The 70,761-nt window shown below is 43.6% G+C and overlaps 5 protein-coding genes across 6 annotated transcripts in view; 3 read left to right on the top strand and 2 right to left on the bottom strand.

Moving 5' to 3' along the window:
• The first annotated feature begins 14,794 nt into the window (after positions 1-14,794).
• On the top strand, positions 14,795-26,502 carry stmn4 (stathmin-like 4). 2 transcript variants are annotated; one of them, XM_063495006.1, is made up of 6 exons: positions 14,795-14,910; positions 21,428-21,501; positions 21,723-21,818; positions 23,378-23,583; positions 24,442-24,633; positions 26,038-26,502. In XM_063495006.1, exons 2-6 carry the CDS (start codon positions 21,489-21,491, stop codon positions 26,095-26,097), a joined length of 567 nt encoding a protein of 188 aa, XP_063351076.1. In that variant the 5' UTR covers positions 14,795-14,910; positions 21,428-21,488; the 3' UTR covers positions 26,098-26,502. The 2 variants fall into 2 exon arrangements, with proteins under 2 accessions (XP_063351076.1, XP_063351077.1); XM_063495007.1 differs by having other exon boundaries at positions 14,819-14,910; positions 21,352-21,501.
• Positions 26,503-28,853: 2,351 nt separating this feature from the next.
• On the bottom strand, positions 28,854-31,699 carry LOC134643817 (interleukin-17F-like). The gene is made up of 4 exons (XM_063496387.1): positions 31,627-31,699; positions 31,110-31,315; positions 30,877-31,020; positions 28,854-28,977 (listed from the first exon to the last, which is right to left on the bottom strand). The coding sequence occupies exons 1-4, from the start codon at positions 31,633-31,635 to the stop codon at positions 28,854-28,856; spliced, it is 483 nt and encodes a 160-aa protein (XP_063352457.1). The 5' UTR covers positions 31,636-31,699.
• A 3,837-nt stretch (positions 31,700-35,536) lies between these two features.
• Positions 35,537-43,130, bottom strand: mcm3 (minichromosome maintenance complex component 3). The gene is made up of 17 exons (XM_063495620.1): positions 42,981-43,130; positions 42,625-42,737; positions 41,411-41,619; positions 41,177-41,307; positions 40,849-41,087; positions 40,646-40,754; positions 40,408-40,561; positions 38,848-38,979; positions 38,057-38,265; positions 37,793-37,967; positions 37,586-37,712; positions 37,353-37,503; positions 36,972-37,112; positions 36,787-36,887; positions 36,620-36,693; positions 36,130-36,223; positions 35,537-36,040 (listed from the first exon to the last, which is right to left on the bottom strand). Exons 1-17 carry the CDS (start codon positions 43,053-43,055, stop codon positions 35,842-35,844), a joined length of 2,433 nt encoding a protein of 810 aa, XP_063351690.1. The 5' UTR covers positions 43,056-43,130; the 3' UTR covers positions 35,537-35,841.
• A 3,695-nt stretch (positions 43,131-46,825) lies between these two features.
• On the top strand, positions 46,826-48,492 carry paqr8 (progestin and adipoQ receptor family member VIII). Its single transcript, XM_063495622.1, has 2 exons — positions 46,826-46,884; positions 47,344-48,492. The coding sequence occupies exon 2, from the start codon at positions 47,376-47,378 to the stop codon at positions 48,438-48,440; it is 1,065 nt and encodes a 354-aa protein (XP_063351692.1). The 5' UTR covers positions 46,826-46,884; positions 47,344-47,375; the 3' UTR covers positions 48,441-48,492.
• Positions 48,493-62,052: 13,560 nt separating this feature from the next.
• LOC134643221 (zinc finger protein 395-like) overlaps positions 62,053-70,761 on the top strand; it is a 14,353-nt gene continuing 5,644 nt past the window's right edge. Inside the window, exons 1-7 of the mRNA XM_063495497.1 lie at positions 62,053-62,291; positions 64,359-64,537; positions 65,048-65,160; positions 65,733-65,845; positions 66,689-66,885; positions 67,000-67,100; positions 68,299-68,587. Of these exons, the coding sequence (XP_063351567.1) occupies positions 64,406-64,537; positions 65,048-65,160; positions 65,733-65,845; positions 66,689-66,885; positions 67,000-67,100; positions 68,299-68,587 (945 nt within the window). The 5' untranslated portion in view covers positions 62,053-62,291; positions 64,359-64,405. The remainder of the gene's footprint in view (positions 62,292-64,358; positions 64,538-65,047; positions 65,161-65,732; positions 65,846-66,688; positions 66,886-66,999; positions 67,101-68,298; positions 68,588-70,761) is intronic.

Raw genomic sequence — 70,761 nt, 5'->3', positions numbered from 1 at the left:
GACTGAAACTCTTCAAATAAGCCATTCCTCTGCAGATGATCTGTTAGCTGTTTGACAACTACTCTTTCAAGGATGTTTGATATGAAAGGAAGGTTGGAGATTGGCCTATAATTAGCTAAGACTGCTGGGTCTAGAGATGCTTTTTAAGTAAAAACATGATAGGGTGGGGCCAGGTTTAACAATGAGCTCACCCGAAACCCTGGCTGATTAGGTCCCACACCCGCTTTCACACCTTGGCTCATGTGATTAGAGGATCACCAGGGGGTCCTTTGTCCCTCTTTGGGGGGATACTCCCACAGGGTTTAAATCTGGGACTCTCGGCCATTTGACCTTAGAACTGAAGAAGCTTCTCGGATGAGAGGTGAAACGTCTTCAAGCAACTTTAAGAAGTCCAGACGCTTTTCTTTCCAAGCTCCTTAGACTACGATGACCTGGATGACTGAGAACCTTCACAGACATTTTTAAGTAAAGGTTTAACTACAGCCAGCTTGAAGGCCTGTGGTACATAGCTGATTATTAGAGATAGGTTGATCATATTTAAGATTGAAGAATTAATTAATGGCAGGACTTCTTTGAGCAGTGTTGTAGGAATGGGGTCTAAAAGACACGTTGATGGTTTGGAGGAAGTAATTATTGAAGTTAACTCAGAAAGATCAATTGGAGAAAAAGAGTCTAAATGAATATCAATGGTACTAAAAGTAGCTGTAGATAATATTACATCTGTGGGATGATTATTGGTAATTTTTTCTCTAATGATTAAAATTTTATTTGTGAAGAAGTTCATGAAGTCATTACTAGTTAACGTTAAAGGGATGGTTGGCTCAACAGAGCTCTGACTGTTTGTCAGCCTGGCTACAGTGCTGAAGAGAAACCTGGGGTTGTTCTTATTTTCTTCAATCAGTGATGAATAGTAAGATGTTCTGGCTTTGTGGAGGGCTTTCTTATAAAGCAGCAAACTATTTCTCCAGGCTAAATGATGATCCTCTAAATTTGTGACACGCCATTTCCTCTCCAGCTTACGAGTTATCTGCTTTAGGCTACGTGTTTGAGAATTATACCACGGAGTCAGGTACTTCTGATTTGAGGCCTTAGTTTTCACAGGAGCTACAGTATCCAGAGTCGTACGTAGTGAGGAGGTAAAATTATTAACAAGATGATCGACCTCTGTTGGAGTAGTGTTCAGATAGCTGCTCTGCTCTGTGTTGGTACAGGGCATTGAAGATGATAACAGTGGGTGGATTATATTCTTAAACTTAGTTACAGCGCTTTCAGAAAGACATCTACTATGATAAAGTCGACTCTCCACTGCTGTGTAATCAATTACTGTAAATGTTATCAGGAAATGATCAGGAAATGATCTGTTGTAACCAGGTTTCTGTAAGGCAGAGTAAATCGATTTGTTGATCAATTATTAAGTCATGTACTAACAGAGACTTGGAGGAGAGAGACCTAATATTTAATAATCCACATTTCACTGTTTTACTCTTTGGTTCAGATGTGGATACTGTATTGTTCTTTCTTTGTGATTTTTTATGTTTAAGTTGTTTGTTGCTGGTTTTTAGTTTGTTTTTTGTCTGTTTGGGAGCTGACACAGTCTCAATGGAGATGGGTTTTTGGGGGGGTAGCAGGAGGAGAGAAGCTGCAGAGAGGCGTGTAAGACTGCAACTCTGCTTCCTGGTCCCAACTCTGGATAGTCATATTTTGGGGGGGTTAATAAATTTGTCCATAATTCTAGAAATGAGAGCTGCTCCATCCAAAGTGGGATGGATGCCGTCTCTCCTAACAAGACCAGGTTTCCTCCAGAAGGTTTGCCAATTATCTATGAAGCCCACATCGTTTCTGGGACACCACTCAGACAGCCAGCAATTTAAGGAGAACATGCGGCTAAACATGTCACTCCTGGTCTGATTGGGGAGGGGACCAGAGAAAACTACAGAGTCCGACATTGTTTTGGCAAAGTTACACACCGATTCAATATTGATTTTAGTGACCTCCGACTGGTGTAACCGGGTGTCATTACTGCCGACGTGAATTATGATCTTACTGTATTTACGTTTACCCTTAGCCAGCAGTTTTAAATTTCCTTCAATGTCGCCTGCTCTGGCCCCTGGAAGACAATTGACTATGGTTGCCGGTGTCTCTATCTTCACATGTCTGAGAACAGAATCACCAATTACCAGAGTTTGACCCCCGGCGGGTGTGTCGCCGAGTGGGGAAAAACGGTTAGACACATGAACAGGTTGGTGGTTTACCTGGGGCTTCTGTTTAGGACTATGCTTCCTCCTCACCGTCACCCAGCCGCCCTCTTTCCCCAGCTGCTTGGGGTCTGCCGGGGAACAGCTAGCGGGGCCTACGCTATCGTCGGCTGCACCGGCTACAGGGGCCTGGCTAGCTACGGGTGAATGAAGGGTGCGAAGCCGAGTCTCCAATTCAGTAATCCTGGCCTCCAGAGCTGCAAATATGCTACATTTGTTACAGGTATCATTACTGGTAAAGGAGGCTGAGGAGTAACTAAACATCTGACACAATGAGCAGGAAAGTGCAGAAGGGACAAGTGAAGTAGCCATGGTGCTAACGAGTCGGCTACGAGCTAAGCTAAGCTAGCGAAACAGTAGAGACACAGTGAGTGAATACTTTGGCTATAAGTTAGGTAGTGAGTACACAGAGAGTGCTTCGGATGAAGCACGTGAAGATTGTACTATGAAAAAAGAATGTATCTAACAGTTTTTAATTAAATTGTTAAGCAGATAAGCTACTCGAAAACACCGCTGTGTTTGAGCAGGAACAGGAAGTGATACTCTACCGCAGAGTGAGCGAACACCAAGTGACAGCGTCACCAAGTCATGTGATACATGTCACTACGAATAACTTACATTCAGCTGTTATTTAGAGGTGTTATTTCAATGCTGTACCTTTTTGTGTATGAGGAGCGCTGGAAGAGTTACCAACTGCTGCTAAGAAAACACTGCTCAAACACACGAGGAATGCAGTCAATCATAAGATCACTGAGCGCTCCATCAAAGCAGTGATATATGGGAAGCAGCTCTGCGAGGTGTAGAGCGATCAAAGGCGTGGCAGAGGTCTGGCCTTAGTTTATGGGAGTGTGGTGGTCAGCCGACAGGCGTCGAGATCAGAGAGATGGAGTTCACTTCTCCCTGTTTGCCCCTGAGAGCAGGCTGAACTAATCCAACCCAGTTTCTGCAAATTGCGGAGACTTGTGATCCTCAGAAGGTTTCCTGTTATCACTGACGCCTGTAAATTGCTTTTTCCTGTCCTCCTGTAATATCATTACAGTCTTTTCAAAAGATGCCAGCGCGTCATGTCTAGCTTTGTGCCTCAGGGAGAAAAGATTTTCTATTCCTGGAAGATCAGCTACGTGTGACAATAAGAACCCTGTTTGTCTACTTATTTGTCCTCTTTAATGCACTCTATGCACATATATATATATAAATGTATATTTCCCTCACAGGTGCCAAACACATAGTGGAAGAGATTTGAACCAACACTGGGAAACAACATCTCACATGTTCGTGTACAGCTACGTTACAGGTCAGCGTGTCACATGTTGCCACGAGCTATAGAAGCTTGATTGATTCAAACCACATGTTACAGTGAGATGAAATAATTAGAGTCCATGCAAGAAAAAGAAGTGCAAGTTGATTTTGGCAGGAGAAATAGTGCATAGAATTTTTACACAATTAGAGGGGCACGACTCAATTGGTGGAAATATGATTACATCTAAAAATAAAATACAGACTCCTGACTGAGACGGTGGAGCTGTTTCTCAAACTGAACTCTAGTTGTTGGGCAGAAAAATCCAAAAGTAGCCGTTTACACCTTATTGCAGATTAGCAGCATTTCCTGGTAGCCCGCATTTGAATACAGATATTTATACGTGCAATCACACAGCCCCACAGCCGAGAGGCTAACAGCAGCCGTACACCCAGGCTACTTTTTGTTAACTGGGCCTCAGCACTAGTTGGCCCCCCACCCCACACCCACCCAACAGAAGAAGTTTCAAGAAGAAAGACCCTGCACCTCTCTGGAGAGCATGTTAAACCTATGTGCCTGCAGGGGTCAAAGGTCAGAGCAGCGTGACCCTGACTCTTCGTTTGCTCAGTGGGTCACCACCTGGACCTGTTTCTAACTGTGGATGTGGGCTTAAAATATGTCTTTGCTACAGTAGGAGGAGGAAGAAGCCATTTATCAAACAGGTGGGGGGAGACGAGGTGACAGGTCAGAGCTGTGTGTGTGTGTGTGTGTGTGTGTGTGTGTGTGTGTGTGTGTGTGTGTGAAATAACTCCTCGCTCTCTTTCTGTTAGTGTTTCTCTCTCTCTCTCTCTCTCCTGCTGTTTGGAGGTCTCTCACCCCACTTAATTGTCACTTGGTAGAGGAACAGAGAACAAAGCGAGGTACGGTTTCCATGGAGTGCTGTCAGTCTCTCCGTTCTCTTCTTAACTGATTAGCTTCGTTGATCAGCCTGAGATGCACATTTACTTATCCTAAAGCAAACGCCAGCACGCCCCAGCACTGACTGCTCTAAAAATAACAGGTCACTTAGCAAGAGTCAAAAGAGAAGGCTTTTAGAGGATTACGGGCCTTGTTAACACTGCTGAGGGCAGGATTATTATCTGAACAATGGATGAAACTGCTGATAACGTGACGAGAGAAGCGAGTGCTGATGTGTTATGAGCCCGGTCCTGCAGCCTCTCAGGTTTATGGAGAATTTTAGTTTCTTTCAGCTTCACTCGTTTCTGTTTTATGGTCATGGCTGCATTGTTTTGGCTCAGCATCGTTTCCGGTTCCAGCAGCAAAGTCAGAAAAGCACGAAAACTGGATTTGTTTCGCTTTTAGCGTTCATGTATCTTTAGCAAAACACTGCAATACTTGTTTGTTTGCATTTAAAAGCACCACTGCAGCACGATCATGTGTCTGCTGCTCAGTGCTCTGGGTACGGCTTAATTAGCAAGTCACAAACACACAACAGCTGTAACACAGTCGTTTTACAGTCTGAATGCTGTTTACGTTCACGGCCGCCATCTTGGATTGTTAACTCGGCGCTGCTCTGACTTCCTGAGTTGGAAATCCAAGTCGAGTTATTCCAGCTATAAATACTGACTTAATCTGGACTGTTAATATTCCTGATGGCTCCGTTGCATTCCCTTACTGCGCCGCTGCATGTCTGAAATGAAATAAAAACTGTATGTTTCCATATGATGCTACTCTAATTAGTCAGTCAGTGATTTACTCTTAGAGCTTTTCACGAATGATAACCAGCTGTTAAAAGTGTTGTTAATGAACCACAGCAGAAACGTTCATGTGTGTATCAGCAGCTGGCTGTGGTGTTTGACTCTAACAGGAAGCTGCTGCTACAAAGTCTCTGTGGCCACTCGCTTCCTCTGTTACAGCTGCTGTGGGCGGGATTATTATTGTCATTGGAAGGTTTGTGGCTCATGGCTGTGAATAAAAGGCGTTTATCAATAAGAAAATATAACTGTCTGTTTTTACAACCAATCCTATTAAAACGATGACAGAACACACAGTGCTGCAGGGAGAGGGGGGAGCTCTTTAGTGAAGTTCATCCACTGTCTCAAACAGGCTGTCTTAGCTCGCTAACCTTGGACGTCCATATCAGGGAAATCACCTCTTTATGACGGCATACAGAGCCGACATTAGAAAAACTGTCTGACCTGAGAGCTGTCTGAAGCTGAGCTTTGAGCTCATACTGATTACTTGTACATTTGTAGACATTGCTATTCTTATATTTCGACCACAGTAACGAGCACAAACCAGTCTTTAATTATATGACAGAGAATAAGGAATGCTAGAATATGTCTCGTTTGTTAAACACTAACTAATCTTAAACACCAAATGTAGTAGCAGTGTGGAGATGTTGAAGGCAGCACAGGAAAAAGCATTTAGCCACCATGATTGCTAGCTGCGGTCCGTCTGGTCTGAATTGATGAACACCATCGTGTCCATGTTACTGCTCAGAAACTCTCATTGTTGGCTACCCCGGAGCGTGAGAGGAGCGTGCTGATCAACATTCAGGGCTTGAGTTTCAGCTTCAGTCATAGATTTGACCTGCTCTGCTTCTGCAGAGGAGAACTGAACGTTATAGCTGATTTATTTGAGGATTTCTAAGAGACTCCATCTCCATATGGTGTCCGTATGGATGTAAGGGTGAACTGATGGTGCAGTGCGAGGTAAGTGGGTCATCTTTGCCGTGGCCTTCTCTACACTGTGATTTGAAATTGAAACCCCCCCAAAGCCCTGGAGGAGCATCTGCAGGCCCACCAGGGTAGTGATGGAACAAGTCATGGTCTCGTTTGAGAAGCATAACATTTCCCTTTAGATGAACCCAAAGCAATTAGAGAAACTGTTTAATAATCTGTTGACTCAATATTCAAAAACACGAGTTCAGCATAATCATACACACTCAGGAAACCACCACTCGTTCTATTCTGACATTTCTTTAGATAATACAATCATAGGCTTCCAGAGCAGCTTGTTATAGGCCACCGGTGACTCTGCTAATGCTCAAAGGTGCATTAAAGAGATTTATGCCGAGTCATTGAAAGTGTCCAGCGGCTCTGTGATGATACCATCATTGTGTGTGATCACTATTATGTCAGGAAACATTTTCCTGCACTGATGCTCAACTGCAGCAGGGAAGCTCACATCAGTGCATCTGTAATAAAGTGAGCTGTGGGCACTCATCTGTTTTACTGGGACCAGTATACACCAGTACAACAGCATCAGCTCATGTGGCTGTACTTCATCTTTTTAAGGACACACTGCACTCTGTGTTGAAGTATGCCAAGTTTTCAGCTAAGAGCTCTTTGAGAACCACCTAACCGTTGTTCTTTCACGCCGGTCAGACGGTGTCATTGTTGCCATTTTTTCAAAGATGTAACCAAAGAAATGGAAACAGATGATCTGTTTTTGTGACAGGCTGCTAGCAACAAAGTGCTTCAAAATACAGTTTGTGTGTGATTATGTCACTGGTGTAAATGGTCAGGTTGAAGGATTAGACCTTCACAAAGCCTGGGGAAATATCAGCACAAAGTCTGGCTGCTTGGAAGCAAAGTATAGTAAATAATGCCAACATTTCATCGGTCATAAAACGCTTCCTGATCTTTGTGTAAGTCACAGCAACCCAACCTGACTGAACTCATTTCATACATCATTTATGCAAAAATGCTGCATGAATGAAAAAGGTAAACACATTATATTCACTGTATCTGGAAAGGATTCACAGACTTCACATGTTGTCCCATTGCAGCCGTGTTCCAACCGGATCCCATTTTGCACTTGAATTCAGTCAAACTGAGTTTTTAGTGCCAACCAATGAGCCAGTGCCGACACAATGACACGTTCTGTCTCAAAGCAAACGCTGACTTTAGAAGCACAAAGGTTTTATCTTCCACTAATAATGTCATAATGAAAGTCTGATAAAGTAAATACGTGTGTGTGTGTGTGTGTGTGTGTGTGTGTGTGTGTGTGTGTGTGTGTGTGTGTGTGTGTGTGTGTGTGTGTGTGTGTGTGTGTGTGTGCCTTCTGCTCTGACACAGGTGTTATGACCAGGCTCGAGGCCGCAACATAAAAAAAAAGAGACGAATAGCAGAGTGTAGGTAGGAAGAGGTTTCATCTTATAATGGATAGGAGGTTGGCTGAAATGGCTGGTGACACCAAGGCAAAAACAAGTGAGCTCCCTGGTAAACTTGCCTCAGGTATGCTTTTATCCACACCTGACTAGGTGTGGCCAATTAGCACCAGCTGAACACACTGAGCAGTTTAGAGGCTGCAGAGGGACGTAACACCTCCTCCCTCAAAAGGGTTCCTCTAGGACCCCTAAATTCATTAAAAGCCCCTCTGAAGCCTTCAGGTCCTTGACCCACAAACCTGAAATAAAAGTAAAAGCTAACAGAAGCAGTGTTCACATTATAGTTGGCATCTGTAAGCATGGATGGGCATGAGGATTTGAAGTTGCCACACTGAACACACAAAAAGTAACATGTGACCAACACAAAGGAGCACAACAGTCAAACCCAAAATGATTACCTGACCTGCTACAACACAAAACCAAAAGTAGCAACAAATAATTTGATTTAAGGTCCTGGATGAGTTAACCCTCAGGTGTAAACGGCTGATGGGGTCCTGTCATCACCCCGCTGGGCAGGCGTGAAGAACGAGGTGTTAAGTGTTCAGAGCAGAGACGCTCTAAAGCATATAAACAAACATGTAGTCCTGCTTTGTAATACTCGTGCTGTCCACACGTATCCGTCAGCTTGGTGTATTTTGTCAGGTTGATGAACTGTTGGTGCAATAAACTAATGCTTGTGTTTTACAGCGAGGTAAACCATTGATATGATAGTGACATTATCTGTTTGAATGCCAAAGTTATTTGTCCCCTGGAAACACAAACAAAGGGACGAGTGAAAAAGAAACCTCCATGTTCATTAGTCATCTCACAGCAGAGGGAGAGACAGCTGTAGCTTCATTGTGAACACTGTAAAACCAGCATCAGTCTCTGCTTCCTCTCCTCGCCACCATCATCTGCAAACACAGCAAATGTTCATCACGTTTAGTGGAAATGCAAACTGTCTCACAGTCACTGTTCACAGAAGGCAGATTACAGAGAGCGATGAGCCTGTGTCACTTTTATAGAAAATCGTTGTATCAGCATTGTCTTTGAGGACTGCTCCAACCTCACTCTGGAGAGTCATAGCTGTCACCTCTGACCTCTGCTGCACAGGGACTGCACACACACACACACGCACCGCCTGTCTGAGCATCATAAAGAGAGTACACCAGTAAAACCAGAATATCTATCAACATTAGAAAAGATACCTGGCACTCCTCACTCTGGGCCTGAAGGGAAGCACTCGGAGGGATTCTGGTAAATGAGAGGAGACAAAGGAAAACAACAAGAGGTGAACGTGTGACACAGACAGCTGTTCACCGTCTCATGTATCATCTCTGGGAGCCAAAGAGCGAGGCTTTAGTTTAAGAGGTTCAGGGACAAGTTCAAACTCGGGTTAAAACATCCTGTGCCTCGTCAGGAAACATGACCACGGTTGTCCAGAAGATGGCGCCCACACAGGGAAAATGAAAGTGGCTTTACACCAGGCTGCTGCTGAGCACTTCCACTGACACACTGCCGCTTCCATGTGGTTTGCTTCACACAGTCTCCGTGCTTTAACGAGCAACTTTAATGATGTCCATGTTATTGTACTGAAGTCGTTTGCAAATGTTTTATGCCCATTAAGGGACTCAAGCATCCTGGATCAGTCCGCATGCTCAGGATCCAGGAAGACAGGAAAGCACACAGGAAACAAATGATCTGCCTCACAGGCACATTTGGTTTCCCTGATAGAAAAAAAAACAGTCAAACTTGGATATGAGATGGACTGTTTTGTGTTTTTTTTTATGAAGACCTGATGAAGCTGATGATGGGTCGAATCTGCATGTTTAGTCTGTTGACTTTAAGCATCCAAAAAAACAATTATTTTGAACCTTTTCCTCATTTTTTCCATTTTTCTGGATTTTTCTGATCGTTAGCAAATTCATTTTATTTAGGCTCTGATCATAAACCAACAATATAACTGAAACAGTGTCATCAACTAAAAGACAAAACACTTGGAATCTTTTTATTTGTAGGACTTTTATAGAAAAACACTTGTATGGCACAAGATTAGGTCAACTCAGATCCTAATCTGACCTTCTGACCTTCTGATGACCTCAGCAGGTCATCAGAAGCTGTCCAGATTTAGAGTTGGGTTTCATTTATGCCACAGTCCAAAAAACGTCCCATATGGTGATTTTGGAATGAACCTTTTACCATTTGGATTTCCTAAGTAGGAAAAAGTCTCTAAAAATGGGCCGGCGTTACCCACGTGCTGAGCTCGGATGCTTCGGTAGATAAAATACAGCAGGAAACCTTCTCTTGCTACTGCACTGGCATCTTAAAATGGCTAACACAGTTTGTCAGATTAGCATTTGTGACAAACTAAAACCTTCAGTTGAAATTTTTAGCAAATGATGATGATTTTAGTTGTGTAATGATCTCTGCCTCCATAGGCGTACATGAGCGCGCTGATGCACAGTTCCAATGAAATGCCAAGGCAGCATCTACATGTGCATATTTAAGGCATCACACAGCTCCACGAGGCTCCTGCAGCCGCTGCTGGTCACTAAAACCAACACGTTTCCAAGGTGTTTTCAACCTGTGCACAAAAATAGTTAGCGCATGAGCAAATACTCACTCTCTCTGGTAGTCATTCACCTCTTTCTCGCTGTATTTTTCAGTTCTCTGTTTCCATGGTAACAGCCGGTTGCAGACAGGCTGTCTTTGACAAGTGTAACATGCACAAGCATGAAGCCTGCACAACACGTCAGGACAACTTTGCTGTTATTAGCAGCGCTGTGACAGAGTGGAAAGGATGTGGTCATGTTACCGATTCGGTTTTACAGCTTCTGTTAACGTAACGTTAATGCAGGCTGAATTTAGTTTGAGCCGAGGTGAACAGCGCTTTAACTTTTCTGTAGTTCAGAGAAAAAGGGATTACTCTTCACTTGGTGTGGGAGTGGCTTTCCCTCGATCGGCGTCCAAATCAATGCTTTTAAAAGCCCTTCAGCTTCAATCTCATCACAGCACAGTCTGTTACAGCTAATCTGATTGTCCTACAACTGACACCTGCACCATCCACTAAAGTTCCTCAGTCTCTCGTAGACACACACGCACACACACACACACACACATGGACACACACACACACAGACACACACACACGGACACACACACACACACACACACACACGCACACACACACACACATGGACACACACACACATTCACGTTTAGCTGAATGAGTAAGGCCAGTAGTTTTATGGGATGATCTCATCGGGAGGATGATGTCAGACTGTCGTGCTGCCTCTGAGCTGCTGTAATTGTTTATGTTTTACAGGCCACGAGGGTCTGCAGACCTGCAGAGTGCAGCGATAGTGGGGACAAGTGTGTGTGCATTCACTGCAGGCCCTTAAGTGGTTACAAGGATATGAGTTTGGTTTAAGATGAGCACCGCCTTCTCTGCATACTTATTTTGTTTTTGAGCATCAAAATCGTCTAAAAACATATGTGCACTCTGAGCCTTTATAGGAGAACTGACTGTGAAGAAGACTATAACCAGGTCACCACCACCTGAAGGTAGAGATGGGTTTTTGGTTTTTTTATGGAGGAAAGATTCAGTTTGTTTCTCCTGCTCGTCTCAGCGTACAGAAGCTTTCATGTTCTGTAAAACCTCTGATCCCTCCTGCTGCTTCCCCAGGAGCATTTTTCTTACTCCTCTCCCAACTTCTCCCGTGGGTGTTCCCTGTCTGCACCCCTCTTTTTTTGGCACTTCTTGTTTTTCCCCTGCTCGGGCCCTCGCTCTTATCTTTGTTCCCCCAGAATCACTGAAATAATCTGTTTGATGTTGGGGGGTGTCTCCTCCACCACTCCCTACTCCTCTCTGTGTCTCTTTTCTCTCCCCTCCCCTGATGAGCTCATTTCCAGGATGTGTGTGATGTCCAGTGTCACACGTTGGTTTACAGTCAGCACGGCGGCCGGTGAGGGGAGAAGAGGAGACAGCGACAGCGGGACACGCCCTAATGTGACCTCATGCATATCGCTCTCTCTCCTGCTGCGCCGTGAGCTCTTTCATGTGCTGGTGGACGGCGTGGTGACATCATGTTGCTTGTGTGAGCTGCATCAGCAGAGGGTTTTCTCAGTATTCACTGTCCTGTCCTTAAGCCCTGTTTTTTTACATTTTATTTTACTGCTGTCGAGCTTCCTTATTACTCTGACGTCTTGACAGCATAGCTATTTAAAACAGCTGTCTTGTTATTGACATCTTCCGAATCAGCTATAATTTCAATTCAATTCAATTGTATTTATATAGCGCCAAACCACAACAACAGTCGCCTCAAGGCTCTATCCATCTCCCACCCCATGCATGAGACTGTGACAGCACTGAGCAGCTCCTTCAGTGGGAGACTGCAGCACCCACGGTGTGGGACGGAGAGATTTCGCAGGTCTTTCCTCCCCACTGCTGTCAGACTGCACAACAAAGACTTTAACTGATCAAACACACACATCCACAAATGTGCAATAACACAAATGTGCAATAATCTTTCTGGCACCGTTGTATTTTTCACTCTGTTGTATATAGCATTTGTATTCTATTTTTATCCTATTGTATATTTTATTCTATTTTATTCTACTGTATATAGTATTCTATTTTTATTCTATTCTGTACAGTTGTGTACTGTATTTATTCTTATTTTATTTTATTCTAATTGTCCTTCATAACTTTTGCACTGTCCACTTCCTGCTGTGACAAAACAAATTTCCCACGTGTGGGACTAATAAAGGTTATCTTATCTTATCTTATCTTATAACAAAAGCATTGCTAACAGGCATTCAGATCCACTACAGGAAGAAGTTTGAAAACAGCTTTAGTAGGAGTGGTGTTCCCACGGGGCAAAACGCAGATGAGCTCCAAGCTTTTCCAAACACACGATTCAGCTTTGCAGCAGAGCTACTGTGAGACCAAGTGCAATAACACTCTGCAAACAGTGTTTAACATCACGTTAGGATTCGCAGGCCCTTCCAGAGCCACTCTGGTGTCACATTAGGCCAGTAATAACACAACGGTCACTGTCATTTTCAGTGGCAGTCTGTGGCTGCCGGGATCCAACAACAGAGCTTTGTCAAGATTTGTCTCAACAAAATGTATTAAAATATTCTAACGAAGCATCATTAATATCCAGCACATCTTTCACTTTCAATTTTTAATAGAGCAGCACACAACATCAATCATATTTTAATCATAATGATTAAAATGACACCAACAGACTAAAGCTCGACTGAAAGATCGGTCAGCTGATATCACAGATGTACTATGTGAACATGCTGCAGTATTGTTTGCTCTGTGATTTTAGGCCGTGGTAGCTGCTAGGCAACATGATGGCATCATAATATATGTGTTAACAAAAGTGTGATATAAAGCTTATCATTATGATTAAATGATGCATATTGCATCTTTGACATGATATTAATGAAAGGATGGTGTAGGTACATGAATGCAACAAATGGGTCATTTTAGCTGGTTTGTAGGTGGTTGCTAGGCAACATGATGTTGTCACAAGAGTTCACGTATAAATTGTGAATATAAATTACTGATTCTGTTTGTTATGAAAATCATACTATGCTTTTATAAGGTGTGAAATTGCAGAAATGCTACAAAAAGTGATGACTGGAAGCTAGCTGCCATTTGTAGGTGTGGCCACAGAGAGTAGTGTACACACCGCTTAAGGGTCATATCAGGAAAAGGTGTTAAAAGTTGCATAATCACGTGGCACTGTCTGCTACAGTAACCCAGTGTATATAAAGTGCAGTCAAAAGTACGATTTTAGGTGGTTGGTTGGCAACGTAACAACGTCATGTGATCTGATATGGATAAAAAACATTAGGAGTCTAAGATCACAATCACACATTACAGTACGTATGACTGTCGGTGTTTTCTCATATGCAACATTTGTAAAAACTTTATCTTTTAACCAAACATAATGCAGAAAAAAACATTACAGTTAAGTGGAAATGATGTCATCACATACAGTAGTGTGGCTATCAGATCACTAGTACTCACCACCACAGTACACGGAGTGACGCTAAGCTAACGAAGCCATCCTGTCATTTTTACTTTTCAGTATATCAGTAAAAAGACGTGCCTGCAAACGTCACACCCAAAACCTTTAACCTTCCTTAAACATGAAAGAAAAATGTGTAATTTAAAGTTACTTTGCATTAAGTGGTTCAGCCTGAGACTGCAGATAAAGATCACTATACTGAGGTTCAAAGATAGAAGCAGCGATCACAGAGCGGCTGCATTACAGTAAAACATGCGTAAAGTACAGTAGCTGTAAACATCCACTGTAAACACTGTAAAACTGTAAATATACAGTCATGTACTTTTATTTGTGAATACAGTGGAGCTGAGTGTCGATGCTTGTAAGGATTTACAGTCGGCTACAATACAACCTTAAACTGCAACACAGGGTTTTTGTCTTTGCCCAGAATGTGCTGTTAATTTCCACAGGAATAAACTGCTGTGGATATTACACTAGGAGCACTGCAAGAAGGCCTTAATGCCAAATAGGAAGAGCACAGGTGTATGATTAAAAGCTTATATACAGTAGGTACATATTGTTTGTAGATTACAGCAGTGAAACATTGGAAAATAACAGCATTTACGAGGCTTTCCCCCAGTTTCCTCTTTAGAAGAACTAGTATTTGTAGTTATAATAATACTTGTCATAACAAATATGTGTGATACACGGCATGTGCTCGAGATTTTCTTCTCGCTCCTGTATTTACAGTTAGGATCTAAATAATTTAGAGTTCTGGGTGCTTCCTATCTGGGCCTCATGCTGAGACAAAGCTCCCCCAGTTTCTCACACTACTTCCCTGAACTCTCTCTCATGCACAGTACACACACACACACACACACACACACACACACACACACACACACACACACACACACGCATACACACACACACACACACACACACACACACACACTCCTGCACCATACATTAAAACACTGATTCCACCACCCACCCTGCAGTACAACACAAAGAGCTGACGTCCCTCCCCACCATCCTTCCTGTCTGCTCCCATTGGCTGAAAGGTTCAGATGCTGGCAGCGTCTCGGACCAATGAGGCGTCTCCATGGTGATGTCATGGAGGCAGCATCGATGCTGTTGCTGATGCTGTTGCCTGGCGCCTGCATCCTTGCAGCCAGACGGGGTAACCGTAGTCACCGGTTCACCATCAGCAGCGGAGAAGACGCCGTACAGAGGGGGGTAAGTCTGCAGCGCCAGACACACAGCTGCACACATCTGTGTTGCACTGTGTGCCACTTTGGGTTCTTCAGGTTAACTTTCATGGCATGAATGAGCAGTACCTGCATGTGCGTGTATTCAAGCGTGTCCGTGGGGTGGAACGGGGTGAGGGTGAGGAAGGCAGAGTGATGATGCGGCGGCAAAGGTTCCTGCTGATAGGCGACAGAAAGGGAGAGAACCGAGTGTATCGTCAAAGTGTAGAGTGTGAGACATCATTTATTATTGATTCTCCATATGTCCAAATGCAGCTTTGTGTCTGATTTAAGGAAGGAGAGGCAGACAGAGAGACCGGGGAGAAAATGGAGGGTGTTTTTATGTGTTTGTGCATAAGGCAGAGTCATACAGGCGAGGGTCTGAATTTAAAATGTGCTCAGAACCATCAGAAGTTCAGATTTGTCTTGGATGGTTGATCAGGTTTAAGTCTGCAGTTTCTTTGCTGTAGCAGTAATCTCCCAGTGAATTGATTAATATACATGCATAGCAGCTTTGTAGGAGCAGAAAAACATAACAGTACAACAATCTGTAGAGTCTAAGGAGCTCGGAAAGAAAAGCGTCTGGACTTCTTTAAGTTGCTTGAAGACGTTTCACCTCTCGTCTGAAAAGCTTCTTCAGTTCTAAGGTCAAATGGTGGAGAGTCCCAGATTTAAGCCCTATTGTCCCCCTTGGGGGACACTCCCACAGGGCTACGATGACCTGGATGACTGAGAACCTTCACAGACAACAATCTGTAAAGACAAAACCAATGTCAGAGGAATGTTTTGTCTCCGAGAGTCTGATCAATCCTGGTATTTGCTATGAAGAATGCTAAGTGATGACACAAGTACAGAGTTATTATTATTAATATTATAATATTAGAAACAAGAAATACAATTACAAGTAGCACATGAAATTCTGCTCCCATGGAAACAAAAAAACGTTCTTCTTGAGCTCAGTGCTGTGAAAAATGGAAATGAGACGACTACTGTTAGAAAAGCAAAGATCAGCTCAAGTACAAATCACAGCTGAAAGAATATGCGTGTTTGTGGTTGAGCGAGACGTGTGCTGACCATGCCGATCAATTTCAGAGAACGTTTTGAAATAGGACGATAATAAGATAAGAAGGTTTTATACAGATTTAATCGACTCTCAGAAATGATCTCCTAAACAACAAATTCAGTGAGATGAGAAGGATTTGGAGGGGAAAGTGGTTATATATGACCTATGCAGCTAAACTACAAAATAAATATAGTTTAGTGATGCTGAGAAAGAATATGAAATAAAAATGTACGTGGCACATTTATATAGAGGTTAGTAAACACACTTTAGCTACGAGCCACATTCAGCCATGCATTCATACTGTGCTGTGCTTCATTCTATAGACATAAAGCACTGTATATTAAATTTAGAATAACCAATTCATTTATTTAAATTTTATCAAATCAGTGTTCGTTACTCTAAGTCTGATCAGAAAAGTGCCCTAATATTACTTTTACCAGGTGGCTTAAAGTCTCTCAGTAATAAAACCTCTTCAGACCTGAGGAAACATATAGCACAGTCGGATACAATCTTTCTTTTTTATTGGAAAGCCAATCAATAAGTAACTGAATGTAATTTTAATGTTAAAGTGCTGACAAATATTAAATATTCTGAAATATGACAAATCATGCGTGCTGACAATGCTAGCTTAGCTTAACACAATGTCCAGAAACAAAAGGAAACATCTAGCGTGGCTCCGCTCGGTGCTAATATTGTTATTGAAGCAGCCAATAAAACCAAGAATTTATGAATGAGTTTCATACTTGTCAGTTTTTTGAGTCAGTCAACTTTTGGGGACTTTACCTCTTCATTCGGTCTCCTTGCTAAGCTAACTGGCTGTTAGCTCCATCTTTAGCGTAAAACATGAATATCATCAGTTCTTTTACCTGACTCTCTGCAAGCGGTCAAGGGAAGGATTTGTACATGTGACAACGGTCTCAATGGAGGATCAAATGAGACTGATCCAGAATCATTTGGATCGGTCATGAGGGCAAAATAAGTATTCAGTGACTAGTGACAAAAGGTTGCTGGAGGTTGATGGCTGCCGCTGGGAAAATTATAGCCAAAGCTCCGGTTACATGGGCCTAGAGACCGCTCAGTGAGCCCCGTTTTTCCCTTGCGACCCAAACATCCCTGGGAAAATATGTGTATTCCTTGACCGGTTGGCAAAAACATACATGTGATTGCTTTGGTCACTAGCATGCTGCTGTGGTTGCCTCTCGTTTACACAGGTGGTGGTTTTGTATAATCTCTGAGTTATAGTGAAACCGTGAACAGTGTGACACAAACTGCAAACGTGGACCATTTTCCTTGAAAGTAAGTAAGTGCAGCTCACTCTTTCAAGTTTTACTACCACTCAGCTAATAGTTAGCAAGTGTTTATGGCCAAACTACATTCACACTGCTAACAAACAAAGCAACCACCAGGACAAGAAGAAGGTGCAGAACCTTCAACAGATTTCAACCAGCCAGAGCAGCGACTTACAGGAAACACTGCCGACTAGTAAATGGTAAATGGTAATGGTAAATGGACTGGTTCTTATATAGCGCTTTTCTACTCATCTGAGCACTCAAAGCGCTTTTACACAACTTGTGCATTCACCCATTCACACCCATTCGCACAAGCACATCTTTTTAAGTGCTTCATAGCTAACATTCACACTCCGATGGATGCATCGGAGAGCAATTTGGGGTTAGTATCTTGCCCAAGGATATTTGGCATGTAGACTAGGGGAAGCCAGGAATCGAACCACCAACCTTCTGATCAGTGGATGACCTGCTCTACCACCTGAGCTACAGCCACCCCATGAGCTACAGCCACCCCGACTAGTTGGGGGATATACATTTTCTGATAGCAATCAGTGCTCGCTGTTGTTGTTTGGGGGTGTTGAGACAACGCCGGTCTCTGCGATTCTTTTGGTCCTGGTAGAGATCACACTGAGATGTTTCCATGTTTTACACAATCCTTTTATTACCCATTATTCTTACAGATGCATCTGGAGATCAGCACACTGCATTCCTATGCAGTCCTATACTAAAGGCTGATCTAAAGAACTCCACACAACAGTTACAGTTATAACCTCTGGTCTCCTCCCCCCGACAGTAAACACCCCCACAATGGAAATACACTAGTACAGTTGCCAAGGGTGCTGACACCTTGACCCCCATCTCCTTTTAAGGTAGTGTCCGTTTGCCCTTTGTCTGCTCCTCACCCTCAGTAACTCTTGCTTCATGCCCTGGGGGTGGAGGTTGATTGTCTTTCTGCCTTGCACCCCAGTTCTTTGTTCCCATTCCAGGCCTATTTTCTATTTTGTATAGCCATTAACCGCCATATTGTAATATTACAAGCAATCACAAACTATATTATCTTTAACTCTGATCTATATTAAGGAATCTATTCTCAACAGGGGCTTGTTTGCTTTTTTTCTTTGTTTGTTTAAGACTCTACCAATTAAGGAGCAGAGATTCAAATTCAGTGAATATCATACAGTCGTACAATGAAAAACCTCAACAGCCTATAAGGTAGCTGTCAGCAAAATTTCCCACCAACACCACCCCAAATGTTCCCACCCTCTGTCTCTCTCCCAAACTCGAAGTGACACACTCTTATTCCTGCAGGAAGCAGTGCATTGATCTGCAACCTGGGTGGTTTTATAATATGAGAAGCAGCTGTGTGTGTCCTGTGTGCGTGTGTGTGTGCATTACAACAGTGCAGCAAAGCAGTTCGTTTACTGCTTGATTAGTGTGTGTGTGCTGTGCAAAATCATGTGTTTGTCCTTGTCTGTCCCTCAGGGAACCGTGTCAGGGTGGCCAGGTGAGCCTGAGCTCACTGCAGTATAATGAGCTATCTGTCTTCCTCGGTAATGCAGGTTGTCTCATTAGGACACTTCTGTCTCTGTGTGGAGACGGACGTTCAGGCTCGCTGACAGGCTCATTTGTAGACGGACAGACAGACACTTTTTGGGAAATATGCTCATTTGCTTCTGTCTGAGTAAACGTTCAACAGGCAACTGGCATAGCTTGAAACACATCCAGCACCTTTACTGCTTGTTAGTGCATCCAGATAAAAAGCCAAAATACAATAAAATAATTTTTAGGTAGTTTCAGCTGTTTACAAACATGTTAAAGCTTTGAGTTTAGCATTTGTGTTATCTCGGTTTTGCTGATGTGATCACATTTGGATGAAAAGGTGGAGCTCGGGGAGTTATCACTATCAGCTAGCACTAGTGCTGGCAGTGTTTAGCATCATTTAATATCAATTCACCATCATATCAAATGGGATTCTAATTTATAGCAAACAACGGGCCTACAAACTGGTCGAAGACTGAGTGGAAACCACTGGTCACTAGAAAAAAATCAGTATTCCCCAACTGGTTGCATCTGGTTGAACTAATTTCCTGGCAGTCACTGTTAAAAATGGCTAAATCCTAGTCACACATCACTGGTGTGAGTGGTTGCAGGAAGTTGCTAAATTGCTAGCTTGCCAACAGGTATACAGGTTTGCTTGCTAGCAGACTGCACTCCTAGCTTGCATGGGGAATGGCAACTTGTCTACAAGCCTTGGCAACTACTCACTAAGTGGTTTCCAGTCAGCATCACACTTGGTCAAGCTTCACTACATGCGGCTGGTTTGTTAGGGAACTACAGGTGACTGTGGCGACTGCCAGTAATCTCCAGCAACCACTCAGCAACCAGTCAGGTAACACATACTCATTTGTCACTGACCAGTCTTAAGGCCAGTCACTGAGGCCTTAAGAGACTAACAGAGTGGGACCGGACATCATTAATGTGACACATGGCAGTCGTTTGTTCCTAATGTCAGAAACGACACAAGCAGGCACTCTTTAAATGTGAAATTAAGAATAACTAACAGGACTGACGAATACTGACTGTAATGGGGCCACATGTGGGGTAGACATCACTCCAAGTACATCTGACTTTCAGTCTGAAGACAGAGCACCTTTAAATTTAGACTTCACTTGTTATTTGCTTTTCTTTTATTATGTAAGGGCAAGTTTAAGGTTGGGAAAAGGTCATGATTTGGGCTACAATGTATCCCACAAAGCTCCATCCTCTAGGTTTTCAAGATGGTGAGTTCAACTATATCTAAAGGGAACAACATCATACACAGAGATCAAATATAAAAGGTGGATGTAGCCACGGTGACGTTGTCCACTGGCTGGTGGGAGCTCCGTCACTTACCTTTAAAACAAAGTGAAAAAGGTCTGAAGATAGCAAATGTCTCAATTAGGCCTGTATCAAGGACCCCAGCACACCTGTTACATGACGTTCAAATGTTGCTTTACTGTTTTCCACCTCACAGTGAGCTGGGTGTGTGGCCTCATGCCAGTGATACTGGTTCCCAGGATTTAAGCGAACGTAATTAGTGTGTGCAGTGGACCGAGGAAGGGTCAGTAAGCTGTGCAGAGCACTCCCAGAATCTAAAAGGATGAGATTATCCAATTAGCACACAAAATGTTTTAGAGCACCGATGAGGCAGATAAGTGTGTCTGTTTGGATTATCGATCAGGCTCAGTGAAACAGTTCAGAGTTAAAGAAATGATTATTCACCAGTTTGATAGAAGTTTTGATAGAGACACATTTATAGCAGCTCAGTGTTGACGAGACCATCTGAGGAGGAGGCAGAGCGATGCAGGTGGTTCTACTCTGCAGCCTTTGTGCCTCGGTGCAATCTGCTTTTTTTCAGTTGCCAAATTCATTGATAAATACACAGAATTATTGTTGAATTATGAATGATTGGATTTGTTAGGCAAAGGCGGTGTTTTAAAGGTCTGTAGAAGGTTTGCAGCAGCTTCTCTGCCACGCTCGCTCGCTGTGGCTGATTTACAGCAACACAACAAGGAAAACTTGAAGCCTCGAAAAATATGTTTGACTTGCAGCTTCTTCAGCTGGATGTTCGACTTTCTGCACAGATGATTGTTTTCACATTTATCTGATAGAGAGGGAAAGTTACTCAACACACACAAACCAAAAAAACAGTTTAGTAACCTGAGATGAACTAAAACAGCAGAGCTTCATTCTGCTGTTTGATGAACATTTTACTTTATTTTTTTTCCATTTTTAATGGTGAAACAACAACATTTAAAGTGCAGGAACACCCGACTGACTCTGAAAAAGTACAAACAAAAATTAGTATGTGTTTACTGTCTTTTTTTTCTACATGTCAGGTAACTGTTGTTGAGTTTTGTCTGAAGAGCTCTGATCTGATAATGTGAGCTTTAATTTAAAGTTTACTTCTCAGGTGGGATTTTTGCATTATGCTCCACCTTTATCTTTTTATTCTGATTCTGCTAGAGCAGCTTTGCATGAGTCCAATAATCATGACTTGGCTGCTCTACACTTTTGGCTCACGCTGTTGTCTCCTCAGCTTCTTCCTTCTCAGATTGCATCGTGCGCCCTCGATGCTCCTGCATTCAGTCCTCTCTGTCTCTGTCCCTGCACAGCTCTCTGACAGAGTGAGGAGGATCTTCAGCGTCCCTGGAGAGTTACATTTGCAGTGAGACCATGACTCTGGCAGGTAAATGCAGTCGCAGCACAAACCCGTTCACCTCACACGCCCTGCTCCTCTGCTTTAAACACTATACTGCGACTGATCTGTTCAAATATGAACGTGCAGTATTTGTGTCGTGCAGCGTGTCGTTATTATGTCCGCTGGTATGACATAACGAGGATGACTTCCGTCGTCAGTCCTCGACTGCGTGCTCATGATTCAGCTTGATCTTCTGTGTGTGTCCTCAGCCTATAAAGAGAAGGTCAAAGAGCTCCCCCTGGTGTCTCTGTTCTGCTCATGCCTGAACCCACGCACTGCAGAAAACCCGACCTACAAGGCAGAAGGTAAAAAATCTCCTTTACATGAGCGCTGGTGCTTATTAGGGGTACAGTCGCTTATAAAAGACAGACAGTAGTCTCTGTGGCTGAAGTTTGATGCTCCTCAAACTTCAGCTCTTCCTGTCTGTCTAAAACCAGGAACTTCTTCAGCAACTACAGACAAACACAAGAACATCTCATCCACAGATGTCTTATTAGATCTGCAGTAAACCCAGGCCCACAGTCAGTGCTGACGCACGCTGATTCTTTTGTCCTAATTCTGGGTCTTTCTAAATAATCACCTTTGGAGCTAAAAGTGAGCAAGAAGCAGTTTTGTTTCCCTCTATCTAAATTTGAATCTTTTTAAAGTTATAGCAGATCAGGAGTGACTGCAAACTGGAACTAAATTCTGAACATGTAACTTATATTTGAGTCTTGGCGTCATTTCTACAGAGTGAAACACTTTCTGTGTTCTTCCTCCAGATCTCTGACTAAAGTAAAGCATTCGATCTCAAAGTAAACCAGACACTCCAAATCATTTACATTTTACATTTCAGCCTAAGTTTATGCTTCAGCATCGCTCCAGCTGTCAGACGAGGTGTCCGAGTGGTCAAGGCGATGGACTGCTCGTCCACTGTGCTCTGCACGCGTGGGTTTGAATCCCATCCTCGTCGGGGATTTCTTATCCATCTCTTTGTACGTGTGTATAGTGACAATAAAATGTGTTTGCTGCTATTTAAGCAATAGATCTTGGTACATCACAAGGCACCTTTATAATCTCTTTATTGATTTTAAATGTGTTTGGTGCAGCTGACAACGTTATACTTTTACAAACGTGTGAAAGTTTGAGTTTTGAGCACATCAGTGATCATTCAGCATCCAGGCCTCTTTCCTCCTTATTATAAACGGAGTTCCCCAAGGCTCTGTCCCAGGAATATTTGATTTTATGTTTATAGCACCATCTCATTGTGTAATCATAAAGACACATTCCTCTATTTATTTATGTCACCAACTCTAAATATCTAGCTATGATTTAACTGCCTTCCAAACCATTAAAGATCTGTGAAAAGACCGAACTGATTTTAAATGCAAAAAAATTATTGATTAACCCCCTAATATGTATGAAACTGTATAAATACCCAGACATTTAGTTTGATTGGATTTTAAAGCACACGTTGACATTTTTTATTAAATAAAGTGAGTTCAGTCGGTCTGCTTACAGGGACCTCGTTTATGGACGACTCGTCTCTCCAACCTCGAGATACAGCACATTAGTCCAGCTTAAGTTGAATCATGGAGATGAACAAAACGCTGGCTTGCCTGCTGTGAGGAAGGGTTTGTGTTTGTTTATTTAAATATATATATATATATATTTAAAAGAAGCAAAAACAACCCTGCTGCTATCGCTCAGCCATCCTCCAGTACACAGAATAGACTCACTCTATGGGAAGATCTTTTTGTTCTTGTACTTTTCCCTGAACGTGTTTCCATGTTTTAAAATATAACATGATGGCGATGTTAAAGATAAACAAAGATGAGGTTATGGATTCAGCTCTGACAGTAAATGCTGCTATCCACCAACACAGATGCAGTGGACTTGGCCTGGTGCGTCATCAAAGACGTAGAAGTTATCGAGCTGAACAAACGTGCATCGGGCCAGGCCTTCGAGGTCATCCTCAAGCCCCCGTCTTTTGACGGCTTGCCTGAACTCAATGCCTCCATGCCGCAGCGCCGCGACCCATCCCTGGAGGAGATCCAGAAGAAGTTAGAGGCGGCTGAAGAGAGGCGAAAGGTGAGGGAGCGGGCGCGTCATCTGAACCGCCAGAAAACATCCGCTGTTTGTGGCTCGTTCAGCCATTGTTAAACATCTGCTAGCACTCTTTGTGTGATTTATCGGAGAGACGGAAATAGGCTTAAAATGAATGAAGGGGAAGTGGGAGGGAATATTGGAGTGAACGGAAAGAAAGAAGGAACTGAGCTGGGGGAGATGAAAAGAGGCAGATGAAAGAGCAGGGACAATCCTGTGAGGACACAAAGACAATGATTCATATTCATTCATCAGAGAGGATGGTGGAGCGAGGGCAAGAGACAAACAGGGGAAAGGTGAGGAGAGTGAAATGACTGTTAGAGAGGGAAGAGCGCTCTCTGTAAACAAGGCAATTCCAATTTCTTTGGATTTACTGGCTCACAGTGATCTAACGTATTAGTTATGAGGTTTGGCCTACCTGAGGACAAAGATTACAGGTGCTGACAACCACACACACTTCAGTTTGTGTCTGCACCCTTCAACTAGAACATGTTTGACAGTTGAACTTTGTTGAAATAGGTGAAAACTGCAAACACGCTGCTTATCACCTGCAGTCTGAGTATTGTGTAAAGCAGGGGTCTCGAACTCCAGGCCTCGAGGGCCGGTGTCCTGCAGGTTTTAGATCTCACCCTGGGTCAACACACCTGAATCAAATGATTAGTTTATTACCAGGCCTCTGGAGAACTTCAAGACATGTTGAGGAGGTCATTTAGCCATTTGAATCAGCTGTGTTGGATCAAGGACACATCTAAAACCTCCAGGACACCGACCCTCGAGGCCTGGAGTTCGAGACCCCTGGTGTAAAGGATGAGCAGCTGCCTTCACTTCTCCATCTTCCTCCAGTGCCAGGAGGCGGAGCTGCTGAAGCACCTGGCAGAGAAGAGAGAGCATGAGCGCGAGGTGATCCAGAAAGCTTTTGAGGAGAACAACAACTTCATCAAGAATGCCAAGGAGAAGCTGGAGCAGAAGATGGAGGCCAACAAGGAGAACAGGGAGGCTCTGCTGGCAGCCATGCTGGAAAGGCTGCAGGAGAAGGTAACGTGGCCGTGATTAAGCCCCGAGCCTCCCGACCGTTAGAGGAGAGGTCTGCAAACTGATCTCAATGATTGCTTTGTGTGGTTTCTCACACAGCAGACAGCCACAGAAGACCAGGGTTCATCTCCCACGTGGGACCATTATTTTTGTTTTGGGGGGGGATTAGGTAAAAATCCAGTGCTGATAATGCTGAGCAAGGTTTTTGTGGTGCTGATGTGTCATTTTAACATATGACATGTAGTAGTTCGACAGCATTGTCACAAATGTCATATTAATTTTACTTTTACGACACCAGGCCAACCATATGTTTTATATATGCACATGTATTTGTGCTTTAACTATGGAGGCAATCTGGCCCATCTTTGACTTTAGTAAAATAAAGCAGTATAAAAATGTCGTTTATGTGTCTTCTTTGTTCAGATTAGACAAACAGAACACATTTAACTTTGGAGAGACAAACTTTGCTGGCTCTCTTTTCATCCAGTCTTAATGATATTCTGGGATAACGTAGAAACTGCTTTTTATTTTGCTTTTGCTATCAGACAGGAATCAGCTCCCTGTATCAGCACACCTGTCAATCAGAAATAGCCACGCCCTTAACCTTAAGCCTGATCTGTATCCAGATGGATGAGACTGACCCACCGTAGAGTTAATATGGAAGGGACCGTTTTTGTACTGGGCTGTAAACCTGCTGTTTGGTGCAGCGTAGTTGGACAGTTAAACGTGGGGAGGAACTGTTAACACCTCTGAGCTGCTACATTATTGCAAACTTAAATTAGACTTTTTAGCAAGAGAAAAAGAAGAAAAACATTCAAAATTCAAAAGGATTTATGCAAGCTTTGAAGTTAGAGGGCAGCAGTTTTATATTTTCTCACAGCTTCAGATGAAACTTTACATTTCCTGTAAAAATCAGTAATGAAGAAGTTACACTCTGATATTTGTCCATGTGTATCGCAAACTGTGAAAATGACTCTTTACTGTCTCGTGTGTGTTATTTCTGAACCCAAACTTGTTGCCAGGCAACTTGTAGCGACACTAATGAAGTGTTGCTGGTTTTAGTCCAACACAGAGTGAACATCAACAAGTTCATGTTTTTACTGTTTCAGCTACAAAGTTACAGGCATGAGAGACATATTTAGCAAAATGTCAAACACACACTGAGAGCTAAAAATGAGGTTTTTGAGTGTAAATGAAGCAAAGCTTCAGCTGAACGTTTCTCTTCTGGTTTGGCACTGCTCACAAACCCGATCAGCAAACATGAATATTAGTGCAATGAAATAAAGTTTTTTCAGTTCTTCCCCACTCGCTCTCATTTGGCTGTTCAAACCTTTACGCTGGCGTCTCCTTCATTAATGAAAATATCTTCCTAAATGATAATGGCGCTCATGTTTCTGTGTCTGGCAGGACAAACATGCAGAGGAAGTGAGGAAGAACAAGGAGATGAAGGAGGAGGCCTGCCGGTAGACGAATGGCACGAGGGAACCGAAAGAGCGAGGAAAAAAAATAAAAAGGGGGAAAAACAGTGCATTAAAAGAAGAGCTCAACAGCAACTGGGGCAGATTTTGGTTTTCATATTTGATGTATGCTGCAATGATTCTGAACAAGCTGTATAAAGTTTAGCCACTCTTGATGTTAAATTTTCTCTTTTTTCTAAAGGAACGTGGGAGGGTGGGGAGGGACGTCAGCACTAATGTTTTCAAAGAGGGACAGCCATCCAATCATGACTAAGTAAAAAAAAAAAAGAAATTAGAGCTCCTGTTTTCTGTGTTCAGCATCAGAAGATGATTTTAGTGAAGCTGTGTTTTTTCTTGGCAACGCTTCCAGTTTGGCACAGCCAGAGACGCAGTTTCTCTCCAATTAGACTAAGTATATGATCATTACCTCATAAAACCTGAAAATCTGTGATGTGCTTTATTCACACTGGACACAGTGGTGTTGCTTCAGAGCCTCACTCAGCCATAACCAACTCCACTCTACTGAAAACCAGGATTCATTAAATACACAGGACCAGCTTTAAATATGAAAACACAAAGTGATCTCCCTGCAGGTCCACATGCTCATTCTTCTCACTGTTTCTTTCACTCCGTCTGGGTTTGTCTGTGAGTCTCACTAATGCTTTATGAATATGAAACAAATAACTGGGGGGGGGACTTTAGCTGTAGTGTAGTCGTAGATCAGTGACATGCATTTGAGTCTCTTAGAGTTAGAGCACTGATTGCACTCTTATTTCATTAAGCACAACTCAAAGCACACACGGTATTCATACAAGGAGAGCAGTGAACATACACAGTAAAAACATTCACATTACGAGGAGGTGAAGCAGTGACTGACTGCAGTTCACAGTTTGGACGTATTTCTGGCTTCGATGACCGACTTGCTTTGGTGTCTCTGATTGTTTATGGTTTTCACAGGAATTCCAACCTAAAAGATTAAAATGGGAATCAAATGTGCTTAAGTGGTTTGGTCATGCTGATTTGACTGAAGTGTCTCAAATGTTTGCGCTGTAACGGGGGAGTCGTGACATGGGCTTTGTACTTGCTGTAACTGTGTGTTGCTGTATATCTTCAAGGCTGGGTTGATTGTACCTATTTGGCATGATCAATAAAAGCAGCTTGGCTGAACTCAAACTTTCTCTTGTTTCTCATAATTTTCAGATTTGATGGTGATATTTTTGACACTGATTTCCGTGACAGGCAAACAGTGGTAGCTGGGATATCACAGCACAATCTAAATGATTGCCACTCTGCGTATTCAACTTGCAAAGCGACGTTGGTTCACCAGGGTGGTGATAAAATGGCCATAAGACATTCAGTCTGCTATCAGTTTGCAACTGCATGCAATCTGTAGAAAAACTAGGATGAAATGTGCCGAGACTTTGTCACGGAATAAAAATGAGATGAGAAAATTCTGGAGAGACGAGATTCAATCGAATCGAATCAAGTCATGTAGAAAGGTGGGAGGAGTTTGGAAGTGATCCAATCAGAAGTAAGCTCCTCGTGTAGCAAAGTTTACCACGCACACCATTCAGTCCCTATGAAACGGAGGGGAAGTACAACTAGCTCTGATGCTCTATGTTTCTCCTGAAAATGCATAAAAAATGTCGATGCCAAGGAGAAAGCAAAGAGTGGACACATGGACACATCTCGCAACTGATGTCAAAGAAAATAAGACGCTTTGTAAAACGCGTAGAGCAACTCTCGGTAAAAACACAAACTTTTATGTATTTATATTTTAGTCGACTGAACCAACTTCAGATTTAGTATTCGATAATCTTCGGCTGGCAAAAAATAGACTGACCCTAAAAGAGTTTAGGTGCTTAAATTATGACTAAAACTAAATCATCGTTTGGTGCAGGCAGAGATAAGCTGCTACCTACAAGGGAAAAAGCAGTCAAAGGTGGTCTCCCAGGGGCTGGGGCTATCGCATAAGCAGTTACTTGCAGAAAGGATGAGCTGGGATGGAGGTGGGTTGCAAGGCGGCTTGCAGATGGACATCGAGTGCCACTATAGTCAATTAATATTTAGCTTAAAATGAAAGTTAAATGTATGTGAGTCTATAATATTTTACAAAAAGAGGAGCGACCAACAAAAAATAAGCCACCGAGTGCTGTCATTAAAAATACTGTGAAATGAATTCATTAACATAAAAATAATTTGACCTGAGTTTATTATTTGTGTCACAGCTGATTCAGACGTTAAAGATACACATTTTTAATTATGAATTATAACGTTTACAATGAAATGAAAATAGTTAGTATAAAATGTAAAAAGCAAAATACCGAATTAGGAATAAAATAGGAACAAATATAAAAAAGACACATATCCACAAAATTAATATTATTTATCATGTACAAATAATGTCAACAACAATTCAAGACTCACATTCTTTTGTCTACCATCTCTGATTTACCTCCGAATTAAAGTTACAATAAAGCCCTCACGACCACAAGGGGGCAGACATACACTTTGCAGCTGTTTAAAGCTATCAGTCACAAAGCAAGCCCTACTGCTAATTGCTGCAGCTAGTGCGCTAACAGCTAAGATGGGGAAAAAACGCAAGCACTAAAACATCACACAGGTCAAAAATAACTCTTTCATGTTACACATTTTACTTTCATATCTGAACCTGTTATAACTTAAAGCAAACTTGCAGAATGCAGGTTTGTACAGGGTAAAAACAGCGTGCTGAAAGAAATGCGTTCATCACAAGTCGTCGCCTTCCTACCCCTGAGGTATGACAGTGGGCCTCACACAGGTACAGCCGGCTGTGATCACCTCTGTCCCCAGTGTGAAGATGTACTGCTTCCTCGTCTTCCTCCCTTTTTTCTTAGACGGTTTGAGGACCCTGTGGTGATGCAGGAAAGAGTTGTAAATATACAACTGAAAGGTTACAGCCCCTTCGAGAGCACTGTATTTGAAGGGGCTTTATATAATGTGGGAAAAATAAATGAAATGAAGGCTCTCAGTCTAATTCAGTTACACGTATTTTGCATTCAGTTTAATGCAGTGAAAGCAGCAGCTGCTGTGCTGAGGTCTTACTTCTAACAAAGGCTGCAAGCCATGCAACGACTTTCTAAACAGTGAATCTTTGTTTTGTCTTGAATGTGGTTTATATGGGAAACAACAGTGAAAAACCATAACGTACATATGTATGTATACTGTGGTTCTGCTTCTATAGAAATGCCTTTGACCTGCTAACACATTACTGTACACAACCTCCACTGCGCTTTTTCAGGATGTTTGTGTTTTTATCACAGATTGCCACAAAGGATGGATCTGATTGGTTCTGCAGCATGACAACAGTGCCAAACAGCCCAGGTGATATAGAGCTATATTTGATGACAATAAGCACAAAACGGGACGGCCCTGATCACAACATTACAGATTAGGCTGAAGAATCCCCGTCGCCCACTCGGTCCACGTGGACCCTCTAAAACTGTGTTTATCAAACACTGATACCTGGTGACTGCAGACTCATTTGATTGGATCTTTTGGAAAATTGAGGAATATAGTTGATCTAAATACAAAACTTAAAAAAAAAAAAAAAAAAAAAACCCTCAACATTATTCAGCTAGCAGACGCCCACATTCATTCGCTGATGTTTGGGAAGAGGTCCGAGTGACAAACGTGTGAGAAAACAATCTTTAAAGACGTGTTGATGGTCATCCAGGCAAGGAAATCCCAAAATGTGGATTCTGTTCTTCACTGAAGAAGTCGGATGAGCGACTTCTTCAGTGAAAATAGTTTAATTAAAAAGTAAACTTAGTAAAAGTAAAGGAAAAATACCAAAGGGCTAATGACAGAGTATTAATTTATTAGTAGTAGTAGTAGTAGTATAAATTATTAAATATTGTAAATACTGTAATGTAAAGTATTTTTTAAAAGTAAAGTTTAGTACTAAATAGTAAAAAAAGGAAAAGTATTTTTAATACCACTCATGACAAAGTTTTGGAGAGAAAAAAAACCTCAGCGCTAAATGTTACGCATCACATTATGACAAACAAACTAACCACAGAATTTATTGAACAACAAACGAATAACATTTGAAACAAAACGAGTCCATTTTTTGAAAACTAAAGTCCGTGTGATCACCGCACAGTAATTGAAAAACATTGGATGCACTTTGTAATGTATCTACAGTTTTTGAATTTAGTTGATGATTTTAAAAAGTTTAAAATATTAAGAAAGAAATTGTGAGGAAGAAAATGTGGTCAGTCGGCATGGAAACACCCAGTGGCTCCTGTTTTCTAGGTTAAGTGGAAAGACCTGCTGCTTCTTCCTGTTTGAGACCTGCGCAGTCATATCAGGACGTGAAGTACGGAGAGAAATGTCCAACAAGCGCCAGCGCCGTGTTTGTCTGTGAATGTGCACGGTTTGTAGAGCAGCTTTCACTGATGATGATGGTGAAATAGCAAACTGTATCCCTGCACCGAGCTCCTACATTTCTGTTGCTGTTCTTTGGCTGTTGTCTCTTTATGTACTTTGTGCGTGACTCACTCTGTCCTCGCAGCACTGCAACAATTACAGTCTGCCTCGGCTTGCTTCAGACAGGAAAGGCAGCAGATTAAGAGGGAAAATGCTCTGCAAATTGCCCGTTACTGACTTCTTCAACGAGCTTCAATCTGGATTCTTTCTATTATCGGGGCTGTCTGCAAATGAGCTGAAACTGAACACAAGAGCAATTCTAGCTGTTGTGATGAAAACAAAACCAGGTGCAAAGTGAGTATTTTCCACAGCAGCTCACCTGTGGAGGACCAGAACTTCGTACTTGATGGGTTTAGCCTCCAGGGCTCTATCCTCCCCTCCTCCCTGTGGACTCAGACAGCCAGTGGTGAGGCACTGGGCGTTTGAGATATGCTTGGGCAAACGAGAGTCCACGGACGAGTCACTGCGGACGGATGGGTCAGAGAAAAAACACTGTAACCTAAAGATTAACATGACCCAGTGAGACATAGATGAATAACAGCAATGTCTTACATGTACGTCCACGGTGACAGAGACATGTTGGCGATGCTTGAGGGAGATTTTGCGGTGAAGTGCGGCAGCACTGAAGGATCTATAACCAACCTCACACTGTGGCCCTTCAGTCCAGCTCTGGGCCCCAGCTTTGCTGAGACCGACTGGCTTTTCCTGGCGCCGTGCAGCAGGGGAGCCAAACTCAGGACCAGCAAAGCTCTCAACACCTAAGCAAGACGAGAGCGCGGAGGCCACAGCGTGTCAAAGTGCTTTATCAGCTAGAACACATGTAAGTAAAGAAAATATAACTTTACGACTGCTGCCAGTTCCTAGTTGGCTGGATAATCAGTGAATGAATGTTTTTAATCACTGCCATGCATTACAGATTAGGAAAAATGTCTGCATCTTGATTTTGGGACAACGTTATGAAATAAGTGTTCAGAAATCAAATGTGCTACTTTTTTACATTACATTGTATAAAAGTGGTTCTAATTTAATAATCACTGATAAAAGTTAAGGATAAAGCAGCTCGACTCACCAGCAGCATGACTGTGTTGCCTCAAAGCCCAGCGTAACTGTGAAGCCCTCCTCTGGTATCCTGTAACGTCTGCAGTCGAGCAGCGTTTATACGCCGGCACACTGAGTTGGTGTGCTGGCAACATGTGAGATGCATTTCCGCTCTGACTGTCACCGATTCTGAAGAAACGCGCGCTGATATTCGAAAAGAGTTTTGTTTCCGTGCCGACTAACTGTGCGTGTTATTATGTGTGATTACATCATGTAGCATATTTACTATGAAATCTTCAAAACTCTTAAGGTTTTTTTTTCATTTGACCCCATTTTGACCTGCTACAAAAAGTATAATTCCCCTGCACAAATGTTCAATGTTGACACTTTCAGAAGGTGTCAGACAAAGGTGTGAAAGCTGTCCTGCACCCATCCGTCTTTTTGAAGTTGTTGGGAAAATTATAATCTGCTTCACAGTTTCATCGGGGGGAAATGTTCAGCAACAAACAAAGTAAGCAGGGATTGATGTGAAAGTCAAATTCAAGGCGTAAAATGTGATACGGGTGTTCAAATGCAGTTGCAGGGAATTTTGTTTATCAAAAAGCAAAGTGAAATAGTGACAATTATTTGTGTGTGTGTGTGTGTGTGCCTATCACAACCGCAGAGCTCTGATTATCTCGACTCACATCAAGTTGTAACTTTATTACTTTAAGAAACAAACAGGAACAAACAAATTAAGCTGAACTGCATCAACTTTTTCTGTTTTTTCTGAAACATAGAAAATGGTACGCTAGTAACTACACCTACGCACAAACTCACTCTAAACAATGTAGGTCAAGGAAATGCTGACACAGCTTCTGGTAATGAATCAACATACTTCTTAAATGCAAGCCATGTGATAACATCTTCTCTCCTTGTGTAACATAGGGTTAGGAGGAAGTTAGGAGGAATGGTTTCTGAAGAACACCGAAGAAGCTTTCTTTCCAAGCTCTTTAGCTTTCATGTAAAGTGCTTTTAGAAGCCCCAGTTTGGCCCAAATAGCTCAGGTAAAAACACAAAGCCATCTAAAATCAGGCAAACCAACAGTACTACAGAAACTCAACAATCAAACATGGGTTTTAAAAAAACTTCATTTTTAAATAAAGAAGTTTCTTTCTGACTGAGAACGGCCGAGCTAAGATCCCGTTGGACTTCCAGATACAGACGGACAAACTGGTGGTGGACCAGCAGAAGACAGCTCTAGTGATAGATGTAGCAACACCAACTGATAGCAACATCGGGAAGAATGAACACGAGAAGCTGGAGAAGTACCGAGGGTGAAGGCAGCAGTGGTCTGCGTGGTAACTGGAGGCCTCGGTCCAGTGGCCCCAAACTAGGCGAGCGGCTCCTGCAGATCCCAAAACAACATCCAAGATCTCCAGGAGAGCGCAGTCCCAGGAACGGCATATTTATAAAGTCCATTTATTGGCTGTCGTACCAATTTAAGAATTGTTGAGAGTTTTTGATTCTACTTGATATTCATTAATTAAAGAGGAATAGTTAGCTTACCATAGCTTAGCATAAAGCTATGGCAAGCTATGGTAGTTCAAATCTGCCAAAACCGACATTCTGATTGTTTCATTTGTACATTAAGTATAAACAGTCGATGTTGAGGTAGGCTGTGTGTTTTAATGTGCTGTAAACTTCTTTAGCTGGATTAACTTAAGGACTTTCCCATTTCCAGTCTTTAAAACAAGCCAAGCTAAGCTAAACAAAGCTAACTAGCTTATATTTACAGCGGAAACACCAGACGGACACTTGTTTTCTCAACTGACACACTACGAAAAAAATAACAACTTAATTATTATCCCATTGTGTCAAACAAAGCCAAGCTGAGTTTCTCTAATGTTTCAAACCTTTAAAAATGAACCAACGCCTGAATGTCCCAAACACAGTGTTTTACAGAGATATCAACTGAAGTGAAATTATGGCCAGGCTGTTCACTTTATGCTGCAGTCAGCGAGTGTAGCCTTTTTTCCATATAAACAAACAATTTTAAAATGTTCTATTTTAATAATGTAACCACAGAGCGAAGCACACGCTGCCTGTTGGTCAGAGGTTACGACTGTAGAGGAGATCACATTTACATGGGATTGATTGAATTTGTACAGAGTTGGTGTCACAGTGTTAACTCCATCCAGCCTCACTCAACATAAAAGACCCGATTCAAGCCTCAGTGGATTTAGGAGGAACAGATTATTTCTGGTCTTTTTGTTTTGTTATGTTCTTTGAACAAGCATCGCTTCCTTACTCAGACAAAGCAGCCAAATGTATTTCTCAGTTATGGCGGGTTATGTAACAGTCAAACAGCATAATTATTCCCAAGTTCAAGATTATTTATTGATACGGCTTCTTTCACAAGTATGGCTCTGAAAGCTAGTGTAAAAAAAGTGAGTTAAAGGGAATTACAGAGCAGCGCTGAGCCGCTGATGGACTCGTGCAATGGAAACTGAAAACACGTCAATGAGGTCAACTAATGAATCCCACGCTTTTTATGTGAAATGAGGCGCTGGGTTTACCATAACCACAAAGCTGATACATGTAAAGTTTATATATAAATGATTTGATATCAGATTTATAAGAATGACACTGCAAAGTCATTTACAGTACTGTAAAACAAAGTCTTCAGTCTGCCCTAATGTATTTATATTTTCTATTTCTGAAGGTCTTTCAAAATACTATTTTCTCATTGGCTGATTTTATGTTTAATCCAGTCCTTGTAGAAATGAAAAGTATCCTAAGGTCACGTCCTTAACAGGAGAGACACCCAGCAAAACATCCTCTCAGTGGGGCGGAGGCTCGCACGAAGTCGTTCTTGACTAAGGAAGAAGCTGAGCTTCGCCAAATTACACAAAAACTGGGCGATTGGATCAAACCTCCATACGACCTAAGCGCGATGTACGAGGAGATGAGGACAGAGGTAAAACAGCGAGCGTCTGCAGCTGTGTGTAAAACACGGTGGAGGCTCGGTCACACATCGGGGTCGTGCAGACAACATCCCAAACACGATATTTCACACAGGAGTTCAGTGCTGAATAAGAAATGTGCTCATACAAAATGCTGCACACATTTCCTTTTTCTCACAAACTACAGAGAAAAGAAACATTAACACCATATTCATGTTAATAAAGATTTCTCTCTGCTTGGATCGTTGGGGTTTTTGCAAACAGCACCCAAATCTCCTCTTTGCAGCCTGTGGTCTGCACACCAGACAAACATGCTCTAATTAGCTTTACAGTTTCATTTCACCTGTACTTTTATTTTCTGTGTAGAAATACTCAGAGTAGACCAGGACAATATAAGATGCCAAACCCGGTACTGAATAATCACCCTGTTTAAAAAAAAATACAATCAAACTAAGGCTGCAGCTACGAGGAACGACGGCGACTGACACGTCACGGGCTGAATCAGGCGTAGGAGTTCAGACCTCAAGGCCCCGCGTCCTGGATGGTGGCAGAGAAACGAAACGCCGTTGCTGAGGCGGGTCGATTTCACAGACTCTTATCTTCAGCACGATCACAGCCGCAGTTTCTTCTCAGAGCAGTGATTGTGAGGCGTTGCCACATCTGACCTTTGGCAAACCTGAGAAACTAACACCAGCACATAACCAGAATGAAAAAGTGAGAAGGGTGAGGTTGAACACCGATTTCCTAAACAGTTCTGAGGTCTGTGACGACCGTGGGAGCTGCCACCCACGCACACCGAGGTGTGGATTGATCGGGGATTTTAAAATGCTTCTTGTAAACACTTGTGTACCTGCAGGAGAGATTACCAGCACCAGACATGCAGCCACTTCCCCCACGTGTGTGTTCACAGGTACTGCGCTTTCTGTGTTAAATCAAGAGCCGTTTTTCACACCAACAATGACATTTTATTATTTTTTTAATATTTCACAACAGTTATTTAACAACAACACATGTCAACTATATACAAGTCCAGAAGAGACAAACGCAGGAAAAACATTAGAGCGTCGGGAGCAGTGACGATGTTTGAAATCTCACCAAAGACGCTCGAAGGCAACGTTTCCACCACTGAACTGAAACAAGTGCATGAAGTAATACGACTTTATCTTCATCCCAGTTTGCAGAGCTGAGCTGCTGAAACCAAAGCAAACGCGATAAGGCGACAGATGACGTGTCCGATGAACGATGGGGGGGTGCGCTGTGATCCACGGCTTCTTAAAAGTCCAAGTAATTTTATTTCTGTCTCAAATGAGGAAGATGATGTCATCAGCCACCATGACTTGGTTGTCATCCTGCATGCGAGCCAAAGCGCCACGCACCTCGGCCTCTGCAAACGTATTCTGACGCTCCTTGTTGATGTCGTCCATCAGCGCGCTCATCTTCACCGACTGAGCGTGAGCAGACTGGAACACGGCGAACAGCGACGACTTGAACTCCTTCAGCCTGGGAGAGAAAAGACAGGAAAGAAGCCGTGACATTTCAAAATAAAGGCAGGCGCGCACGCACACACACTACACACACCAGGGACCCACCTCTCTGCAGACAGCTCAGCATCTTCAGCCTGCAGCGAGGCATCCATGGGCTCGTCCTCTCTCGGCTTGGCTGGTTTCGGGGTGCCAGCCTGAACTGAAGAACAAACACCAAAGTGAGACCTGATGCAGAAACTAACATGAAGCCTGCATTAAACCAGAAGCTGAAATATGCAGAACTAGACACTCAAAGACTTTTTCCCCACAGTGATGCAAATTCAGAATGATATTGTTTTATTACACGGCAGCGATACCAACTTTGCCTTTTTAAAATATAATGTAAATATAAATGAGCCAAATTAGCTATTTTATAAGAGTCAAATTAAAAAAAGTATATTAAACCTGCTTTTTTAGCTTAGTGCAGTAAATAGGAACATGCTGGTACTGATAGTAATGTTGGCAACTTTATTATGGATGATGTGAAAGTTCATTTGGTCTGTAGGACCAAAGAGGCGACAGACTACACTGTGGCGTGATAACACACGATGCTCACTCTCAGGGACTTCCTGGTCTTCACTGAAGTCGTACGGACTGTAGGGCTCACTGCCCTGAGAGCCACGTCGCCCCCTGCAGGACACAAAGCATCAGTGCTGAAGCAAAGGCACCATTTAAAAAAAAAAGTTGTTTATCACATGGGGGGCTGGGTTTATGTGTCACTACCTCTTCCTCACAGCTCGCTGTGAACGCTGTGTGGGCATCTCCTCCTCCTCCGAATCAGAGTCGCGCTCCTGTCGTGAACGTTTCTTCTCCTTCTCCAAAACCTGTAGAGAGAAAAAACACTATGAATAAATGTGAACGGCAGAGGTCCTCGACCTCTCAGCTCAGAACGCAGAAACAACACTGACCTTCTTAAAGTAGGCAAACTGGACGAGCTCCACCGCGACCTCCGAGTCCTGCAGCTCCACAGCTTTGCTCATGCGGGCCTTGGCGTGTGCCGTGGACAGACGGATCAGAGTCTCTAGAGTCCGGGCCGTCACCGGAGAGGTCTGTGAAGAGGAATGAGGATTAGCACCCGGGTCCTGACACATCAGGGCACATCTGCATCTCAGTGGGTTTAACCAGAACACAAACAGCAGCTATTCAAGCAACGATTTCAGATGTGCAAACAATCTGCATACAAAAGAAAGGCCTCCACTTGTTCAAACTTCAGGACTCCCATAAACTTTTCAGTCTGGGAAACAATCAGGTTTTACTGCGTCACATAAGATTTGTGGGCTCACGCTCACCCTGGCCAGATCGGCCCCCAGCTGTTCCTGACTCCTCAGCCTCGAGTACTCCTCTGCGATGTGATTGGCCGCCTCCTCTGTGAGCACAGGAGTCACAGCCTTGGCGATGTGGATGTACTTCCTCATGAACTCCTTACTCACAATTTTATCCCTGAAACAAAACAAACGTTTCTCTTCTGTTGCAGTCACACGTTATTAACACAGGAGACAAAGGCACGTGTTTGCTTTCAGACCTCTTCCTCTTGCTTCCGTGCAGCAGGTTGTTGTGCTTCTCGTAGATCTGCAGCTCCTCGTGCTCCTCGACCGCAGCGTCTGGATCTTCTGTCGCCAGGACGTCTACGGTCCCGCCCAAAGCCATGGCTGAAACACAGAATGTGTTTGTTGTTTTAATAACGGGACAAAAACGGTCTCATCTCGCTGTCCTAGTACGAATGAAGTACCGGCTCCCTCCTGTTCGCGGGGGTCACGGTAGCGGTGCATCCTGAGCACGTGGTCCGAGATCTCGCGATCCTGCTCGGGGTCCATCTGATCCAGCATGATGAAGAGGAGGTCAAAACGCGACAGAAGGGAATCCTGGAGGCCGATGTTCTCCATGGGGGTTTTATACTGATCGTACTGCAAAAAAGGGACAAGCAGAGTTTTCTTTAAAGGTCTCGCTCAAAATTAACTAGCAGGCAGAGACAGATGTGGGTGTGGTCACGCACTCGGCCATAGACGGGGTTGGCAGCAGCCAGTACGGAGCAGCGGGCATTGAGACGGGCGTGGATACCGGCCTTGGCGATTGTGACGCGGCCCTGCTCCATCACCTCGTGGATGGCTGTGCGGTCCATGTCGGACATCTTGTCGAACTCGTCGATGCACACCACGCCGCGGTCAGCCAGCACCATGGCCCCAGCCTCTAGACGACGCTCGCCTGGCGAAGGACAAATGTTGGTACTGAGCAGGAAGAAATGCACTTACAGCAGGTGTTTCCACTTTAATGCCAACGTTTGAACAGACCCATCTCAAATGTCCCAAGGACGTGGCGTACGTGTCCTATTTTAACACCTTTACTCTGCTTTCAGCATCAGTGAGCAGCTTAAACCTTCAAATACATCAAGTCAACAAGCAGCCAGCACAGACTCAACTAAATCCTCATAAAAACAAAATGCAAACTTCAGCCAGCTGCTTTGTTCACTATCAAGCAGCCTGCATTAGCAGCCCCACAGGTCAGCAGAAGGCTTTAATACCAGTTAATATGTTTTTTAATGAATTGATCCCTCTGATTTCTAATGTTAGCTGATGCTAAGAGACCAACAGTGTAGCTAACAGCACATTGCTCGTGCCGCATCCATCGTCACTACAACAGGCGACACAAAGCAAAGATGTCAAACGTTTTCTGACTACAGTAAGAGCTGACATGGTGGAGGCTCGCTGTGACGGAGCTATGCTGGCTGCAGTTACACAGAGGTCCTTTACTTGTTTGGGTTAAACAAATTCGGGGGACATTAGTTACCCGTCTCCTGATCCGTGGTGACGGCAGCGGTCAGACCCACACCAGATGAACCTCGTCCGGTCGTGGGTATAGCTCGGGGTGCTGTGTGGAGAACGTAACGCAGGAGCTGGGATTTGGCCACCGATGGGTCACCTGGGAAACACGAACACACCATTAACCCCTCCCATCAGAACTGAACTACCATCATGTCCACGTGTGAGTCCTTGAGTTTGTCTCTTCAGTCAGCAGTCGTACAGGAAGTAGGGCTGGGTATCGTCACTGATTTCTAGAATCGATTCAATTCCGATTCACAAGGTCCCGAATCGATTCGATCCACGATTTAATTCGATTCCATTCAATTCGATTTGAATCTGGGAAATTTTGACAGTCAGAAATATTATAATTCAGATCAGTACATTTACATATTTTTGTATCAATAAAAAGGAAGCTGACACACACAAGACTTTATCAAAGGTGTAAGCGTCACAGCAGATGCCTTTGTGTCAAAGTAGCTGAAGATAAAACACAGAAAAATATGAAGGTGATTTTCCTGGCCTGGGATTTTATAAAAATATTCTGCAGTACATCAAAAACGAAAGAAAACCATTAATCAACATATGAACGTTACCTCTGATGTTACAGCGGTTTTATTAGAGACACGGCTAAGCGTTCTGCATTTTGCATAATTTTAAAAAGTTTAAATTGGTTCAGTATTGAACAGCAGAAATGAGGTTTTCTTTTCTGAAGAATGTAAAAGGGAAAAAAAACAGCGGCCGACAGCGCTGTAAACAACAGTAGACTTGAGAGAGAGAGAGAGAGGTGCATGAAGTGTGGTGGCAGCAAAACAGTAAAAGTCAGAGTGAATTCATGACGATGTTTATGTGAAGCGTAGTTTGGATCTTCTTTTGCTGCTGGTTCGGTCAATATTGTTTGGAGAGAGATCAAACTAACAGCTTTAGAATCAGCGCAAAAAGGGCGTGAACACAAAGCGCGGACCCGCCGAAACATCAGAATCAGCGAGCTGTCGGCTTTCAGCCCCGACCGTGAGAAAGGCGACAGCTCACTGATTCTGATCCGCGGGTCGCGCTGTGTGTTTAAGTCTTTGTGCAGAATCCGTGTTCCTGCTCTCATTTACTGTCTTAGCTGTTTGGTGGTTGTTGAAATTTTGTGAGAATTCACCAGAGATTCTGGCGTTTCGGGCAAAATAAATTTATATTAAAAAATCGATTCAGGATTTTAATGAATCGATTTCACGTTATCCAAGCCAGAATCGATTTTAATCGATAAATCGATTATAAAAACCCACCCCTAACAGGAAGCCATTCCCTGTGGTCCCTCTTCACTGGTGTCTCGCTCACAGATACTGATTTATGGCACAAACACATTTTATTGTTCAGTGCTACAAACTGCATTAGTGAGGTTAACTCTGCCTTTTGTCCATGAATGTAAAGCTTGTAGCCAGAAATTTAGAACAATCTGAGTCACCATAAAAGCTTGGAGAGAGTCCTGACTTAAACCAACGCTCTCACACTTCCACACTTGAGTGCTACAACTCCAAGAGCTAGGACGATGTCCTCGTACCGATGAGCAGGATGTTGATGTCTCCTCTGATTCGCGAGCCGTTCTCGAGGACCTTCTCCACGCCTCCCAGCAACATGCAGAGGATGGCCTTCTTGATGTACTCGTGGCCGTGGATACTGGGAGCCAAGGAACGAGCGAGCTGATCGAACACATCCTACAAAGGACGAAGATTTAAAGGGTTTAGTTTCACATTTAGGATTACGCCTCCACGTGTGAGAAGGCAGCCAAGATGACTCACTTTGGAACGAGTCTGACTGAAGTTCCTGATTTTGGCCACGTCGTCAGCAGTAAAGCACGGCGACACCTCCTTGCTCATTTGTTTGATGTGGCAGGCAATCATGATGGTCCTTTGAGGAAAAGAGAAGGGACGGGTTAGAAGACAAACGGTAGGCAAGTGAGGTAAACCCGTTAAACCCCAGTTAGCGTTTTATTCCAGCTGACCTGAACGTGCCAGAGGTGAATCCTCCCTTCTTGCCAGGCAGACAGCGGTACGTCCCAACCACCTGCACCCGGTCTCCTGGTTTGACTGCATCCACCAGGTCGTTGTCCAAAATGATGTCCACAGAGCGCGGAAGTTGGCCAGCAGGAGCTTTCTCAGGCATCTCCTGCACTGTGATGGTTTGGTGGTCCTTGTAGATGGACAGCCCAAACTCCGTCTCCAGAGGATTGTTCTCTTCGTCCTATTTCGAGTCAAACAGGACACAAGATAAATACGCAAGTATAGAGACAGCGGTCACACCCAAGTCTACAGAGAATGAGGCACATTTACCTTGGTGGGGTAAATGGCACTGGAGGGGAAGGCATCCAGGGAGGTCAGGTCCGTGTACTTCCTCTCCATCGTCTTCTTAGTGGCTGGACAGTAGTGAACGCTGCGCACTACTTTGGGACGGACGAGGGAACCTACAGGGACGAAGCAAACAGGAGGCATTAGCATTTCACACACTTTGATACAGACTTTGTAACACTTAAAGATTACACGAATAAATAAAGACAATATACTCACACTTTGTAATGATGCCCTCCACACAAACCATGCTGCCCAGCAGTCGGGAGGTGAGCGTTCGGGGGGAGACATGCTTGGATCCAAAGCTCCCCTCCAGGCCGATGAAGAACTCCTCGTACTGCTTAGCGTAGGTGCCGTCAACAGAGGCCACCAGGTCCTTCAGGGCCCGCTGGAAGGCCAGCAGCTCTTCAAAGGCATTGTTCATCAGTCTGCAAAGTCAGACCATGGATTTTATTATCAAGGCTTTTCGCGAGTTTTCAAGGGCTATGACATCCTGTACTCACTAAAAACTGAACCCTTCACCTTAGTTTTTAATTGAATTCATTAAATTGGGTAACAGAAAAACAAATCGAGTTTTCCACCTAAAGTGCAGTTTCACACAGATTTATTTTTTATTTATTTATTTTTAACTTACTCGGTATGGAAACAGGAGTCGAGCTCAAAGGTTCGACAACAGGAAGAAGAATGCGTATGAATCAAGTCTGGTTTTGGACAAAGTAAAGCTGCGTTAAACCTGTATTCTTTCTGATGGCCAGTAGGGGGCGTTGATCCTTCAGGTCTCAGAAATAAAGTCTCCTAGTATTGAACTGGATGGCAAACAGCACTGTGACTTCAGTATACACTTCCCTGCTGCTTGTTTCAAGTTATACTGAACACAAAACCATGATCATTTTGTAAATCACGGTCCCATCAAAGGCTGAATTAACCTGGATGCGTGATTAAGAGTTCACCAGTCTCTGAGCATCCCTCAGTTTTTCCAGCCAGATTCAGCCTTCGCTCCTTATAACAAGTTTCAAAACAAGATAAGTGAAGCTGAAAGTCTGAGCCTGGGTGGTGGCTACAGCCATCTTTACATACAGTCTGTGTATATACGAGTTTGAAACCTGTGGAGTTTCTAAGTAAGCCTAAGCACGAAGAGAAAAACTGAGAAAGTTTTTCGGTCTAAATATTTATTTTTTAAAAACAGTAAAGATTAATGGAGCCATTCAACATAATAACATTTTGTAGGGAACTCACAATGTTGTAGGGAGGCCAATTGCCATCAACTATGACGTCATTTTGGACATTTCAAAACCTTTTCGTGGTAATAACTCAGTAACACTGCTCTCTGTATCGGAGCAGTAGCCGTTTGTGTAAGTATCTTAAGCAATAAGGTAAGCATGGGGGGTCAAGCAGTCCTGCGTGTGCGACATCAGCCAGTTTTCCTGTCTTACTTTGCAGCTCGGGCCTCGTTGCGTCTCCTCAGGTCGTTGATGTTGACGATGAGCCGAGCCTTATTCTCGCTGATCATGTCCCGGACTTTGCTCTGATAGATGCCCTGGTCTTGCTGCAGGTATGCACAGAAGAAACGGGCACACGTTTGATGACGTCGCTTAGCGACTAAAATTACGAGCATGACTGAAAAACATCAACTTTGAAACCACACTTTTTATACCTAATATCTGCAATCTGACAGCAGCATTATTTTTTTCTGTAATATACCAAATTACAGCTCTTTTGTTGTGACCGCATGGTTTGTCATCTCAGCTCCGAACAAAGACTTTAAGCGAATTTAAAAAAACAGACTTACGTCGTCGTCCAGAAAGTCCAGGTAGTCCCTCTGAGCCTCCCTCATCTCCCGGTCATCTCCCACGTCGGTTGCCATTATGCGCGCTTCGTTATTGTTACTGAAAAGTCGGTAAAATGCCGCACAGCCTTCCGCTCCGAGTGCTCCGCTTCAGTCAAGCCGCACAACTGAAGGGTTTTCGCGCCACTACGTGCCGGCCGTGAGCTCAGCGTGACACGCGATTGGTCAATTCGGCACGCACCGCTTTACATAGTCGGCGGGTAAACGTGCAACTGTCCAATGCGGGCCTCGTGTTACCACGTGACCCCGCCCCCCTGAGAAACTCCCGCGAAAACCCATCAGGAAGGGGCAGGCTGTTAAAAATGAACAAAAGGATTTTTTTTTCATGTTTGCCCAGCAGATGGCGACATAAACACATGTTTACAATTTTTAGTGGGACTTTTGCATTTATTTGAAGCTTTTAAGAGAGAAGCAGTTAGTGTCAAATATATAAACAGTAATAAGAAAACATAGCAAGACTTTTAATAAGAAGAACGACAAATGGAGCATGCATGTGTTCTTTCAAATTAAAGTTACATATCACTCTTCCACTGATAAACATTAAGCATCCTTTCAGACAATCTGCATTTAATTAAAAAGTTTTCATATAAAATAAGACTGAAAATGAACAATAATAACTTGCATACATACTGTGATTTTCAGTATTTTATTTTTTATTTTTATGTGGACATCTGTGCTTTGACCAAACATTATAGACTTCAAGGAACTTGATGATTTTCATGATCTGGAGTTTACATTTTGGAAAAATTCATTAGTTCCAATAAAGTTATTGTAGAAAAACATCAGCTCAGTGTGAGGGGGTCATACGGGACGTTTTCTCAGATTTGACTGATTCTGTGTGGAATGACTTTACGCTATAATAACATCACCAGCAGAGAGTCCTCAAACATAAAATATGAACACTGTCACTGCCCAATAAAGAGTCTATTTGGATTCCACTTCCATTCACAGTGTAACTAATCATTTCCCCCGCTGTAATTGGAAAAACATGTTCCCCTCACTGTGGAAGGTTAATGTCTTTACCAGTTGTTTTGCCTGCTAGTTTTTACAAATACCTTCTAATCTGCACTGCTTTGCATTTCAGGTGTGAATAACATGTTTTATCTATCATCACAGACTGTTTTATGTCTTTCATCAGCATCAATACCCATCTAAATCCTTTAAATGTAATTTCACCTGCTATATTTGGTCCACTCTGCAATCAGGAATATCTCATCGGTATTATAATCAGAATAATTACTTTTTTCTTTTTTTTAATCCGAATGCTGGCATTATGCACTGACTAATAGGTTCCCAAAAGATTATCCTAAATTTGGATCATGCTATTTTAATTATTCTCCTGTGATCATCATTTCCTCACCAAAATCATTTACTGTTTCTAAAGGGTGAAATTTCGCAGGAATCATTTTACTACTATTGCTTAATATGTTGTCAAATTACCAAAGTGTGGCCAGAAACCAAAATCATGTTTGTGGGGCACGAGGACGACACATCAAGCCAACAAATTCTGAGCATCACGCATGTCCATTTCTGCAGAATTCTTCATCTTTTTCATTTAATATTATCCCTCTAGTGTAAATGTGGGCGTGATTCCCTGTTCTGTCCTATTTTTTGATTGCTTGGTTTTCAGTGAGTTTATAATTCCATCTCATAGCGGGCTGTTTTGTGTCTTTTGTCTGGGGAACTTAACAAATGTTGATCTGTCACTTATCTCAGGAGGGCTTCTGCTCATGTTCAATTTTCTTCTCACTGAAAATACAGCAGACGCTTCTGTGTTTGGGGACGAGTTTTAGGAATCATGCACGTCTCATCTGTATTGTAAAGGCTGAACACAACATTAGCTTAGGAGTAGTTAGCAATAACACTGAAATACTTCCTTTCCATGGATGCCGTTTTTGCCCGGTCTCTGCTGTTGAATGACTTCTGACCTAAACTGAGGTGAGTCAGACCTGCAGTTCTTTAGATGTTTTTTTTGGTTCTTTTGTGACCTCCTGGATGAGTCACTGATGCTCTTGGAGCAACTTTGGTAGGTGGGCCACTTCTGGCCACTGTTTATAGTTTTCTCTATTTGGATTTAATGACCTTCACTGTGGTTCTTTGGAGTCCCAAAGCCTTAGAAAATACTTTTTAACCTTTGCGTGTTAATGACTTTCTTTAGGTGATGGCTTGACGTGGGTTTTTGTTTGGTTTGGTTTTGATATCTTTTATCCTATTTCACTTTGTAAGACAGGTTCTGTTTAAGTGATTTCTTCAACAGGTCTGGCAGTAGGGCTGGGTCACCTGCTAGTCAGGCTTGGGTGCGGTTAACGGAAGTGAACTCACCAGGGGACACTTTTTCATAAAGGGCAGGTTTGGATAGCATTTTGTTTCTCCTTAATAAATGAAATCATCATTTATAAACTGCATTCTGTATTTGGCCATCTATGTCTAATATTAGTTTGATGATCTCAAACATGTGACAAAAATGCAAACACGAATAAATCAGGGAGGGAGCAAAAACTGACTGTAATCCCTGGAACTTCACACCTGTGCTCCGAGGCATAGGTGTGGAAAATGTTGCTATAACCGATTCAGCATGATCACATGTAGGACAAAGATTTAATGTGAGTGCAACTCCCTCACCAAGTAAATGCAATAATATCTGTATAAGTGGTCTTATGGTCTTGTTACACTCACTGGTTAGAGTTTGGGTGTGAGGGAGAACCCATCATAGACATTATATGGCGCTTAAATAAATCTAAATGGAAATCTCAGAACAAATGAACTAACAAGTTCAACTAATAACAGCAAGTAAGACCTGTTTTTGGTTAAAGATGTTGGCCACATAAAGTTGGACATGTGATCACCTCAGGTTACCAGGATACTGTCACATTCTCATTACGTCTGAGTGCACACCAAAGGGAAACCGCCTTAGTGCAGTGTGCAGTGCAGAACAGTAGATGGAGACATACGTGCATGAATACGTTATGGCTTTGGCCATGATGTGCCTTCAGTCGTTTAAACAATTATTGTCAACTTAATAATAATTAATGATCACAAACAAAAAAAATCCAGATAAAAATAATAACAACAAGCCACGCACGTGTTTTAATAAGTGTGCAGATAAACTGGTCTTCTAATGAGAAGGTGAATGCAGACACTGCGGACACACTGAGCTCCGGGGTGTAACAGTCACAGCCCTCAAAGCGTTGGCGACTACATTTGAGGGCGTTTCTGGTCACTTTGACCCCGCCCACCCCTCCATTTCTCCGGCCTCTCAGGTCAGTAGTTTGAAGCCTTTTCCCTTCGCCCTGCAGCGTCGGAAACATCTCGTTAAACCAGCATGTGGTAGTTGTCCACCTGTGTTTGTATGAGAAGAAGCGCTGCTGCACACGTTTTATTCCACCTTCTTGGAGTGACGCGTGAGTCCAGACGGGCAACAGGTGTCCTATGGTGCAGGTATGTTTCTTTTTTCTGTCGTCATATAAATGTATGTATGATGGAAGAAGTGCAGTCTATTTTATCTGTGTGACTCATGGAGCTTCTTCGTTTTAATGTTGAAAAAAAAGTCGGGAAACCAACGTCTTACCCCTCTTTCCCTTTTTTTTTAATGCGGGGTTACCTTGGACAAACTTGAATGGGCTCCTCACAGAAAGCGGCTCAGGTCAAAAGGCCCTTCAGAAGCTCTAAATGGGTGCCGGTGTTCATGGTCAAGGGGAAAATAGGAAGAATTTTGGTGTTATGTCACCAACAGAGAGGGGCGCACCCTTTTAGGAGGAGATTCAGAAGCTGCGTTCTGGATGGGCGGGTGTGCGTGATGTCTGTGGAGGTGCTGGGTTGCTTTGTGACAACATTCCTCCCACCACAGGTGGGTGATGCTTACAGGTTTGACTGCATAGCTGCTTTTCCGGTGCACATGACACAAAAAGAGAAGAATGTCTGGCTTACGTAATTAAAGGTCTCCTGTTGGCCGTTTTTCTTTTGGCGACTGAAAGCTCTTAACTGGAATGTCACAGAAGTCCAAGCCTGGACCAACAGTGGAAACACTGCGAACTGCAGCGGCTTGGTTTCAGAGTTTTCCAAACCAGTCTCTGTTGGCATGTTTTTGGCTGGTTTTGTGAGATTTTTGATCCCCTCATCTGTTTTTTTTTTGTTTTGTTTTGTTTTGTATCTTATCCCCAGCTTCCTGCCACTGATCCACAGCGCAGATTCATGCATCTAAAAATGTCTTCAGAATGTGACATCAAAGCGCACCACGTGCTCCTGTGAGGTTTAACGTGTTGAGTCCTCTGCTTTAAAGCCTGCATTAATCTAATCTCTCCCACAGGGTGCTCTGTCCTCTGGTTCTTCATCATCAAGATGTCGACTGAGGTTTTGCAGCGGCTCAGCACCATAACACTGAGCACCAAGCACCTGCGTCGTCTCCCTCACCTCTCAGACTTCCTCCCTTTCTCTTTACCGCCGCCCAGCCCCACCGTCACTGCCTCCCAGGTACCCAGCCTGTTCCGGGAACCCTACATCCTGTCAGGATACCGTCCTGTCCAGCAAGACTGGCGCTGCTACCTCCTCAGCCTCTTCCAGAAACATAATGAGTCCCTGAACGTGTGGACCCACTTGCTGGCCGGTCCTGTCCTGCTGCTCCGCTGGTGGGCCAATGTAGACACCCTGGGGTACACCTTGGATACGGCCTCGCTACCTCTGCTCCTGTTCTTGGTGTCATCTCTCACATATCTGTACCTCAGTGTGGCAGCTCATCTCCTGCAATCTCACTCCGAACGCGCGCACTACTTCTTCTTCTTCTTGGACTACGTGGGTGTGGCCGTGTATCAGTACGGGTGCTCGCTCGGCCACTATTTCTACGCGTCTGAGCCAGCGTGGCGAGAACTCGTTGGGGTGATGTTTCTGCCTGGCGCCGCCTTCTTTGGGTGGCTCTCCTGCACCGGTTGCTGTTACGCCAAGTTCAGGTACAGGCGGCCATATCCGCCTCAGCGTAAAGTCTGCCAGCTGATCCCCACCGGCCTAGCGTACGTGCTGGATATCAGCCCCATAGCCCACCGCCTGCTCACTGTCTCCTGGTCACAGGAGCCCTCGCTACCCTTCCACACTCTCCAGATCGCCTGTTTCCTCTTGTCTGCCCTCTTCTTCTCTTGCCCCATCCCTGAGCGCTTCTTTCCAGGCAACTGTGACTTTGCAGGCCAGGGTCACCAAATCTTCCACATGCTTCTGTCCCTGTGCACCTTGTCCCAGCTGGAGGCTTTGTTCCAGGACTACGCCCGGCGGAGGGATACAGTGGTGGAGTTATTTGGGGAGCGGCAGTTGTGGTGGGCGTGCGTATCCTTCCCCGTCCTGTTCGTGTGCTGTATCCTGACGGCGCTGATCGCAATGAGGCACATGAGCAAGGCACTGCAGAGTAAAGACGAATGAGAGCGCAACAAAGAAAAATCAAAGAGCAAATCATAATTATTTTAATATCAAAACCAAGTCATGTGTTTAAAAATACATATATTTACTTTTGTCTGTAAAAATAAAAGAATGTATCTTATCACTGAAATACTTGAAGAATAAAATACTCTGAAACTTCTTCCGGTCTGGTTTAACTGCTGATTCATGAAAGAAATAGTTGCCATAATTTGCTAAGTACAGCTGAGTAAAGTTTTCCACAGTGAGTCACCCTCCCATGTAACTGGTCACAGAGGCTCAGAGTAATCCAGTAGCACGATAACCTAAAATAGTCTCTGGATGCTGTTGGAAACGTATCGAGAACAAACATTTATACTGTAGATCACGTCCAGAGAAGATCAACTTAACGCGCTTTTGTCCTCGTCTGAAATTCATGTGAGAGACCAGAAACACGATAAACTTTGGAGGTTGTGTGGAACGGGCTGTGAGTGACGTGTGTTTATAGGCACTATAATGGAAGCTAAACACTATATCTTGTCGACCCTGTTTGTTCCCATTGAGGAAAGGAGGTTATTGTATCTGAGGTTTCGGCCATTCTTTGTTCCGCTACACAGACTGTATGTCGAGCACTTTGAGGCTGCGGCCACACCTTTTGTATCTATTATGTGAAGAAAGTTTCCCCCTGTGAGAGTTTACGGGACGGCCCAGAATGGGAGCGAGTCAGGCTCCTTTTAAAGGAATAGTTCCACATTTTGTGACCTCTCCTACTCCAGTTTTATTAGAAAATTCATGCCACCCTCATTACTGTCAGCTTATCTCAAAGAGGAGGGAGGGAGTCGACTTTGTCCAAAGGTAACAAAGGACAGGTTCAGTGCGTCACCACTTTATATGCGGTTGTTTGACTTCTTAGAAAAGGACAGTATGAATGAAAAGTTGTGGTTTTTAACAGGGTTATGTGCTGGACCCTGGCTGGGTACGTTGGGTTACTTTTGAGGTTGAAAGTCCACGTTTAGCAGCAGTGAACAATATTTGATTCCTTACCTGTATTCATTTGATTGTGAGTGCACTGGCTGTCTAGCATGTAGACTTGTCTGTGATAGGTTAGCTGATTGAGCTCTGTCCCAAAGCAGATTCACAAAGACTCGGTGCTGATTTCTCCTTTGGATGGGTCTTTATGTCTGTTCACGTTTCCTGTGCACAGCAAACATGCTCCATGTGACAAACATCACACTGCATCCTTTAAAAGTGCTACTGGGCAGATTTTGTAGCTCTTGGGCACAACTGGACCTTTTTCCCAAACGATTCTGAACTTGTTCGATCTTTCTGCTGGAAGTCTCAGGACGAAAGCGATTAAGTATATGTCATTTGAAATACATAACCTAAATATGTGTCCCAGCAGCCTGTTAATGAGCTCTGTATGCAGAAATTCAGTGATAATGAGTAATCTTCTACACTGAGTATTCTTCAAACGGAAGCAAAGAGGAGTTATTTGTTTGCTGCATTCGTGGCTATGGTCCAAATACCTGAAATGCTGTGGAAGAGTGGCTCTTGATTTCACTTTGTGTTGCTGAGCATATCTCATGTGAATATCAGTAAAAGGAAAATTGCTGAGAGGTGCAGACTGCCTGTTGAGCGGGGCTCCGGGAGGTCATCGTGACAGGATGGGGCTGTTAAACAGGTAATGGGTGTGGGCGCATTGCTTGGTGTTCGTGTCATTCCTCACAAAGATATGTGAGTCGGGGTGGTGAGGCGAGGACGTGTGTGTTGTGCACGTGCTGGGGAACACCACTGCAATTCTCTGAATACTTGTTTATGTCAAACTTTCATAAAGGTGGCATATCCTGTGTGTGTGTGTGTGTGTGTGTGTGTGTGTGTGTGTGTGTGTGTTTCTAAATGAAACCTATTTAGCCCCCCCCCCCCCCCCCCCCCCACATCAAGTCAAACTGGATCATATGTGTTGGAGAAATGTAGGACCGTCACTCGACTGTACTGGAACCATTAAACGCTGTAATTCCACACCATGCTCTGGTTATACTTGCTGCCTAACAGGAAGTACCCGTTCATGTGCCCAACCATTCAGCTGGTTCTGATAACTGCTCCAGGAGTCACTCTACTGTATGATCCCTTAGTTTCATGACTAAGTCTTGACCCTATTCAAATTAATCTTTGTAATTCCACGAGCACAGCTGAGACTGCAGCCCACAAAAGCACAATAATCCCTTCAGTCTGGATCCAGGTCCAAACAGTGCTCTGCATTAGAACAAAGATCCTTTTTTTTTTTGTCTAATACACCCTTTGTGGGAATAATTTCACCTGCCAGAGCCAATCAGCTGCCGGTACAGTGAGAAACATGGAGAAACTAGCATGTGTGTGTCTTTTTGTGGCTGTTTACAGTATATCCTCTGAAACCCCAGAGTCGACAGGATTATAGAAAAAGTCTGATCGCACACATCATCGCATCACTGCTAACGTCTTTGCTGAAAACCTCATATAGGAAATAGGCTGCTTATCTGCTTTATGTACTCTACAGTTGCACTGCAAGCCACTTTGCAACCCCCTCACCCAAACCACCACCTCCTCCTCATGCCTTGACCCCGTCATTATGGTTCTGTGCTGGGATCTTTCCACATATGCACATCCCCAGAACAGAGCCATGCCATCGACATATAAAAATATAGTACATTTAAATAACACGTTTCTTGTGGCTGTGGCGGTCCTGAGTTAAAAAACACAAAACACTGTATTGCCACAGCTTGAAGATGACTGTATAGTTAAAGTGCGTAAAGATTAGAGGTTGAAGCAGCTGCTGGCCTGTGACCACCTGCAGTGTTTTCTAGGAAACGGCTGCTTTTGTTTATTATCGTTTGTACACTACAGCTTCCTGTATCGATTCATCTATTTTCTCTTTTAAATAAGTCAGACAGGAGTTTTCCGATAAAATGCACATTCCAGCTTTTCTGGAATCCGTAGGCATGACAGACGCAAATGTTATTCAGAGATAATGAACGAGACAATAGGTTGTTTATGGGCTTGTGCGAGCACCTCCTTCATAACAGACTGGATAACTGGTCCCTCCCTAACTTGTTTGAATGCTTTGAGCCACATAAAGCAGAGGCAGTTGAATGACTGCGAGCAACTGGTGACAGTTACAGAGCCAAGCAGCACACAACGTAAGCTGTGAGCCCTTTAGTTTTATTTTGCCTTACAGTGTATAGTTATGGTTCTTTCACAGGAGTTTCACATAGCTAGGATCCACTGTGTGCACATGAACTTTACTTCACAGCTCCTTTAATGTTGTTGTGTTTTTATTTCTTTATAGGAGACTTCAAGAATGGCTCCAGTTGGGATGGTTGGTGTACTGGGTTGGTTTTCTCCAGAGGTGGGCGTCATCTCCCTCGTCGCCTTCCTCGTCCTCAGCATCACTCTTGTGGCTCTTTGTGCCAAGTGTAACAGGTGAGCAATGTGTGCCGATGAAATGTGACATCCATTTGGATGCTTTTGTCTCTTTTCCTGTTGTTTACCTGCTTAAACAGCTTGGAATATGCTGGGAATTAAAGGAGCCAGGAGCAGTGTCTGGGGACCTGACCAACACAGTCTGGTTTTAGTTGGCTCTCAGTTCATTTTTCTGTAGACTTTGCTCACCATTCATCACTCTCCCAAAGCTTGTCAGACCCGATAGCTGGTTTCTGAAGAAGGGTGTTGCCCGTTGAAGGAGGAAGACGCAGACAGAAATCACTCTGTGGTCTGGCAGCTGCACCAAATGGGCTGGGCTCATAAAGCTTCACTACCCTAATGACCTCGATGAGGTGTGTGTGTGTGTGTGTGTGTGTGTGTGTGTGTGTGTGTGTGTGTGTGTGTGTGTGTGTGTGTGTGTGTGTGTGTGCAGGCCCTGGTGGAAGTTTTACACACATTAGTGTGTGCATGTGTTTAAACGCCCATCATTGTGGTTTACATGCCAGACATACCAGTGACAGTGACGAACTGCAAGGCGAAACAACACTCGTATCACCTGCTGCTTTTTCATTTAGAAGAGTTGGACTTGAACAGGAACATCACGATGAGTGGTTGTTTACATAAAGCATGGCAACAATCTGGCGCCAATGTAATTTATTGTTTGATTGAGTTGTGTACATATGGTCTCACGTCCTCACAGGACTGATACATGTGGAAATTTTAGAACGATAGATGATCAGGTCAGTGCGTGATCTTAGACAAGCTGCTTTTTAGAAACCCACCGAGGCACGTCTGGAGAAAGCCTCAACTCCTCGAGAGACATTTCAGTCCAGTCAGATGTCTTTGCGAGTTCAGTCCCAAAACCCGAGACAGGACGAGCAGAATCCAGTTTTACCAAAGTACATTAAAGCTTTCACAAATTTGTACCAGCAAGTCCAAATCTGGCCTCAAGTCTTACATTTCCATAGACTGTATATAAAAGATGGGACATCTGCATGGGTATTTTTGCGATCACTTTCTTTGAAACTGGACATGACGAGAAAAGCCTGGATCTGGACCTGCTAACAGCTTTTCACTGACACATTGTTAGCCACTGGTATAGTTTTTCATGGTTAGGGATGGGTACCGGTGTCCGGTGCCATGATGGCACCGGTTCTGACATAAACGGTAGTAACCAGACCGAAAAGCAGCGCACATTTCGGTGCTTTATTTCGGTGCTTTTTTTTCCTGAGCCAATTCTAGCCAATCATTTTACGTTTCCGAGGAAAGTAGGCGGGTCCAGGTACGTACGTTCTTTTAGAGCAGAGCTACAGATTAAAAATGCCCAAGATGAAGCGGTCAAAAGTCTGGCTGTACTTCACAGCAAAAGATGCAAACTCAGCAGCCTGCAACAAGTGCTTTAAGCTGGTACTGTGATACTGTCAAAGGAGGTAACACCTCGAATCCGATGAAACACCTGGCGACGCATAGCGTTTTTTTTAAAGCCGAGAAATGCGCCGTGTTTGATAGCTTGCTGTGAGACCTCACACCGAGCACATCTACTGCGGGTGTGGTGCCTGTTATCGGACCCGGAGTTAGCAGCATCCCCCAAAAACCCGAAGAGGAGAGTCCTGGCCCCTAGCCCTGCCAGTGTAGCAGAAATGATGACTGATGATGATGGCAGCAGCAGCCGTTCTTCTCTGCGTGAGTAGCTTAATGTTGTTCGTGTGTAATTTACGTTGAGTAGGATAACCACGTTATTACATTAATGCATGTAAGATGAACTAGCAAACACCGTCGTAGTTACATGCGGCTGTCTTCTTGTTTGACGGCAGATACTCCCTTCACCCTGGCCAAAAAGGCTAAAATGACCAAAGAAAAACTGGAAAACAGTTAAACATGAGAGGTTTTTGGACAAAGTTTGTGGGGTTTTTTCCATTGTTGAAGCACTGCTTCCAGCCAAGAGTGATACCATATATGCCCTATAGCTGAAGAAAAGGCTAACATTGTTATCTTTTTACAAAAAAAAAACAAAACAGCTGAACATGAGAGGTTTTTGGACCAATTTTGTGTTCTCCATTCTTTAAGCACCGGTTTGAGCACCGTTTAAGCACCGGCACCGTTTCAAACGATACCCATCCCTATTCATGGTTTTTGTCTTTTCTGACTTGTTCTGTAGACAAAGTTGTCGCCAGCTGCTGGCTACTAGGAAGAATGCAAGTGTAACAAACTATGAAAGACAATTTTTCTCAAAGCAATCTGAAACCAGTCCGAGTGATTTTGAAGTTTTTCCAGAGAAGCTAAATTTCCAATTCATTTTATTCCGATCAAAGTTTTTCATGAGTTTGGCCCGATTTAAGCAGCTAAATGAGGAATGTCTCCTGCCCTCAGCTGAGCTTAGCTTTAGCCCTCGAGGTCCAAGCAGCCCTCTTTCAAAAATGTCTGCTTCTGCTTTTTCCTTAAAACTCTAACCGAGCTGTGAGGCAGCGGCCGTTGTGAAAATGCACTATAGGAATGAGACTGAAGTGAATGAACCCTAAATCAGATTTGGGGCTAGGCTGTGAGAGCGAGCACACAGCTGTGAACAATGGGACTGGTACATCTATGCACTTATAAGTCGTGGTCGATATGTTTAATGAAAAGGTAGAAGGAGAGCCACAGAGAGAAAAAACCGATGACACATGGACAGAGTTTTGAGCCATAAAACAAAATGGCACACTGGCAGGTAAATAGGACTCTGCTCCTTTGTTTGCACTCTGTGTGGATAAGGAACAAATCTGCAGCAGCATGCCATCATACGGCTTAATGACCTCCACTTTACCTTCTTGTCGTTTACAGGAGCAGCAGCAACGCCTATGACGTGAGCGGAGCAGCGGTATGAACTGGCTCTTTGTTCTCTCTCTCCCATCAGTAGAAACTAACTTGCATGCAGTACCTGCCACAGTTCATTAGTTTCCAATTATGAGCCATAACTGGCTAATTATGAAGAATCAAAAGGGAGGCAGAGACAGTGATACTGGCCTCATTAGAGCCAGGCTGGGTGGGACAGATGGAAATAATCGATTATGTGACAGAAATCATTTTTGTTTTTATCTGAAATTTCTACAAAAAGACTTTTACTGCGTATGTGGAGCGCTGAAATAAAGATGCAAGGCAAAAACAAATTCATACCAAAATCCAGAATACTAACGATTACTTTCAACTGTAGCATTTGCTCCTCTGTTTATTGCATTTGCAGGATGTTACTTAAATCCTGCAAATGCAGGATTTAAGTAATCGGGGCAGGGATAGCTCAGTAGGTAGAGTGGTGGCCCCATGATCGGAAGGTCGGGGGTTCGATTCCCCTGAACAGCTACCCTGAGGTACCCCTGAGCAAGGTACCGTCCCTACACACTGCTCCCCGGGCGCCCAATGGCTGCCCACTGCTTCACTGAGTGAATGGGTTAAATGCAGAGAGGAATTTCCCCACGGGGCTCAATAAAGTACACTTTCTTTCTTCTTCTTTAAATGATTAAATGGAAACGTTGATGTTCATTCAAATATAAAAACTTCAAGGACTCCACGCAGCCTTCTCTAGTTTTTACTGAGAAATCGAAGACAAAAGCGTCACAATGAATGCAAACTGGCAGAGACAAACGCAGGGAACAAAACAACAACCAAAAAATGAATAAAGACTTATTTTAGTTCAGATGAAAGGGAAACAGACATGCGCTGCCTCTATTTAAAAAGTGAAACAGCTCTTTAAAGTGACGCAGGGAAGCGCTGACCTTTTGTTTTCAATATCACAGTGCTGTCTCTGAAGATTAAGACTGACTGCTGTCGTGCATTGTCAGGAAGAGATTAAGATTATTAAGGCTTTTTATATGTTCGTGAGAGTTACCTGCAAAACCCTGATTGGATTAGTATGCTGCAGTGAGCTTAGACAAACACATTAAACCGTGGATATGTGCTGATGTGTTGGAGGGCCGGCTGTCAGCAGAAGTGCAGAGGCAATGAGACACAAAAGGGCAAAATAACCAAATTAGCACTTCATTTTAAACCACCCAAATTTACCATGAAAGGTCAAGCAACCATAATACCACCACGACCACTGACTCGCTGTGACAGCCACAGACGTCTGCGAGGGGAAAGCTCTTTTGTTGCTACGCTGTGGCCAGTAATCTTACTTTGTGAGTGTCGACAGTGAATTCCACTGAGTCGACCATGAGCTCCTCTTAGACCAAAGTCTTCTAGGGACGAGTGTGAGGCCGTCCGTCCACCAGCTGGACTCGGTTTCTCTTACACGCTCCTTCTGTCTGGACTTTGGTTTAGTTTTTGTTAAATAAATAAAGACGGGGTGTTGTTCGTTTCACGTTGTGTTTAAATCATTTGGGAACCCGGTACGGACCACGTGATTTTTCTTACATGTTTTTATGGCACAAGATAAAACGTTAAAAATTTCCAGAGTGCAAAAATGCCAGCTCACTTCCTGGTTTCAAGACTCATTCCTACAGCACTCTATTATGTCCTTGTTGTCCTAACTCTTTGGTCCTGCTCCATCACAGTATGTTGATGGAAGAGGAGGAGGAGGAGGATCCAATGGAACAACTGCCACACAGTCGGGAAATGCGTCTGGTGAGTTCACCACAGATTAAGATACTTCAGTTGCATGTAAATGAACATTTGCACTTAGATTTTCTTATCTGATTTTTTCCCAGACCTAGATTCTTCAGGCTCGACATGGAGACACCACAAAAACATGCCTCCACACACACTCTCGACACAGAGGCCGAAAGCAGCAACAAGTTAAACAATCAGTTATACTCCTGAACACTAACCCCAACCATACAACACACCCCAGAAAACAGAAGCTCCCAAGAATCCGGAAGAGGGACAAATCATCCACAACATCCCGCTGCAAAGAAACCCCAGTTTCCCACACTTGATCATATCCCAAATGCACAGATGGACGGAAAAAGAAGAGGAAGGGTAGGAGGGAAAGTTGGCTCTGTCCTCTGCCAGCTCGAGCTACCGTCCACACCTCGTCTTTAACAAATCAGACCTTCACTTATTTGGATGCTGTTTAATTTCCTATAGTCTTCATTATGGAAGCTTTTGTAGAAGTCTGGATTCTGTAAGCTGAACTTTCCTGTCTTTGCCTTTAGTACGTCCACTCATCACATAGAAAATATAAGCAGTTATCTGAACTGATTTACTGTGAGAGTGTGAAAATCAAAAAATTTTGAAGCTGAGATATTAAAGCAGTCCGTCACAGGCGCATCTATCAAGTCTTTGAGCTTATTTCACTCAGGGTGCTTTGCCTTATTTCTGGGCCTGGTCTTGTCTTCAGCAGTGGGATGAGAAAGACGTTACAGCTCGAGCCGTTCTCTTGGGGACACTTCACACTGTTGCGATCGCTACACAGCTGTCTGTGGTTCAGGCTCTGCTGCTGCTGCTGGATATTTTTGGCTTTTAGCTAGCTAGCTATCTGGTGAGTATGTAAAAATATTTGAGTGAGTCCACAGTGTCAAGGAAGTCTAAGGCCAAACCAGCCAAGTTTGTGTTTGAATATCAGCACAAGCAGGTTCGTTAGGGGGCGTGTACATCTTTGAGTCAGACATGGCTGATTAAGCTCAAATTAGTGTTAACCATTTTCTCTCACTTCCTTATGCTAAGCTAACCAGCTGCTATCGATAGCCTCATATTTGACAAGAAAGCTATGACACTGTTATTGTTCTTTAAATCTGTGCTAATATTGTTGCTAGCTATTTTCAAATGAGTGCTGAAGATTTTTGGATCGAAGTCACAAATGATGAAAAAATAAAGTGACTTTTTTTTCTCTATGCAGATGTTGACACACGTGTTGTGATAAGGACTTTTCTCACCTCGTGTTTCTGTTTTCATTTATGCTTTTATAGCTCTGCTCCTCTCTGCTTAGCCGATGACTCGTAGCATTACCAGCTCTGTGAACAAAGCGGTGATATGATTGGAGTGGAGTCTGCATTTGCAGATGATTTAATGTGAACCAAAGGTCACAACATCTCAAAGCAGGGTGGAGTTATCATTCTTGTAATGCCTGCTGTCACACCATCCTTTACCATGTAAATCCACTCAAGTGTTCAAATGACACACACCCTAGTGAGGCAGCACCGGCATCACTGATAATGCTTATCTTGGCACTGTACATTAAAGGTGTGGAAAACTGTTTTGTCCGATCATTATTACAAACAACGTGCTCTTAATTGTCTGCTTGGGGTTTGAAACTAAGTTATACATGCTGGGATGTTTGTGTTTTGGTCACTGGTGTGAAGTGGGGAGGGCTCAGCAGGAGACACTGATGTCGAATACTTCCACCAGGGGTGGGCAACTCCAGGCCTCGAGGGACGGTGTCCTGCAGGTTTTAGATCTCACCCTGGATCAACACACCTGAATGAAATGATTAGTTCAATCTTCGGCAACAAAAGGTCAGGCATTGATCCACATGAGGAGGAACCCGGGACCCACTGTGGAGCATAAGGTATGGTACTGGGTCTGAAGATTGACCAGAAACATGCGCAGTAGCCCACTGGAGGTCAGAGTTCTGGCAGAGCTCCTCCTGTTCTTCTTTGCACAAAGGAGTAGTTACTGATCATGTTCCTGGGTTGATGCTTTTCTACAGCTGTGACCACTCATGTAATGGCCCATCTATTGCTATCTTGTCCACACTCTTGCTGTGAGACACAGCTAACCTTCTTCCAATGGCATGTATGGCTGTGCCATCCTGGCACATTGCTGCTAGTCTTTTCCTGCGTGCATGCTCCTTAACCCTTCCTGGAGATACTTGAATATTCAAAATTTCAACCCCAGAGTTTGATTTTTTTATTACATTCTTTAGTTTTGTGACGTTTTTCAAAAGTGTTCATTACTGTGTTGTAAATGAAGTCGCCATGCTTCATACAATGCTTCAGCATGCAATAGGACTGAGCAGCTGAGCCTGTGTTTTTAGAATGTAGTTCTAATATGCCGTTTATTTTGTGCATCACTCAGCCTGGTGTGGAGACTTGGGTGGAGCGTCAGGGATACAGAGCTACATCTCATTATATCATCACCTCTGTAACTCTCGCTCTCTTTGACCACACGGCTCCGTGGAGCAGGCACAGGTGGGTCTGTGGCTTCTTTGTGCAGCAGGGTGCATTTTTAAAACAGGCCACCGGTGCAATCCTCAGCGCATAATTTACCGATCAGAAGATTTAAAATACAATCATTTACAAAATATTAGCAATCTGTCAAGTCAGTTTTATTCATATAGCAGCACATTTAAAAAGACATCAAGTGTCGGCCAAAGTGCTGCACAGAGGGATAATATAATCCAATACAAAAGAATTGAAATAGATAAGATAAAAAACATTGTAAGACATCCACATATATATATATATATATATGTATGTTAGGGGTGCAACGATACACAAAATTCACGGTTCGGTTCGATACTTTGGTGTCACGGTTCGATATTTTTTCGATACAAAAAAATGTTCATGCCTTTTTAATTTCTCATTTATTAAAATTATAAATATATATTTTAACTCAAAAGTACAGTTTTTAAATTTAATGTTGCTGAAACAACAAAATAATAAAAATAAATAAATATCTGATCGAGAAATCACTCATCTTTGGAAAAGAGAGTTTATTACAGAGAAATGGCTCTTTCCAAATTAAAAGCTATACTATAGCTTCTTCTGGGGTATACTCTCAGCAGCATATTAAACATATCAGGTCCCCATAAGGAGAATCATGTGCTAACGGCTGATAAATGACTCGGGTAAAGTTTGTAGCATGCGTGCTTGTTGTTTTTGTCTGCTTCCACTTGTCTTTGCACTAGGATGATGTCCGAGTAAATGTGCAGTCATATTCGTTGTGTTCCCACTAGTGCTGTCAGCGTTAATCTCGTTGAAATGACGTTAACGCCATAACGCGGCAAATCTCCGTTAACGAGTTACCGCGGATCGCCCCGTGCATGGGGCTGGACGGCGTCAACACGTTAACAAGCTAACTGCGCTAACGCAGTAGTTCCCACCAATGTAATTGAGCATTGCGTGGCACATCCGACATACTGTTTTACTTTTGTCCATCAGGGTCATGCTTCACATGAAAACCAAGATAGTTCCAAACGCCAGATCTGAATGAGCGTGGGGGAGGTTCAGTTTCGGGTAGCGTTGAGGCAGTTGCCATGTTGCAACGAGCTTAGCTTCTGTCTTGCTAGCTTGTGCTGCGCTCAGTGGATCTGCACTCGACAGTGCAGCCTAGGCAGAGTAGTGGAACGCAGATCCACTGAGCTCTCAACACAGACAGCATCTTCAAAAGAAAAGTTGATAAAATAAATTAAAAATTTTGTATTGTTCGATACACATGCGTACCGAACCGAAAGCACTGTATCAAACGGTTCAATACCAATACATGTATTGTTGCACCCCTAATAAATATATATATATATATATATATATATATACACTCTCATATACACTTGTTTGTAGAAATATATATGTACATGCACATATGCACAAGAACATAAAATATGTGTATACATATACACATGCATACATCATCCAATGAGATAAAAGACCAGAATCACTAAAACTGAATGGTGTCAGAGAGGTAGGTAGGAGAGAAAAAGGTAGGTCATCAAATTTGATTTGAAGATTTCCAAAGAGGAAGAGGATTTTATAAAAGAGGGAGAACTGTTCCAGAGTCTCGGAGCGGCGATGGAGATAGCCCTGTCACCTCTGGATTTTAATCTGACAGCCAAAAAAGGAAGATGGCAGGTATGGTAAACATTACAGGATCAGAGTCTTGGCATTTTCATCCGCTAGCATGGCAGAAGTAGCCTTCATTGTCTGCTACCATTGTGTTAAATAGAGGATGTCTCATTTTGGGATGACCTGATATTTCAACCAGTTTGCAGACTCTGCTACCACCTACTGACTCCTACGTTTTCTCCCTGACTACAACTCTTAGATTATCTATTGCACAGCAGCACAGTGTTAAAATCCTGCTGCTCTAATTGTTCACTCAGTAGGTCCTGCTATGTAACCTGTGCAATGTTCGTCGGTTTTGATCTGCCCAACCAGGAGAGGCAGTTGCCAGCGGCCTTTGAAGGGAACACAGTGGCATTAGTGGCTGAAATAAAGCAGGGAAGGAATTCTGTGTGGTTTAGGAATCATATTGGGACTATAGGATTGGGTTACTCTCTCTGTGACAGTGTAGGCGCTCAGACCCTAAAATCCCTGCTGACTGGATGTCTGGTGGAGAGGGTGCAGACAGCCGACACTAATCCGGCCTCTCAAACACACAGAAACAATCACACACACACACAAAGGCAAGGGGATCTGCAGCACACGCTTAAAACACACATGTAAGTCCTGTTTGATCTGTATCCAGGCACTTTGTCGTGTGAAGCTGGTGGCCGAAACGCTGCGTGCATTTTTCAGCTTCTTTCATTTGAATAAACAGTTAGTGGGGGATCTGATCACTGGGCTGTGCTACACGTCCAGCGTGGAATCATAGCAGCTACGATCCAAACACAACATCCATATGGAGACATTTTAGTTCATGGGCCACATGCAGCACCGTTTCATCCTAAGTGGGTCGGATCAATAAAAGACAAAAGATGTGCTTGTTTAAAAAAAAAAAATCTAAAATTCACATCTTGGACGTGTAACGTGTATTTAACCAACCATTTACAAATCGATGGCGTGTGACGGCTCGGTTTTTCCACATAACTGTAGTTCAGATCTCGGACTCTGGGCCTCTACACGAAATGAAGAGTTACTTAAAAGTGACGGGAGCCTTTCAAACCCTGACCTGGCAACACTGCCTCCTGCAAACACAGTGAATAGTCCCAGTGTTTGTCAATCTCTGCAAAGCCTTCCAGTGGGCTCGACTGGAGCCTTTGATGGTCCAGATACGGCCTGCGGGCCATATGTTTGACACAACTGATTGATAACAGATAGTCTGTGTGACCTCCTGGTTTATGGAATATATGATCATCATTTTTTGATATTTAAGATTTGCATCTTGGTACAGTGCAGAGTAATTACATAAAAGTCGACTATAATTGCTTAAAACCCCCCAAAAACAAACCATTTTTAAGGACGGGATCCGTTTGTGGTGCTCATGTTGAGACACAGCAGATTTGTGTGCTCCGGACAGACAGAGAGACAGAGATTGGATGATGACGATGATGATGCTCTGGTAACCCCTCACCTAGATCATCCTTTTGTGCACGGCGCGCTGCAGGCTCATATCTCTGCGCTCTTGCCCAGCTGTCACCCCCGGCATTGGTCCACCGAGCAGACACACGTAGGCGCGTATCCGACCGACCCAACCCCCTTTTCCTCCGGCAGACCGACGAGCCGGGCGAGCGGCAGGACTACCAGGCAGCGACGACCCGCAGCTGCAGCTCTGAGCGGAGGACTTCCCCCCGACGGAGTGAGTAAAACGCGCTGTTTTTAGAAGCTGTTTTGCTCTGCAGAAAACAGCCAACATACAGTTTTGTGTGCCTGCACGGGGTAAGCCGGGGGAGGGAGAGGGGGGCCTCTCCGGATTCCAGTCTGCGTTGCCGGGTGGAGATCAGTCATGCAATTGCGGGATCATAAACTGCGACTTGTTTTTCTATGACGCATCTTTTTTAGTCCCAAATAGGCGACACGTTCAGCTGGAAGCGCGGCTGTTGTTCCATCTGCAGCGTTAGCGTCGTGTGCGTGCGGCTGCACGCGCCCGGGGTTTTTAAGGTTGTACTGCCTTGCAATATAATGCGTGGAAACTACACGAACTTAATACGACTGCAGAAATGGCCTCATTTATTGTGTTTTGGCGTGTTGTTCTTTTCACGTCACTGTTTGTGCGTTCCAGCCTGAAATTCATCGCTGCACCGCATGTCTCGCGTGTAACCAGGATCACCACGCCGTGCTTTTACGTGACTTTGCGTTGGAAACGAGTTTAATCTCGGCTGTGTTCTGTGGTCCGGCTCAGTCCCTCCCGGCGAAACTCGTGTCTGAACACGTTGTTGGAACGGGGGTGTGTTCCTGAAAGCCCCGGCTCAGCCAATCGGCGGCGGCGGCACTCCCACACGGTGCCGCTTGTTTACTACTGAAACTTGGCGCTGATTGGTGGAAAGGTGGGGGAAATCGGGCTTTGTGCTGCGTTTGTGTGCACAGAAAAGAATGGGAGAGATGATTCGTGTCCCCGAAGAATCCCTTTGGTGCAGGTTTCTAAGCAGTAAATAACTTTTACATGCGAGTGAATAAAGAAATATCCAGTTCTTTAAATAATTCAAGGATTTCTTTTTGATACAGTGAAATATGATGCATGATGAAACTGTATACCATTTAAGCACAGCTTCTTTTATGTTATTATTGTATGTTGTTTTGCTTGTTTCTTCTTCTTTTATACCAGTTCTTATAACTCAAATAAGAAAGTTGCCACCAGCTTCTGTATATGAATATTTGATCCTAATAAGCTAAAAGCTTAACATGTTCATCTGAAAAGCGATAACAGAACCAGGTGACACTTTTGCACCTCAGTCTGGGAACCTTTGGCTCTCATGGTTCAGTTATCGCACTGCTGAGTGTTGCGTGGGCCAGATGTGGCCCAGTTACAATTCAGCTTCAATCCGAGCAATTCAAATTCAAATTGAACTTATTCAAATTCAGTTTCTGATGGCACAGATTTCTGCCCATAGTCCGCCCTAACATTTAGTGCTGTGAGAAAAGTCTGAATCACGGAGTAATCCATGTTGTTTCTGATCTTTTATACATATAGTTTAGATTTTTGCATTGTTATTGATGTAAGCATGAATATACTCCAAAATGCAGACTCTTTAGAAAATGTGGGTCATTGACTTTGTCAAAAAGCACCAAAACACACAGAAACACTGTGAATCCACTGCAAAGTCGCCAAAATATCTGGATTATTCCTGCGTTTACTGAATGCAGCATTGCCCCCATTTTACCTCTGTGGGCTACAGGCCACACTGAATCTACCCAAATGCCAAATTAGGTCTCTATAAGGCGTTATGAGTCTCCTACTTTATCGGAGTAGACAGCAAAACTCCAGCAAGACTGCGATCAGATCGAAATCCACTCAAGTCTGCGTTCCCTTCAGATCCCTGCAATCCTTTTCAAATCTCCTGTGGTGTTGTTGCGCTGCACTGTGAGGCGCAGAGATGCAAGATGGAACGAGTGTTTGCCAACAGTCACTCGTCAGCAAAGCTGCCGTCTGTTTACATCCCCATATTTATTGACCGAGCATATTTGTCATTTGATGCCGTGGTTCACCGCGAGCATATTCTCCCTGGATGAAAATAACCTTCATCATTTAATCCTTTTAAGAGGGAAGTTGGGCAGAAATTACGACCAAAGTTACCGAAGGACGTTCGTTTGTGGTGAAGTTTTATGTAACGTCACAGTCCGATATCGCCGAGGTGCACTTTAGCTGCGTGGCTGTGGGAAGATGAATAACGCTGTGACATATTTTCATTTGGCGTCCTGTGTGTAGGGAGGTGTCACACTGTGCCGAGTCCCTCAGTGTGCGCGGCAGCACCAATGGCAGCTACGGGACCCGAGGACAGAGCTGGAGCGGGGCCAGGCGGGACGGCGGCCTGCCCAGTGGGACGGCAGGCATGCGTCTCTACGACAACGCAGGGCAGCAACGGGCCTGGCGTGCAACACGCTCTGGTGAGAAGCCTGACAGAGATGACATGTACTCTGTTGTGTCTGTGTGTGAAATTCAGGCTTGCGTGGCATTTTGAGCACATTAGAACCACAATAAGCAAAAAGGTACGCGTCCCAAAGTTCAAACCCAAACTCAGAAAGAACTTGATGCGATCATTATTTCTTTCCACTGTGTTAGATGTAATGCACTGCCTGGTCAGAGGCTGGCAGTCACTTCCTTCGCACGCTGTTTCACTGGCAGATTATGCCGTCTGCGTGCAGGACGCCACAGATGGACAGGAAATATTCTCTTAACTGCTTTATTCATGGACACAGTGGGGCTCAGGAGCAGGGTACCGCAGACGCATGTAAACAGCTTAACCCGTATAAGGCCTGAACAGTGTTTTGTCTGTTGTGTCAGCGTCCACTGACGAGCTGAGTGGACGGTTTCTGTTGAACCAGGGCGAGACACTAAATGGACAACTTTTCCAGGCTGGAACGAGGAACTCACTGTGTTATTGCCTCGCTTTGAAGGTGTACGGACAGAGCTGCGTCCAGGCTGAGAGCGGCCGTTACAAGAGCAACCTGGCTGCTCCGCTGCCAGTGGGACCCACAATGCAGCTTGTCACCGCGCAGGCGCCATACAGGTGAGGCACAGCGAGGCATAGACTGTACGTGTGCATATAGAAAAGATGATGTCACCCTTTACTGAAAGCTCAGTGTTAGCCGTGCTGTGGATTTGTTTCTTTGTTTTGGGAGGCACAAGTTACTATACGTGCTAAGTTAGCATCTAATGCTAACAAATTTGGTTAGCAAACTGCACCTCAGACTACTAAGTGGTTAGCAGCAGTCTGATGATAAACAGCAGAATGTCAGTCACTGAAAGAAGCTCGAGCACAGACGTGTGTTTTCATTAAAAAGGCTCCTAAAGGCAGCAAAAGCAGCAGGTCACCTATCAGCTACCTGTGACCAGCATTCAGTTTTGACCCCTGTATTGTTGTTATGAAGAGGGAAACTATCCATACAGGCTAAAGCGTACACGTTTGTGTCTGCAGTAAAACTGAGCCTTTTAATATGGGGACCGACTCGTTTGAGACGGCCTCAAGTGGCCAGTAGAGGAACTGCATTTGTTGGCTCCTGGTTTCAGATGTTGCTGCTTGGTCGGAGTATGTGAGGGCGGACCTGATTTTACCGGAATATTTCTGTATGTTATCTTTAGCTTCCGCAGCCCGGAGTCGGTGGAGATGGATGAGATCATGGCAGCCATGGTCCTGACCAGTCTGTCCTGCAGCCCCGTGGTTCAGAGCTCTCCACAAACAGATCCTGGACCTGGTCTGTATCTCCTCAACCACATATTCATTTTAATTATATAGCACCAAGTCACAATAGCAGTCACCTCAGCAATCAGACAACAAGCACTTGGTGACAGTGGGAAGGAAAAACTTCCTTTTAACAGGAAGAGGTGAACATAAGTTCACAAATATGGCACGCACTTCATTAAAGGTTTTAGCAGAGCTGTAGCTTTATAAAGCTTTATAGAAAATAAACAGGTTTTATTTGTCCAGTCTTCAGTTATAATAATGTGGACTTTGGTCCAGTAGGTGGTCAGCAGTTTGACACGGCATGGAGTAAACTATTAATAGTTTATAACTCAACTAACTTTTATAATATTTGCTGTAACAGAGATGTTGTAGAGCACAGATCTGACGATAAGAATCGAGAACAGGATTTGATGGAGGAACTCCTTAAAGCTCGATGCGCAAACAGCTGTTCAACTGTGACACAAAGAAAATGGGCTCAACTCACTCCAGCTCCAATCCATGTGTGTTATTCAATCAGCGTTTAGTTTCCATGTTTATTAGCTTGATAAACATTACCTGCTATTTTTAATGTTTTGGCAGAGCAATAAACAAAATATGTGTGAAGAGGGAACAGATGCTGAAAACACAGGCCTGGCAGCAGCACAGGAGGCCTGCTGTTCACTGTAGGACGGGCAGACGGGACGCAGCACGAGAAGCTGTTTTCATCCCAAAAAGCAACAGAGAATATTTGATATTTAAACCAGAAGGTTTAAATTTATAGACACCAATTTAATGCGGGAGTCCGTTTCCCTCAGCTCTGTGGCAAACTCGAGGCTTTCTTTGGCTCACGAGACACGGTTCTACCTTCCTCTAGCTGGCTCATCGTCCTCACCCGCTGACATGGAGTGCGGCGGAGGCGAGCTCTCAGACAGCGGCAGCAGCGGCTACTGGAGCTGGGACCACGGCAACGTCAGCCCGGCGCCCTCACCGTCCGTCACCGAGATGGACAGCAGCCCCGACGAAGGCTTGCACATGGAGCAGGGGGAGGAGCTCGCTGCCAAAAAACCAAAGGTGCACAGCTGCTTCGGGAAAACTGAAGAAGCCGCTATAATCAACACAGCCTTTCTGCAGTTTGGACATGTCTCTGTGCGCGCTCACCCTCCGTCTGCGCTCTTCCTCCCGCAGAGCTCCATCAGAAGTGTGTACAGATGCCTGTGGCCCAGCTGTGGCAAAGTCCTCACGTCTTCAGTCGGCATAAAAAGACACATCCGTGTGCTGCATCTGGGGTGAGCTGGCACTTTGAACCTTTTCATGCATCTACAGTCACTCTTAGCAGAGATGTGGGAACAATTTTGCTTAAAGTAGATTAAAAAAAATAACAAAAAATTAGGGCTCAGGTTGGGAGGGGCCCTGAATCCCCCTGAGCAGAGAAAAGTAAAAAGTTTCTTCCTGGCTCAGGATGAACTCGGCGAGGCGACTGAGGCTGTGGAGCCTGATTTGACACAAATGTGTGCAAAAACAAGAACGTATTATAATTATCTATTATTATGATCAGAATTAACAAAGGTGTCGCTTTCAGCTAACGGCAGTGTGTGTTCAGGCGAAAACACACCGTGACTGTGCAGAAACACAGGCATAAGTAAGAGCAGTTACACAATCACGTACAGTTTATGTGCGCACAATGTGTTTCATTTAGTCCATGCGGTGTTATTGTGACCCTCCCACTCGCAGACAATGGTAGAAATTAAAATAAAATATCTGTGGTGAGAATAACTTCCTGGCCAATCAGATTGGACGTTCATCCTCAGACTGTAGCATGAGGCTCCATGTTCATATAGGAACATTCCAAATTAATATTTCATCTTTCTATTTAAAATTGCATCACTTCACTAAACGCTCCATTTCCAGAAAATGTGAATTTTCCCACAATTATTTCATGGTTGAACAATACTGTGTATTTAAAATACACAGTATTGTATTTAAAATATTCTTTATTTTTTCCATTTTTGGTGATGATGCAGTGTTTTTTTTCCTGTTGGAGTTTTCTTTATGATGTTGGGAGCAGCTGGAAGCAGTAAAATATTCCTGTCATTGCACAAATGGCCAAAAATACTTGATATGATGCTTTATATGCCGTATCATATAATGTTAGTAATCCACTAAAAATAAGGACCAAGTATTAATTGGTCACTTTAAGGACACGCTGAAGTTCGATGTTTTTCAGGTGTTCGCTGGTCCGCCGTAGTCTGAGCCAAATTCGAAACCAGACGGGTCGGCCTTCTGGAACATTTCTCAGCTTCAAAACAACATTAAAAAAACAGGAGGGGATAAAATTTTCAGGTTGTGGAAGAGCTCTGCTCGCTTAGGGGAAGGGAGATTTTCAGTCTGGGCCGTAGTAAGTGCTGCTCTCACTAACTCTGCAAACACACAACTCACTCTTTTTCTCTGTGTGTCCACTGGTGTGTCCCTGCCACACATGCACAGCAGTGGGTCAGACCAGTCCCAGCGAGAGGAGGACTTCTACTACACCAAGATATCCTATGACACTGTCGATCCCAGCTCCGGTCCAGCTCCAGCCCAGCAGGCTCTGGGCCAGGCCTCCTCCTCTCATCTCAGCTGGGCGTCCTGTGGTTCTCCTCCAGGCTCAGAGCTCCTCCCAGCTCACAGACCCAGGTCCAACTCCAGCTCTGGGCCAGGCCTGAGCAGACCCAGTCAGCTCAGCCAGTCGGCCCCCAGCAGCTTCTGGCAGATTCACTCGGAGCACCTCTATCAGGTGGGTAGAGCACTGTTGCTCTCCATCTTTATTTTCACCCATACATGTTGTTAAAATCGTAAATCGTTGAAAGTCTCAGATAATGACATCAGTGTACGTACGAGCATGTCAGAACGCTCAGTTAAGTTTCTGCTCGTGGCTCTGATGTCAGTAAGACGCCATATCCCCAATATGGTCGTCACTATGGTCCAATATGGCACACAGACCTGGATGTGAGTACTGAAGCTCCACCCACCCACAGTTCAAACCTTCTGTTTGTGAGGGGCAGCCAATCAGAGAAATGTTGACTAGCTAAAAACATTTTTTTAACCAAGGTGTTAATGAAATAAGAATTATTATGAACTATAAATCAAAGCTGCTCTAGTAGAGTCCATGAATTAAAATATGGAGCTGGGAATGAGCAGAATGGGTTAATTTTCCTATTTAATATTAATAAATTAATTGCTGGGGGTGGATAAAGTTGTGCAGTCTTGGGGAAAACTAAATGTTCCCTTACTGCTAAAGTATCTCAGATTCTGGCTCCTGAAAGGCCCAGTCAAAGTCTAGACCTCAGCCCAACTGAAGTGCTGTGGTGGGATCTTAAGAGAGCTGCGCATTAATGGATGTCTGCAAACTGCAATGAAGTAATATTGTTTAAAAAAAAGCAGTGAAAATTTCTCCACAATGATGTCAGAGACTGACGACAAAACGAAACAATTCTTTTAAGTGTCTGAGGCCAATGAGAACTGTTGTCACATGGCTGTATGATTGCTTAGCTTAGCTAACTTGGAAAAGGCTAGCTCTGCTCTGCAAGAGGAAACGGCTTCACGGGGAAAGAAAGTCGATCACGTGCGAGTTCAGTTTACTGTTACAGCAGTCAGCTGGTTGTTTTTGTAATTATTTGGTAGACCAGCTGAGACTAGTGAGGGCTTGTTTCAAGTATCAAAACTGAGAGCTAAGATAATGTGCCATGATGTTAGCTAGGTCTGTAGCACGCTATGCTGGTTTATCTTCAAAGTTACTGAAGTTACTTCTGTATGACAGTGATTGTCATAAAGATATAATTAGAAATGATTATTATAATTAGAAGTGTACTTTATACTTGTTCTGCCTTTTAACAGATGCTACTTTAAGAAAAGCTAAAGTAAGCTAACCAGCTACAGATAGTAGATGCTAATTCAGTGTCAGGTGGCTCATCATTTTCATGAATGAATGAATTCTTGAAAAAACATTTAGTAAAATCAGATAGTATAAAGTTGGGCTAAAGGCTGAGTCGCTCCAACACTTCATGTAACCAAACACTGAATGTGAGCATCACAACACTGTGCTTTAGTCCAACACACGGCTTTACAGTGAATTCATCACAGTACAACAAGCTAGTGTTTATTCTCCACACGTGGCAGAGCATTTTCATACAACATTTGAATTACACAAAGCAAGTGTACCTTAGTTTGTTTTGCAGGATGTTTCACAATATGTGTTATTGTACAGTACTTTGGTCAACAACTGTTGTTTTTAAAAGAGCTAGATAAATGAATAAACTTGAAATTTGAATATGCAAATACACACTTCATCAAAACACATCACACAAAAATCCAATATGTGATTAAAAATGACGACATCAAATTTAACCTTTAGGTTTCCAGTATAACAAGTGTCAAAGAGCAGCTGTTACCTTTAAATCTAACCTCAAATTCAAATTTTATTTGTCACATAAACAACCGTACACAGTACAACATGCAGTTTGTTGCTTGTTGCTGTGCAATTCCCGACCAGAATAAAACTAAAATGAAAAATCAAGTTAAAAATTTAAAGTGTGCAAATCAGCAGTGTGTGGATTGACAGTGAACAGTCAAAACAGTTAAGAGGTTATTATTGAAGTACTTGTATTTGTTATTAAGTGCACAGTGTACAGTGATGTGATATGAGAGAGACCAGACAAGGTACTTATTGTTATTAAGTGAACGTGCAATGGTGTGTAGAGATATGTAGAGAGTCCAGTCCTACAGCCGGTTAGCCCAGGAGAGAAGCTCCTCCTCTTTCTCTCTGTGTCGGCCTCATGGGAGCAGAATAGTCCATTGTTGGGATGGGGGAGGTCTTTCATGATTTCCTGGCTTTGGTGCTGCACCCCTGGTGTAAATAGACTCCAGGTCAGGCTTGTCTGTCCTGCTTCGTGCTGTTCCCATACCAGGTGC

The sequence above is a fragment of the Pelmatolapia mariae genome, linkage group LG15, assembly GCF_036321145.2.
Source record: "Pelmatolapia mariae isolate MD_Pm_ZW linkage group LG15, Pm_UMD_F_2, whole genome shotgun sequence".
In the NCBI taxonomy this organism is placed as follows: domain Eukaryota; kingdom Metazoa; phylum Chordata; class Actinopteri; order Cichliformes; family Cichlidae; genus Pelmatolapia; species Pelmatolapia mariae.
Note: the sequence above shows the minus strand (reverse complement) of the source record. Positions and strands in the feature narration are given on the sequence as shown.

Excerpts from the sequence above, each read along its gene's own strand:
- stmn4 (XM_063495006.1), top strand. Across the intron at positions 21,819-23,377 it reads CCCGACCTACAAGGCAGAAG|ATGCAGTGGACTTGGCCTGG; the intron begins GTAAAAAATCTC and ends CCACCAACACAG. Across the intron at positions 24,634-26,037 it reads TGGAAAGGCTGCAGGAGAAG|GACAAACATGCAGAGGAAGT; the intron begins GTAACGTGGCCG and ends TGTGTCTGGCAG.
- LOC134643817 (XM_063496387.1), bottom strand. Across the intron at positions 31,021-31,109 it reads CTGTCACCGTGGACGTACAT|TGACTCGTCCGTGGACTCTC; the intron begins GTAAGACATTGC and ends ATCCGTCCGCAG. Across the intron at positions 28,978-30,876 it reads GAAGTTCTGGTCCTCCACAG|GGTCCTCAAACCGTCTAAGA; the intron begins GTGAGCTGCTGT and ends GCATCACCACAG.
- mcm3 (XM_063495620.1), bottom strand. The coding sequence starts at position 43,055 with ATGGCAACCGACGTGGGAGATGACCGGGAGATGAGGGAGGCTCAGAGG. Across the intron at positions 42,738-42,980 it reads TGGACTTTCTGGACGACGAC|CAAGACCAGGGCATCTATCA; the intron begins GTAAGTCTGTTT and ends GCATACCTGCAG. Across the intron at positions 38,980-40,407 it reads CATCAACATCCTGCTCATCG|GTGACCCATCGGTGGCCAAA; the intron begins GTACGAGGACAT and ends CGTGTTTCCCAG.
- paqr8 (XM_063495622.1), top strand. The coding sequence starts at position 47,376 with ATGTCGACTGAGGTTTTGCAGCGGCTCAGCACCATAACACTGAGCACC.